The sequence below is a fragment of the Dioscorea cayenensis genome, chromosome 8, assembly GCF_009730915.1.
Source record: "Dioscorea cayenensis subsp. rotundata cultivar TDr96_F1 chromosome 8, TDr96_F1_v2_PseudoChromosome.rev07_lg8_w22 25.fasta, whole genome shotgun sequence".
In the NCBI taxonomy this organism is placed as follows: domain Eukaryota; kingdom Viridiplantae; phylum Streptophyta; class Magnoliopsida; order Dioscoreales; family Dioscoreaceae; genus Dioscorea; species Dioscorea cayenensis.
This window is the reverse complement of record NC_052478.1, coordinates 9,244,322-9,316,410: the sequence shown is the minus strand read 5'-3', so window position 1 is coordinate 9,316,410 and position 72,089 is coordinate 9,244,322. Positions and strand designations below refer to the sequence as shown.

The following is a 72,089-nucleotide window of genomic DNA, read 5'->3' as shown; positions in this document are numbered from 1 at the left end:
ACCGGTTCACACTAATTCTAGTATGAAATGAGTGTGAAATCCTAACACAATTCTACCTTTTTACTCTATTTCATTCCTTTTAAAAATAAAAAATAAAAATAATGATACCATGATCCAAAGTGTTAAAGGTAGGCTCTATAGTTGCCATCATTTGACAGAAAGTCAAGATGACGTGGCAATGACGATGGCATGGCAAGCTTGGTAACATGGCAAGATGACTAGGCAAAAGATGATGATTTAGCTTGAAGACTAGAAGACCATGGTTGGTGCTATATTTGGAGGATCTCTCTCAAGGAACCAAGTAGAGAAAATCTATTGAAGTTATCTTTGGTAAGACCATTAACCTTGGAAGATCTTTCTTGCGGAGTAAGCAAAAGTCATGTGAAGAATGTCTACACAACTATCTTTGGAAAAAAGATTTATCTAAAAACACAATGATATCTATGGTCACAACTAATTGACGAGATAAAGCTATTTGTGGCTATAGGTATTTAAAGACCAAGCTATTCAAGGACAAATCTACTGTTGGCAAGAGCGTATATTTGGAGATGATTGAAGCCCAAGCTTGGATAAATGAAGATCATGCTTTGAAGATATTGAAGAACTAAACTAGGATGAAAGGAGACCAAGTTTAGTAAGAAGATATTGAAGACTAAACTTGGATGAATGAAGATCAAGTTTGAAGATTGTGAAGACCAAACTTGGATAAATAGAGATCAAGTTTGGAAAGAAGATTTTTAAGATCTTTGAAGACCATCTTTGGTGAGATGGAGACTCACCTTGGTGGGTGCGGCCCTCTAGAGAGGGGCCTACTAATAAGATGTGAGGAGACAAGCTAGTTATTGCCAGTAAATGCTTAGGAGGTGTTGACTACATTGACTTGGACTGGCACAGTTAGGAGGACTAGGGGTGTGCAAGGTCGTGTTGTAATATAAGCTAAAACTTAGTTAGGATTAGTGGGTGGGCCGCATTACAAGCTCAGTTACAACAGGAGTTGTAACGTCTAACTTTGGAAGGTGTTTAAGTTAGGAAGTCATGGAGAATCTAATAAAGCAAGCATTATGTTTGGGACGTTGACACATCTATATATAAGAGACCCTGCTCTGAGATTTAGGAAGAGCCACCGCAGAAAGTACCTTGGATAAGGGTGAGTGAGAGTGGGTATCGGATAATTTAGAGAGGGTTATTCTTTATCTTATTGAGGATAAGTGTGAGAGTTGTACTCATTATATTTCACCACTTTTAGTGGGTTGTTGATCTCCGGGTTCAGCCCTCGAGATGTAGGCAATATGTGCAGAACTGAGTAACCAATTCGTGTGTCTCCTTTTTCTTGCTTGTTTGTTTTTACATTGTGTGTGTGTGTGTGCGCGCGCGTGCATGTGCTTATATTATATGAGAGATTGAGTGAAAATTACCACACTAGTGCCCCTCTGGAACTAACACGAAGTAGTGCATGGTGGTTTCAATTCAAATAATATGGGCTAGATGTACATATCATGGACATAAGGTGAGGCCCGCAAAGATGCGCATATTAGTAATATTTTACCTGGATAATCACATAACGCTAAGAGGCCATTTCGTTCGTGGTAATGATATATTACCACATAACAAGATTATTATAGTAATATGATTGAGAATGTTATATGGTTGGGAATATTGTGGTAATTTGATATAACCATGTTTGGTTGAGAACTCTTATTACCGGGAATAGTTCATTGCCATGTTTGGTTGTCATGGTAATCAATTTGCTAAAATATAAAACGTTATAAGATTACCACAGTAATCCAAGATAGACACCAAATTTGGTAGTAATAGGATTACCAACTTTCTTGGTAATATGTATAAGTTGGCAATGTGATATTACCATCCAGATTACCACCGGTGCAATGCCAAACATGGTAATATTTTTAGATTATCACATAACATTTGGTAATCTTTCTACATTACCGCAAACCAAACAACCCCTAAGCATTTTTATTTTTGCATGAATAAAAGAAAAAACAATGCTTAGCTTAAATCATGCTTAACACATATTTACAAGGTGCTTGATGAATACATGCATAGCTTAAATAAGAATAACCATGAATTCATGGCAAAGGTTCTCATGTCTCTTCTATTTTTATATATAAATAAATATATATATATATATATATACATATAAGAAGATGTTGTACCTTTTTTTCTTTGATGGATTCGTCTCCGTTGTTTTGATTTTTTTTTAACTTGTTTTCTTTGGCCAGGTCATGTTTATCTCCTTTTTTTATTCTAGATTTTATTTCACTCTCCCCCTCGTCTCTCATTTTTTTTCTTCTATCTTAGGCTTTGCTTGGATGGGGGTTTTTGGAGGTAAGGTAAAAGAAGGGTTTTTAAAAACCCATGTTTGGGGAGGGGGTTTTAAGGGGAGGTAAGGGTTGGGAAGGGTTGGTGGAGGTTTTAAAACCCCCATTTTACTCAAGTTTCTCAACCCTCCAAATTGGAGGGTTGGGGAAGTTTTAGAGTTGGTATTTTTTTGGTCTGACAAAAATACCCTTATAGGTTTCTAATAATTCCAAACATTATTTAACTTCTATTTTTCAGTTTAGAATGAGAGATAGCTTCAATCTTCTTCTAATATCCTTCTTCTCCTTCCTCTAGGGTTCCAAAGAATGCCCTCGCCGCCGTCGCCGCCGCCGTCGCCTCGGAGCCACCGGAGTTGCTGAACCTCCTCGGAGCCATTATCACCGCCGCTCAAGGTATTTATCTACAGTTGATCTCTCTTTGCTTAGCATTTGGGTTGATGACATAATCAGTTTGACATCCAGTTTATTACTGATTCCAGACTAAGTCATTTCATCAATATATTGTTTTTGTTTTTCTTGTTTTAAATCAATATGTTGTTTTCCATCCAATTTGTAGCTAATGAATATAAAATGTTAATCTTCTGACTTTTCTATTAATGTTCCATTTCAATGCCCGTAAACATTCACTAATAATGAATTTCTATTTGAATTCTTTATTTGTTGAATTTAGTATTAGATTTGTATGCACATTCCTTTGCTCATACACATTAACGAGAAAGTAAAAAAACAAAAAAACAAAAGAGTAATTTAATGGGTTATATATATATATATATATGAAAGCATGACATACTTGATATTATATTCATCAAGTAAATTATATACATGTTTAACACTTCACTGCATGTTAATATGTTTCCCTAGCATTGGAAGAACCTGTTATGCATGGAACTATGGAACACCCACATGATGGAAAGCATATTGGAGACAAGTGCAACTTGATTCCCATCTTTTAAATAGGTTCCTTTAATTCTACTCAATTAAATGTCCTGAAATCTTTTGAATGTGACAAACTGGTTAATTAATAACATGTTAATTTGATTACTTAATTAGTGTCATCATCAGACTAATTGTGTCAGAATGCCTTTGGCTTAAAAAAATTGTTTGATAACTGACTTGTTGATCTCATTAATGAACTTGCTTTTCCAATCAGTGAATTTGCAGTCTTATGCAAAGACATTCCTGCATGGTCATTGTCAGTTATTGTCATTCTCTTGTTTTTCATCTTTTCCCAAACCAATATTTCATCTATCAGATTGCAATTTCTTTTATATTTTCCTAAATTTGTTGTTTTGATTTTTGACATGCATGCATTGTCTTTGATGTTAGGATGTTGTTATTAATTGTTGCCATAAACCATGTCAAGAAAATTAAAACAAATGGCATGGTAATATTAATTTTCATTGAATTTTTATTGCCAAATATGATTGTTATATCTGTTGGCACTATTTATTTGCTTGCTTTAGATTATAACTAAATGGAAAAAGATATCATGCCGATCAAAGAAAGAAATTAACATTTTGCTCATTATATGATCTTCTGATTGCTCATAGTGTTATGTCAAATAAACTGAATACTATCTAGCTCAAGTACAATGAGACCCACTTGTTCATTTTGCATAAAATAATAATAATTTCTAATCCTCAACATATCTCCTATAAATGTTAATAAACTCTTCACATTTCATTAATTTTTATTTTATTTTAGATTAATTGAATAGTCAATTACTTAGATTATTTGATTAATTGAATAATTAATTACTTAGATTATTTGAACTCAACTATTTTATTACCTTTTATTTTGAAGTTAGTATTACTTTTCCTTCATATATATTTTATTTACATTTTAATTAATAAATTTGTTATATTTAGATGGATGATGAAAACCAAATGTTGGCTAAACTTCTATTGGCCCTAATTACATTGAACGACCAGTTTATAAAACTGCTACACTTATATCAACTAGTAACAATTGAGTTCATCACCATCATAATTGGTTGGCATGCGAGACGTAGGGATGAACTTACTAGATGCCAAATCCCACGTGAAGTCCGGCTTGAAGCAGATCGAGCACGAGATGGATTAATGTCACATTTACTTACAAGTAATTTATGTCATAACATGATACGGATGAGTCATGGAGCCTCTCAAGGATTGTGTGACATGTTAGTAAGAGAAGGAGGTCATAGACCATCAAGACAAGTTACCGTTGAGGAACAAGTTGTGAAAACACTATACCTATTAGGTCATAATGTTTCGCACTGTGAGTTATCCTTTCTTTTTAGGCATTCCGGTGAGACTATTTTTTATCATTTTCACAATGTGTTGCAAGCTATAGTAGAGTTGGAGGGTAAATTCTCAAAACAACCCGATGGTATACAAATTCCTTCAGAAATATTCAACAACACTAGATTTTATCCATACTTTAAGGTAACAAACTATACTTATTAAATTATAAATTTAGTATGAATGTGTGTATGTTGGGAATAAAAATTTTAAATTATTTCACAGGATTGTGTTGGTGCTATTGATTGTACACATATTTGTGTAAAAGTTTCTAATATAAAAGCTCCAAAGTATCGTGGGAGAAAAGAATACCCAACACAGAATATTTTAGGTGGATGCACATTTGATATGAAATTCACATATGTGTTACCTATTGGGAAGGTACTGCATCTGACTCAAGGATTATGAAGAATGCCTTAAGTAGAACATGCCCTCTTAAAATTCCAGAAGGTACTTATGAGTACATATAATATTACATAGACACAAGAAATGCTATATAACAAAGTTTGTTGTATGTCTAAGGAAATATTATCTAGTTGATGCCGGCTTTATGTTGCGACATGGACTTATAACACCTTATAGGAGGGAGCGATATCACTTGAAAGACTAATCACGGAATCCACCTCGAAATACAAGGGAATTATTTAATCTTCGATACGCGTCTTTGTGCAACGTTATTGAACGAGCATTTGGTGTTCTTAAGAATTGTTTCCCTATAATTGGGAGTTCTACAGAGCGTCATTATGGTTTGGAAACACAAAAGAAGATTATTTTTTAATATTGTATCTTACACAATTATTTGATGTGTGCGGATCCTGATGATGATATACTTGCACAAGTTAATGCTAAACTTGCAGAGGAAGCACCAGAGGAACATCATATCAATCGGGAAAATACTGAAGAAACCATGGAAGGAGAGTTAATTAGAGATGCTATTGTAGCTGAAATGTTGCTTAATTATAATGAATAATTTCCGTTGTAGAAGTGTTTTCATGTTATCTTAATGTATGTTTTTATATATCAACTAGTGGATACTTATTTGTATCGTTTTGAATTTAATGTATGGGTTGTATGGATTCTTTTGTTATAGTATTAATTGCAATGCAAACTTAATAGTATTAATTGCAATGTGAATTTAATGTGTGGCCATTTATGTATGTACATATATGCTCTTAATGGAGGTATATATATAAAGATACTAATTTTGTTTTTTGTTGTTGTAGTTTGAGGTATGCCAAGAAGAAAAAGAAATACAAATGCTCATGATGGAAATGTCATGTGTGTTTGGAACTTTAGTATGGATGATGCTTTAATTGATGCATACTTGCATTAACAAACAATGGGCAATAAACTTGGAGGCACCTTCACAACACATGCATTAGATAACATCGTCAATGAGTTAAAGGGAAAATTTCTAGAGAAGACAATAGATAAGGAGAAGGCTCCAAACCGAATGAAAAACATTGAAAGAGCATTTACTAGATGCTATGATATTTTCAAGAACGGGATGAGTGGATTTGCTTGGAATCCAACAAAGGAAATGTGGGATGCTGAACCGGAAGTATGGCAACACTTAATTGAAGTAATTTTTTTTCTTTTTTTTAACAAATAGAAGTGCAAGTTAATAAATATTATTAGATATAATGCTTTTACCATTTCTTCATGTGCATGCCAAACCAGAAGCAGCAGAGTTGATGAATAAGAGCATTAGAAACTATGAGAAGTTGGTTCAGCTTTATGGACAAGATAGAGCAATGGGGCAACATGCTGAGACTGCATCTGAAATGATGCAATGACGACGTCAAAATTCAATGAATTTATCTGGTGGTTTTTGTTCAGGTGCGATTGATGACATTGATTTTATGGTTTCCTAAAACACAGCAAACCTAGAGAATTTGGGGGACAATGAAAACATAGAATTTCATGATGATGAGCTTGGAGATGAAGCATCCCCCGAAGTTCCTAGTTCTTCAATGTCGAAGAAGGTTAGAAGATCTTATAGTCATGATGATGATGGCAAGTTTTCTACGGCGGTGGAAACGATGTCTAATGCATTTGTTCAATCAACGATGGCAATAGTTGAAGTATCAAAAAATGTGTTGAATGTGACCAACAATATTTTGAACACATTTGGTCAAAACACACATTTGGTCACACATTGGGCCATGCGTGTGAATTTAGGGTTCTCACAACCTTTTTTAGAACAAAGCTTACTTATTCCTCATCAATGATCCCAAGATGTTGGAAGGCATAATGGGATGTTCAAATGAACATCGCAAATCTTTGTTGTTGACTTCAATGGGTTATGATCGAGAACCACATGAATGAAAAAAACAAAATGTAAACATTTATCGTTGGCGAAAATTTTCCTTTTGCATTCTTGTGAATATTGGACATTGTACTAATTATTATCTTCTTATTTCTTATAGGCTTAACCAAGTGCGAAGTGGTAGACAATCTTGAATTTGACAATATTTTTGTTAATGTCTACAAGTGTGTTTTTTGGCCAATGTTGTAATGACAAAACCAAGTGGTATTTTTATTTATTGTAATGGCAAAACAAATTACTTGCAAATGTTGTAATAGCAAAACCAAGTGGGAGAATTTTCTTACTTTCATCATCTTTGTTGATTTATAATTGTGTTTCTATTTGATTTGTATTAATAATGCTTAGAGTTGTGTGTGATAGTGAATTGTCATATATCACAAATTCTAGGTTGTCATGTGACTCAATTTTGTTGAACATGCACTGGACATACAAATTGCTAAGTTGTCATATATTATTTGCAAATGTTGGAATGGCAAATTATATCACAAATTGCTAGGTTATCACTTAGTCTAACTATAATTTAAAAAATTAATAAAAGAATAATAATAAAGAATGATTAAAAAAATAGAGAGTTATATAAATTGGGAAATATTACTTAATCTATTAATGATATTGTTTAACCTCTTTCTCACTTAGTCTAACTATAATTTAAAAAATTAATAAATAATAATAATAAATAAATAATGATTAAAAAAATAGAGAGTTATATAAATTGAGAAATATTACTTAATCTATTAATGATATTGTTTAATCTCTTCCTCACTTAGTCTAACTATAATTAAAAATAAATAAATAAATAATAATAATAATAATAACAAATAAATAATGATAAAGAAATGGAGAATTAAATAATTTGATAAATATTACTTAATCTATTAATAATATTGTTTAATTAATTTTATTACTGAAAATGAAATATAATAACATTGTTTTTTTTTATTAAGCACAAGGGTAATATTGTAATATACTATGTAACCTTACGTCCACCAAACCTCCCAACCAAACACAATAAGATTTCAAAACTTTCAATTACCTTACCTTTCTATCCAAGCAAAGTATGGTTCAAAACATTCGTCTACCTTCCTCTCATATCTGTTAGCCAAAATATTCAAGAAGTTGAAGTTGTCCCCAGTTATAAATTTATCAATCAAATCTATTCCACCCAGCTATGAAGAAGGATATTTTGAAGATGCAAGACATCAAATCACTGTGGAGTTATTCATGAAGTCTGTTCCTTATCAGATACATATTCCAACTGAAGTATTCACTGAAGAACTGCAACTACTTACTACTCCAGTTACCGAACAAATTTTCTTATGGTGAGCATTCACCTTCATCTCCATCAGGCAATCTTACTATTATCCCTTAACAATGGAGGATTCTACCATGAAAGTTTATGCAAGAAAAGAGGTACTGCCTATTGATATCCCATTTGCAAATCTCAAATACAATAATCCACCAGCAGTACAACACTTTAAAGACATAAATGCCACAATCTCACTCCAACACTTGGGAGACTATTCTTCAAGTTGCCTCCCCATAATTGAAGATGAAGACCTTCCCTTAGGCATTCCTCAAGGTCAATTCTCCAATGACTTTGATAACTCTGTATTCCATCAAATGGAGAATATCCCCATTGCTCATCTTTAGGTGGGCTGAAGCAGTATTGTTTATTTTTTATATATAAAGGAGTCGGTGTTTGTTTTTTTAGTGTGTAAAATAGGTTTGCAACTGTAGCAAGAGTAGTTTTACTGTTGAAGTTTGGTAAGTGTTTTGGTAAGTGTCATGTTTATAATAGTAAAGTTGGGTAAGTATCATGTTAGTAATAGAAAAATTTGGTATGTGTCATGTTTGTAATAATAAGGTTTGGTAAGTGTCTTGTTAGAAATAGTGTGGCTTAAGGGTTAAGTCTTGGAGCCTATATAAGGCCCCTTGGTGTTTGTAAGAAGGCATGAGTAATTTGGAATAACAATCCCAAGCTTTCCATAAAAAAATCCTTTGCTCTATTCCTCCTCTCATCTTTATGTGATCCCTCATGTGAATGCATCCCTCTCTCATGCATCTCTCTCCCTCTACTTATTCTTCTTAAAGAGAGCTTCGCCTCAACGCTTTCACTTGGCTTGGATGTGCTTTCACCAAGTAAGTTGAAAAGAGCATCTAGCGATTTGAGTTAGGTTAGTGGTATCGGAGCTATAGTTACTTTCGCCGAGGTAATATTTACTATGCAGGGGTAAAACCCATATGGGGTCCCCAACATGTAGATAGTAAGTTTTATCTTGGTAGTATGACTTTTATTTGATCCATGAATCTTTATCAAAAAATCTAAAAAAGAAAATGAGTTTTATACATATCTTTTGAAAAAATAATTTGAGCTTAAAAATGAATCTTTTATGTGAAAAGAGTTACTCTAACTAATATGAGGAGTAAGACAAACTGGAGAACACCAAAAAGTACCCGTTCGAAGGACATGAGGTCCGTTTAGGGGAAAAAGAGTGTGGAGGTAAGTCTGAACTTTGAAAGTTGGAAAGGATGAACTCTCACATAATAAAAGATAATCATTTGAATTACAAAATATTACTCTTCTAAGTAATTATGCAAAGTGGAACACTCCCGAGGCTTTGAAAGCTGGAGACTCTACAAGGGTGGCCTAGTACATGGAGCAGGGGAAAGGTTGAGTACAGCTCTAAGGCAGTGTAAGGTTGAGCGAGCCCGAGCGAGAGAATGTTCATGGTGAAAGGAAGATAATTTTTCAAAAACCCATAAAAATTGAAAAACCAACAAAAACCAAAAATAAGTTTTTACTTTTAATAATTTATCAAATAGAGTTATTTGCCAAGTTTAACTTCTATCATATTACATTTTGTGGATCTTGTTGTTGCATAAGAATTTCTTTAAATAATCTTATTTACTACAAAGTAGTAGTAACTTTTATTTGTTGCAAAGTAGAAGTAGATTATATTTTCTGTAAATCTTATTTCAGTTTAATATAAATATCATTGCAATAAACATAAAAATAAAATAAACCAAATTTTATTTTATTGTAAAAAAATTAAAAATAGAAAGTATAAGAACAATAAAATATCAAATCAACAATATGAACAAAAATATCAAATAGAAAATAATCATAAATCATCAAATTAAACCAAACTAATGAAAAATCAAATAAAAAATAAATCTTAAAACATCAATGAATCAAATAAACAACAAAGAAAATCATACAATCATATTAAGACCTTAAAATTAAAAATTTCATAAAAAAGAGATATAAATAATAACCAGAGTATTAACGGTATTAAAGATAGTAATAAAAATCATAGAAGAAATAATAGAAGGAATAATATTAACAGAATCATAAAAACAAAGATGGATGCAAAGATGGATTTAATTATCAAGAAATTAAATAATTTAGAAACACAATTATTAAAATTAGAAACTATCTTATCTAATCTAGACTATGTAAAAAAAAGTATAAAACAAAAAGAAAATGGAAAAAATGAAATAGATGACTTATGTAATCAAGTAAAAAATATTCAATTAGGAACAAATCAAAAGATTAGAAAACCAATAATGCCATTTAAAATCAGGACTAAAAAAGAATTATTAAACCCACTAGAATATAGGTTAAAATTTCTAAGAAATGAAACATCTACTTGAAACAACAGAATACTATAAAATTGAATTAATAAAAATAAGATATTATCCTTTAGAAATAACTTAAAAGATAAAATAAAATATCAAAAATATATATGGCATAATAGAATAGAAGAATATCAATATGTCTAGAGAAAAGCAAGAAAATTCAGAAAACAAAACTATAGTAAAAACTATAGATAATATTAGAAGATTCTCTATCTTAAATGATTTAAAACATACAAATCATATTAATAAACACCATAAAAGACAAGAATTAACTTACACAATTGAATAACAACAAAATAAAGCAAGAGATATGAATATAAAACTAATCCCAGGAGAAGAATTGTATAAATTTGGAATATTTGAAACAAAAACAAAAATATATGAACATTTTGTTGAAACAAAAACACAAATATATGAACATTATGATCAAATAGAGATATGTTGTACAAGTGATGATAAAAAAATTATATTAGATTTAATAACAGAAGAATTATATAATAAACTTGTATCATCAGGCTATACATTTATCCATTTAGGCCTACAAATGTTAGGAGTAATAAGATTACATAGAAAAGGATTAGGCACAAGAATTTTAGTAAGCTTAGTAGATATTAGACAAATTAAAAATATGACAAAAGCAACTATAGAATCCATTGAATGAAATATGAATTGCGATCATTCAGAAATAATTTATATGACCCTAGACATTTTAGTCCCACTTGAAACATTTTATAAATATATAAAATTAGTAATAAATTCAAAAGGTTACACCATAATCTCAAATGCAGCAAATCTAATAATAACAAAAACATTCACAGGACAATTGACAAACAGCTGTAGAATTAAATATATCTTAACACCTAAAAAAGCAAAATTATTTTTAGAAAACCAAGGACTAAAAGGAATAGAAGGAAAATTTTATCCATCAGAAGTATTAAAAGAAAGTGAATGGAACATCCAACCTATAGATATCCCAACAACATCAAATAGACAAAGTAATGCAAAATTCTATGAAAATATTTATTGTAGTACAAGCATAAGAATGATAGATTATAAAAATAAAGGCATAAAAATAAAAGAACTTCAAGAATAAAATGGATTTAATATACACAATAGATCCAGAACTAATTGAAAAATAATTAAAAACATTAAGAAAATATTTAGGAAATATAAATATAACTATAACAGATCAAATAAAACAAAGAAGAGTAATTTGGCTAATATATGTTAAAGATTATGTAACAATGAAACAATTTTTTCAAATAAGTTCAGAAATACTAATAGAAACTAAAACAGTAAAATATGATAATAAAGGAAATTGGATATGGAATATAAAATATATACCAAGAAAAGAATTATATCCATTAGAACATCAACAAAGAACAATCAGATTAAATAAATGGAAAAAATCCTAGAAGAACAATTTAAATCTATTGAAAGTTGTTATACATGAAAGATTTAATAAATTCAACAGATATAGCCTTAGTAGATACTTTAATAAGTAACTCAATCAAACATACAATAAAAGATAACAGAAGTTTAAAAGAAAAAATAAAAAGCAAGACAATGTATGTGGTTAAAAGGAGTTAAAAGATATATAACTTTAAGAGATCAAATTCATTATCAAGAAGAATCATTAATAGAAGTAAAAATTAAATAAAAAAAAAGATGAAAATAGTAAATCTATTTGGAAACCAACAAAAATAAAATATAAAGATTTTCACCGAGATGAATATTTAAAAGATCAACATAGATTATGGAGTTACGGATCAAGATTAAGAAATGAATATGATTCCATAAATATTTGTTATGATTAAAAAAAACAAAATGAATAAACAAACTTATAATCTAGATATAAATCCAAAATATCTATTAGAACAATATAACCAAGTTGAAAATTTTGAAAAATGCAAACATAAATTTGAACCATTTAAAATAAATTATAAAACAAGATGATAAATGCTATAAATTCCACATAACAAAACATAGAGTAACATGCTTAAAATGAGAATTATCATTATGTAGAAACTGTGTATTAGACTTTTGCAATTTTACTTTTGAAGAACAAAAAAATAGAAAAGCTAAACAATAAATTCAGACAAGATAAAGAAATAATTGAACAATTATTAAAAAGAATCAAAACTCTTGAAGAAGAATTTCATAATTTAAAAGAAAAATTACTAAAAAAGAAAGAACAAAGTAAAGGAAAAGGTATAATTATTCAAGAACAAAATATAATACAAGAAGAAGGAAACATTTTAGATAAATCATTAAAAATATATGATGACTAAGAAAAGAAAAATAGATAAGAAAAATACTATAAAATTAGAAACAATGATTGAAGAATTGAAAGAATTTAAAGACAAAATAATATTGAAATATCACATAACCCATTCTAGTAGTAAAATTATAGATTCATTACAAAATACTATAGATTTAATCACAAAAAGAAAAAGAAGACTTAATGGAGAAAGTAATGAAATAAGAGAGACAAAATTAACAATGTCACAAAAGATTATAAAAATGGAAAAATAAATAAAAGAAATACAAGATAATATAAACCAATGGGAAACAAATAACTATCTAAAACAACAAGAAACAATAAACTTCCCATTCTTACAACAAGAATTTAATCTATCTTCATCCCCCTCTTTGAATTTAGGAATAGAAGTTTCACAACAAACTGAATCTCCATTGTTCTCATCTCTTTGGGAAACATGTAACATAAATATGTAATTTGAACATCACCCCATAGTTTGCCCATTCGCATTAGAGAAAACTGTGACTGCAAAACCAGCAGGTTCATATGCGTTTTCCTTAATTGTGGGAACTATGTAACTAAATTCCCTAAATAGAAAATAAACAGACAAAGGTTTGTTCATCTGAATAATAAGAGTTGTGGCTACAAAACCAGTAGGTCCATACGCGTCTCTTGTTATGGTAAAAACCTGGCTATTTTTAAACCTCAATGACATGCAAAGCATGTAAATTTATTTAGACTAACAAGTTTATTTTTTACGGGAATGGCAGGCAAAATTTTCTATAATCAATCATCCTCCCTTGAACCTCAGTTAAATCTCCCAATATTCCCACCAAACTCCACTTTAAAGTTCAGAACACAAGCCAACCTAAACATGTCACAACAAGTTATTCTTGACAATCTTTGGGCCAATAAACATGACTCCAAAAACCCTCATCTCTCTATTCCACTCCTTAGCAAAATACTTTCACCAGACAAATGAAAAAATCCAAAATCCATCTCATTCACCATTACTAGAAACACCCAGTATAAAATTCTCTTTGAAACCTCAAACACTTGACTACATGGTAGAACAAGAAAAGAAAATCAAAACATTAGAAGTTGAAATATCCCAAAAGAATGAAGAGAATATCAAGATCCAAGCTCAACTCCAAGAGATTACAAAAGAAGCTGAAGAAATGAAGAAAATTCTATTAGAAGTAAGAAAACAAAGAATGGAGAAATTTGAAGTATTTCCAAAACTAATAGAAGAAGTAAAAATAGCTCATCTTCAAGAAAGTGATGGTATCACAATATGGCCAATTCATCTCTGAGCAAGAAGTACTAAGATAACTTGCAAAAGAAGAAATTCTTCCAGCAGGATTTGTAATTGCAGGAAATGTATCCAGAGAGCTAGCACACAAAGATACTGGATGTCAATGTGAAAAAGTTTTCACCACATTAAAATGTTCCTTAGACAGTAAAATGTTCCTTAAATATGGCTTAATTGCATGATCAAGAAATCAATGGCATCCAGATAAAAGCCATCAACTTCTTTAAACATGGTTACCTGTCCAGAATAATGCTGACAAGTCCAGAGCAAACAAATTTCTTAAATGATTACTAGTAACTGATACATCCACTCCATAAGTTCTTTAAAGCTCTTGGACCACAAATTGATGGGTATGTAAATTTAGAATTAAATTCAATCCCTCCTTGTTATGATGAAGGTTATCCTGATGAAGCAAGGCATCATATCAGGATCACTATTCTTCGCAATCATAAGCCTGAAAAAGAAGGGGACCTCCTATCAGACTTGAAGATATGATCATTCTAGGAGATATTGAAAGACAAATGAAGCTACGACGAGCATGTACAATTTCCACTGATTGGAAAAGAACTTGCCCCACAATCACTGACTACGAAAGATGTCAAATGGTGCCGGAAAAAAAATCATGAAGGTATATGTTGACCAGTACATGTTTCCCATGTACTGTCCTTTTTCAATTCTTATTTCACAAATGCTTGCTACTGAACTACACATGAAACAAGTCTGCTCATGGGCTAGAGAGTATCGCTTGGGAGATTATTCAAGATTAAGTATTCCAACAGATATACTGATGCTACCAAGTCCAGATTGATCTCTAGAAGGCTTAGATGATATTGCTGAACAAAACTTAGCCAACATGATGGAAGGCTAGAAAAAACTTTATTGTTTTAGATTCCTGACTACCCCGGCCAGATTATGACATTTTGTTGGACTAAAGCAGTATTGTTTATTTTTATTATGTAAATGAGTCGGTGTTTGTTTTTTTTAGTGTGTAAAATAGGTTTGCAACTGTAGCAAGAGTAGTTTTACTGTTGAAGTTTGGTAAGTGTCATGTTTATAATAGTAAAGTTGGGTAAGTGTCATGTTACTAATAGAAAAGTTTGGTATGTGTCATGTTTGTAATAATAAGGTTTGGTGTCTTGTTAGAAATAGTGTGGCTTAAGTGTTAAGTCTTGGAGCCTATATAAGGCCCCTTGGTGTTTGTAAGAAGGTATGAGTAATTTGGAATAACAATCCCAAGCTTTCCATAAAAAAAATCCTTTGCTCCATTCCTCCTCTCATCTTCATGTGATCCCTCATGTGAATGCATCCCTCTCGCATGCATCTCTCTCCCTCTACTCCCTCTACTCACTCTTCTTATAGAGAGCTTCCTCCCTAACCTTTACTTCACTTGGACGTGCTTCACCCAAGTAAGTTGAAAGGCATCCCAAACGATCTGAGTTAGGTTCTAGTGGTATCAAAGCTATTGTTACTTTTCTCAATGACGACCTCAAGGTAATATTTACCATACAGGGGGTAAAACCCTTAACGGGGTCCCCAACATGTAGATAATAAGTTTTATCTTGGTAGTATAACTTTTATTTGATCCATTATTAAAAGTAAAAACTTATTTTTGGTTTTGTTGGTGTTTTAATTTTTATGGGCTTTTGAAAAATTATCTTGCTTTCACCATGGACATTCTCTGTTGGCTCGTTCAACCTTACTGTCTTAGAGTGTACTAACCTTTCCCTGTCTGCGGTACTAGGCCACCTTATAGAGTCTCCAGTTTCTAAAGCCTGAGTGTTCTACTTTGCATAATTACTTAGAAGAGTAACTTTTTGCAATTCAAATGATTATCTTTTATTATGTGAGAGTTCATCCTTTCCAACTTTTAGAGTTCAGACTTTTACTCTAACTTACCTTATTTTATGAAACAATCTAATACCTCTATCCAAGCAGAGCCTTAGAATCTGCTTTTTTTTTTTTCCTTTTTGTTTTCTTTTTTTCTTCATTTGTCTGTCAGTTACGAGAAATTCTGTTTTTTTTTATTTCTATTTTATTTTTTTCCTTTCAATTTCAAATGTAATTTTTTTTAAGTTAAAATTTTTTAAATCTCTCTTCTTTGATATTTTCCTACGTGACAATTTGTGACAAGATAATTTTTTTTTAAATTGAAATATTTTTATTTGATTTTTTTTTAATTGACTCCTTTGTTCCAGCATCACCGAATTGGTGTCCGTTTGGATTTTTTTTTTTATTTATTCATTTATTAAATTTCTTCCCTCTTTTTTTCTTTACAAAAATTCAATTTTCTTTTTCAGTTTTTTAAAATTTCAATTTTTTCTCTCTCAATTTTTTATAAATATTTTATTTTTTAATAGGTTTTTTTATTCTCTTGTTGTTTTGTGATGATTTTTTTAGTCAGGTGATATTTTTTTTATAATTGATTTTTTTCTTTGTCCTCCATTTTTTTATTTGATTTTTTTCTGATCTTTTTTTCAAAGCCTTTATAAACAACCATTTATGTTTAGTTGGTTGTTTGAAAATTTTAGATTAAAATAATATATTTTTTTATTTTTAAAATTAATTATTAAATATATGTTGAATTGAAGTTCAACCACCTTATTACTCCCTCAATTTCATATTAACTGTAACATTTAAAAAATATATATATTTTAATTATTTGTCACTTTTAAGGGTTTTACATACATCTAGGTTTAGTTGGCTGTTTGAAATTGTTTTAGATTTAAAAAAAATGTTTTTTTTTCATTTTTAAAATTATTTATTAAATATAAGTTGAATTGTGGTTCACCCACATTATTACACTTTCCTTTTCATATTACCTATCACATTTAAATTTTTTTTTTAAATTATTTGTCACTTTTAAAAGTTTTATAAGCATTAACTTTTTTGTTTTTAAAATTTTGATGTTGTTCTTATTTAGAGAGATGTGTATCACTTAAATGAGAGTTAAATATCTCCAATAAAAATAAGATGTTCTATTATAACTTTTTTTTAGATTTTAAAAGTTTTAATAATAACCATAAAGTATGATGCACTGTTTGCTTTACAATGGAAAATTGAGAGTTTAAATCTTCCATGTATTTCTGATCTTTTGTGACAAGTTGCATGATAGCATGTTGTTAGGCAAACTGAAAAATATTATTAAATTTTAATTATTAGAATAATTTATAAGATATTGAATTTGTAAAATTAAAAAAAAAACATACAAAGATATATTTGAACCAAAGATTTATAATGATTTTTTTAATAATCTAATATATTACTTTAGTGGCAAACAGTACATAAATCCATGAGAGTTGATTAATCCTAGCATTTTTACTTGTAGTGCCTCGATAACTCTCGCTATTAAAAGATGCAATAACTTTCTACCTGAACTGCACCTATACATTAACAGCAAGTACTTATTCTAAAAATAAATAAAGCTTTATAATATAATTCTAAGGACCTTAAGAAAGCCTAGAGGGACCTAGTCCATTTTAAAGGCAGCAATGGACTTACAAATAACCCTTCTCTTTGAGTGACTTAATGCAATCATCAAACATCTCTCCTATTCCATTGAATCTGAAACCCATTTTCCTAAGTTTGAATGTATTGAACTGATAACCAACTCTCCCTCCAAAATAGTCCTCAAACCTGCAAAACCAAAACAAATACCTTACTAAGAATATGCTTACTTAAATAATACAACTATATAAATTGCCCATGTAATATTACAGAGAGTACCTCTTTGGGATGGGAAGCCATGGATATCTTTCAGAAAGTTGAGCAGCTAACTCATGGTTATCCAGTACAATTGAGCTACAAAGATACCTCCCTTTGGCACTGGTGTCCTCGAACACTAAAATATGGCAACGGGCAACATCATCGATGTGGACGTAACCCATTCTCCCATACAATCAGAACCTCTCTGCTTCTCCTGCAAACATTGATCATATTTTTATTCATTCGTTCAATTTAATCAGAAATGTTTTTGATTTATAGTAAAATAATTTGAGAGGAGTTCTTACTACCTTTTAGAAGACCAAGAACATCAGAAGCAGTTAAGCACAAGTCAAGTGGCAAACAAGGTCCAATCACAAATGATGGGATGACGACCACAAGATCTATCTCGTTTTCCTTTGCAAATTTCCATGCTGCCTTTTCTGATTGCATTTTCACCAATGCATACCAGAACTATGCAGCAATGAGCAGTTAATTAATAAGGAGTTAGTCCAATCCTGTCTTCAGATATTTTAACTGCTAATTAGTTATGGGTTGATCATGTTCACCTGAAGTGTTTCACATAATTCAACATCGCTCCATGATGACTCATCCAAAGGTACATTTGGATCAACGTTTGAAATCACTCTGATCGTCGAAGAAGAAGATGTAAGAACAACTCTCTTCAAATTTGTGTTCTTCTTGTACGATCCCAATACATTCAATGTGCCGCTAATTGCAGGATCTAGGATTTCTAACTGTACAGAAATTTAAAAGTTAATACCGTCCTTTCATGCATTCATGCACTCATTAAGTTTGTTACCACTTGCCTTTGGATCGGATATAGGTCCTTGAACAACAGGGCATGCAGTATGAAATACACCTTCACAACCCATGACTGCACTGTCAAAGCTTCCCTCTATTGTGAGCTCAGCCTTCACTAGTTGTAGTCTCTCCTTTGCCCCTCGTAATTCCTAGAGATGCGAGACTTTCTTGGTATTTTCTAAGAAATCAATAAACCATCTCATAGTTATTACCTTTTGCATGGTTAGTAAGGAAAATTAAAGTATATTAATAACTGTACCTGGGTCTCTCGCAGTGCCTATCACATGATATCCTGATTCCAAAAGTCTTTTGACAAGCCAAGAAGCTACAAATCCTGATGCACCTGTCACACAAACCTTTCCTTTCATGCTAGAATTCAGATCCATTTTTGATATTAGATATGTAACTTGGGTTTAATTTCTATGTATATATATGAACATGTTCATTAGCCTAGCAGTAAGGATTGGAATAAGTGGGTCATCCCATGTTTGTGGTTGTAAATGTAGCTAATATATGTAGATAGATAATCTGTTTAGTTGCAAAGTAGTATTAGACTTGTTGAGACACGACAACCACTTATACTTGCAATTCGCATTGATGTATTTTCAAAAAATGAAAGTATTTCAGTTAAAGTTTTAATTTTTTGGAGGAAAAGTCAGCATTCAGCTGCAAAGTGGATGTGAACTTTTTGGCACTGCTGTAAGTAATTGATAGAATTCTAGTGGCCAGAACCAGAACAACAACTAACATATCAAATGCAAATCAGAAAAGTGAATGGTCTTTCACCTATCAAATCAGAATTCATTTCAACTTTCCATCATGTAGCAATAAAGCACAAAGAGAAATGCTAGAATGGCTATGGATCATTTGAAACAAATGGCTAGAATATGCTTATTTGAGATCCTCAGATCTTATCCTAATTGTCATGTATATATTATTGCAACTTTATAAAACAAGTTCGACTCGTTGAAACAAGAGTGGAGTTGTTGAAACGATAATGAAGCCTCGTGGAGTTTATTTTATCCTGATATCAAAAGCATGAGTTCTTCATAGCTTAATTTGGTTAGCATGCCACCTTGCCAAAACATGACATCTTCCTTTGGAAATTATATCATGGCTTTGTTAAGCAACCATGGAATTGAATTTGTACATAACTGGTGATAATTATTAAGTTTGGCCATATTTGTCCAACTCCATAACTAATGATTAGTAGGAATTACCGAATTAGTGATAATTGAACCCTTTCAATTCTAGAGTGACAAATGTGAATTGGGAATTTAATTATGATGTGCAATTATTTTAACACAATTTTTTTTATAAGTATTTGTTTTTTTTTTGTTTTTAAATAGGCTCTATGTTTTATTATATATTGCAGTTTTACACATAATCCATCAATATCTAATCAAGTTATAGATAATATCTACTTTTGTTGTGAAAACCCTTGTCACCCTCCTATTGCAATATCTAGTTTAAAATTAATTTAAGATAATTTCAATACCTATTACAAATATTTAGAATTTCAAGAATTATCCAAAAGTTTTTATCATAATATGCTAAATTTTAGGATTATTTTCAGCAAAATTTCAACCATTATTTGTTCTCTCCCATCTACACCTCTATTTTTTTAAGAGAAACAACATATTCATGCTTCGTGCATTTTATTAGATCTATATTCAAAGAATGTTTTGAAGGTAGGAACTTTCTCACATCTTTGTCAGATAAGTTTGTAGGTCTACATTGTTTATAAGGAATTAGACATTTATATTACTATGATTTAGGGAATTTTGTATTGGTCAACATACATAATTTAGAAGATATACTTTTGGAATCAATTATATACTATTTGAGCCTAGGGTTTTTAGATTAGTGCATTTGGTATCCATTTGAAAGCAGTTATTAAACCCAAAATCTTGTCCGATCAAGTATATTTGGTATTGCTAGGAAGCTTATGCAAAGATCATTCAAACAAGCCTAGGATCTCAAAAATTTGGAGTTGTGGATTACCAAAAAGATACAATTTTTTATAAGCTCACTAGAAATTTCAAATTTTAAGAATTTATTTCACTATGCGTAGTTCATAATCAAATCTTAAGTTAGTTTTAAATGTTTGTAGAGCGTGATGGAACTGGGTCCCAATAAAAGCTGTAAGAAATTCTCTCAAGGTGAGAATATAATCATAAGACTAAAGTTAAATACAAAGAATAACAAACTACAAAAGACACTAAAATAAACTTCTCAAAATAATAAATAATAACCTTATTGTTATTGTAACAACTTGGGATGCTAATAGGCTAATTTGAATATTGGACTTATCATGCCCTTCCCTTCTCAGAGGTGCCTTGTCCTCAAGGTTCAAATTTAAGAATTTATCACTTATTTACGTTGAGTACTTCCCCAAGTAGCATCTCCAAATGTTTCTTTCTCAACCCCTTCAATATTGGAAATGAGCTTGGCTTCTAGCAATAAAAGTTGTGGTTTGCGGCACTTTATAACCCAGTGTGAACTTGTTATCAAGGTTGAAGTAGAGATCTTGAATTCATCGTCATTGTTTCTCATCCTAAGCCAATTGTTTGTAAGTAAAACAAGGTTACCTTGAGTGTTGGTGGATGGTGGTGGCCTTGCATATTTCTATTGCCAAGCTAATTATTCATCCATCATGCATGCCAAGCTAATTGTTTCTTTCAATTTCTTAGCTAAAACATTCAAATCCTTTCTGAAAATTTTTGTTTAAGGCCTCCCATAAATGTTCCTACCAATGCCTTTTTGTTTATCCGTATATGCGATTTCCTAACTTTTAATATTCTTATTGGTAAGTGATGCACTCTCAGCAAATTTACGGATCATAACAAGTAATAAAGTGATACCCCATAAGGGGTAGGGTTGTCGAACCATAGGAACTGGACTTCTAGTACTAATTGCTCCTCTAATGTCTAGTAGATCAAGAATTGACTGGTAGAATAAATCACTAAACAAGAGTAAAAAGATAATGGTGAAACTATCAGGCAGACTAGGATTGAGTTTTCAACAACAAGAGAGCAATGCCCGGGATGATTCCTATGTGCTATAGTGTGCTAACTTGCCCCTAATGTCTACAAGGTACATCCTAAGATCCTTGGGGCGCTCTATAGTAATGTTGTATTTACGGCTATCAATACGCCAAGTTCTGCAAGTGTAACTATGGGTTTTATACACGCCAAGTTTTGTAATTACGCAAGGCAATCACAACTATGGTAATCCACACACGCCAAGTTTTACACAAACATATATGCAAATCAAGCACACCAAGTTATGCAAACACATGAATAAACACAAGAACGCATTAGAACTTAGTAGGCATTAAAAACAAGTAGTCAAAGTATACTAAGCAACATAGTTCAACATCCCGGGCATAGTGGAATGGTTAGCCCCTCATGAATTCATACAAGTAAGAAGAATGAAGGAATGCATTAAGGAGAGAAATCATGACTTCCCCCTTTTACATGATCTTTTTAGTTAAGCTTCTAAAGCTTCATGGATGAGCTAACTCCACTTCTCTCATGCCTCCAACTCGATCTTCATCCCCTAAGATGGTGTGGTGAAGCTTGATCATAGTCCTCATCAGTGCTCTCTAAATGGAGAAGAAAACCTCTGAACAAAAGATAGTCATGAAACCATAGATCTGGGGGTTAAGAAGCGATTTTCAGTCTAAGCACGATCGTGCTTGGACTGTGCTCTTCTCGGTGCTTCTAAGAGAATCGACTAAGTGTCATCCAGAGAAAATCACGTGGAGAGCACGGTCGTGCTTTGCCCGTGCTCAGATTGAGCAGAACCGTGCACGGGGCACTGAAAGCATGCTTCCTCTGTAACTCTAATTTAGTGAAAATCATGGGGAGGAACCACGACCGTGCTCTACCCGTGCTCCCATTGGATGCACCCCTATGCTTGGTCAATTGTTCAAGCATCTTTAAACAGTGATAATCACAGGGATGTAGCACGGCTGTGCTCTGCCTGCACACTTAGAAAAATTCACATTCTTTGGTTGTTTTACCCTCGATTTCATTCCTAATTGCTTTGAACCCTAAATTCTTGTACCATGTGTAAAAATACCCAGAGTAGCATCATATATATCTAAAAAAGTGCTAAAAGGCAAGCAAAAGCATGAATTGGGAGTAAGTAAAACATGATATGAATTGCACTCATTAGTGAGCTTGGTATGTGACTAATTATGACACTCTAGAAAAAGCTTCATCAAATCTTCAAAATCAGTGGGTTCAAACCGAGCCCATAGTTGTTCTTCAAAGATTGCCCATGTGATATCCTTCCCTTCTCCTTCATAAGTTCTCCTTAACCATTGGCACCATTAATTCTCCTCTTCTTAAAGATGAAAGAAAGCTAAGATAACCTTTTGGGTTTCAGGGGTGTTTGGGAATGCAAAAAATTGTTCCACCTTGTTGAGCCATCATGTTGGCTAATCTCTTGAGAATTTTATAAATCCAAGTTTTGCCAACCTAGATGAGAAAAGCTGACATCCCTCTTCAATATTTTCATTAAAACATCCCTTAGATGATTGATTGCTTTGATCATTGAAATTATTGATGAATAAGCTGGTGAGTGAGAATCTAGAGAGTTTATGGATAGCCGCCTCAAGCTGATGCGGTTTGTCATTGACTCCTGACTCCATCTTGCCTAAGGTTTCTTGAAACCCTACTAAACTTGCTTCTAAAATCTTAATCTTTCTTTATTAGTTGTCATGAACCTAGCTATGGTACTAATGGTAGGTCCTAAACAAAATTGTAAGAAATTCTATTAAGGTGGGACTAAAACCATCATGTATTGTCTTTCCCTTCTTTATCACAGTAGACTGAATTTCAATACAAAGAATAACAAACTACAAGAGAGACTAAAAAAAACTTATCAAAAAAATAACAACCTATAAGGAAAAGAATAACGATCTTATTTGGCTGCTTAGAATAACAATCTTATCAGATTGTTTAATAAGATATGTGGTTCGATCAATTGATGTAAGTCAAGATTATAAATAAACTAAGTTCCTTCTAATTTAACTAATTTATATGTGAAAAATTATATACTATATAATTTACTTTTGATATTAGAACTTCTTTGGAGAAATAAAGAATTTAAAACTCTCCCAATTAGGTCATGCATGGAAGAAATGTTGAAATTATAGATTTTGTGTAAATTGCTATTTTGAAAAACATGTTTGTCGTTCATTGGTGTGAATATATATAAGAATTGGATTTCTTTAAAATCTTATTTATTAACCTATATTTTAACTATGTTACCATTTTAAATGTGAAGTTGTGCACCCTTTGCTATTGTAAATATGAACTTATTAACTATTGATTTATTATTCCAAATGTGCACTTGTGATATTAATTTGTTGTTACAAATGGGACTTGTGAGCAAATGAATTTTGAAGATTATGTTTGTGTTTTATGGTATTTTATCTCCATATTTGTCTGTGTCATAAACTTTATTAATAGAAGGTAATGTTCGCCATGTTGACATATTGTATGGTAGAAACTAATTTTGTTATTGAGACATTTGTAAAATATTAATGGTCAATATAATATGTGACAAATGGCACAATTGGAGTTAAGTGTAGTGAAATTAAATATATGATTATGTGATGTAATCTTTACCATTGGACTAATCTTGGTCATAATACATATTTTTTGATAAAAATTTTATTTTATAAAATATATTTGTTTTGAGAAATTTCATTCAATAAAGCTTTGATATAAGAAATTCAAGCATATTTTGAGTATTCTTTGAAGGCGTTTTAATGTGAAGTATGGTATTTTTAAGGCTTGTGATATTTTTGCAATTATGTTTTATTTGCCAACATAGTAATTATTTTTAAAAAACAAGTTTGTTATACTACGTTATACGATGTAATACTGTAATATGCGATGTTTTGACATTGAGAATTTCAAAATAATTCTATAACATTTTATACCATACATGGTTTAGTTAAACTGCTATGAATTTATTGAGTTGTCAAACTAAAATTGTTGTTTAATTATTTTTTTTCTCAAGAGTAGATGAGATCGAGAGTATTTAGTAAAACTATATAAGCAAGTTTGAGACCTTGCATACACATGGAACTCCTTCCTTTAAGTATAAGTGCAATAGAAGTTCTTACTAAGATAATATTTTTGTTTTATCTTAATTTTATAGCTTATAATTCTTTTACCAAAGTTACAATTATATTATTAATTTTTCAAAGTCTCTATTTATAAGCCTTTATAAAACAAAAATAGAAAGAGGAAAAAAATAATATCTCAATCAATTAAAAATCTTAATCTCATTAATTTGGCAAAATTGTGATATCAATCTCATTAAATCTTGCTAAAAACAAAATCTCAATCTTGTCAAATTTGGACATCGACATAAATCTTGTATTTATAATATTCCCCAAAATCTTATTGAAGGGGGAAAAAGTATACATCTTGTTATACAAATAGTAGGCAACGCTTATTAAGAAACACCTAGTGTTATAAAACTTTGGTTAACGGGAAAATAGTACAATATATATATTTTACTCATGATAATATTGCTTAATATCTCTGAGTTAATGCATTCTAATCTTGTATAGAGTTGAATTTTATAAACATCTATAATATCATTCTTTTGAAAGTCATTCATGGAAAGGAATATTAGTTTAATATATTGTTTTGCCTTAGTATTCTTCTTTTAGCTAAGTTATGCATGCTACATTGAATCTCAGTATGAAGAAATAGTGGTTATAGTTTATAGTTTGTTTCACTAAATATCCCTCCCCCTTTTCGGAACTTGTGCGTGAATAACTTGTTTGAGATCGAGCTTTATGTAGATCAAAAAATAAATATCTTGAATTTGCATAGCTACTTATTTGAGGTTGACAATTGGTCATAGAGTTTGAAATTTATACTTAATTTCACCTTAATATTTTCACATTAGAGACAAACAACATCATGCTAATAGGCTTACAAAAAAAATGCTTCAGTACAATATATTAGTATGATTCACTCGCAATCCAATAACACTAAGATTTGGTACTTTAAGAACAAGAAATTCTTCACTATTTTCATAAAATCGGAATGGGTTTTTATTTATATCAAGCAATCTCAAAACCTTTGGGGTATTCAATGGATGTGCTTTATACACATAAAATAATTTGAAAATATATTTTGTGTGTTTTTATTGATGAATAAATATTCCATTTGTTACATGCTTAATCCATACGTTAAAACAAAACTTTGTTATTCCAAGATCTTTCATATCAAATAATTTACAACTTTTGGACCTCTTCAATAATTCTGAAAAACATTTAAATAATCAAAATATATAACAATATACCAAATTTAGATCCCAAGACTCTTTTATAAAGACAAATAGGAAAATTGACCTATTTTTATATCCTTCTTTCAATAAATATTTACTAAGGTAAAGTTCGGTTAGATGCAGTTGAAAATACAAGGGATTTCTGATTACAATGTATTTATAAATCCTTGTATTCGAAAATACAAGAGAGTCAAATCTAATGTTTGGTTGAATGAATCTAGAATACTTGATTAGAGAATTTTGTGTTTGAGTAGAGGGATTTATAAATCTAGATTTGGAAAACATGTGCTTGGTTTGGTATATTTGAAGAGAATGGACACCTATGGTGAGGTTATCCCCACCTTAGTGACCATTTATTAACTATAAAATAAATAATTATATATATATACACACTTAATTAATTTAACATACGATTATATTTTTATTATATATATACACTTTATATGCCTAATATTTGTAGTAAATATATTGTAAAATATCAAAAATTTGTAGTGACAAGAAAATTATTTATGTAAATATACATATTATGTAAATATGATTTAATACCTTTTTCATGACTTATTCAGGCTAAAAGTTATATATAACATATATCAATTAATCTTATGATAAAATATTTTATAACTGGTTATACAATTACTTTTTTAAAATATTAATACATTGTTGATACATTCTAATAAACATAAAATTTTAAGCTACATTGTATTCATAAAAAAAAAAAAGGGATCATTAGGGTGTAAAAAAATCAAAGTTGTTTATTTTGAGGTAATTTTGAATTAAAGTTTAAAATTACCTAAATTGTGAAATTTTGTAATTTTGAAAATATATTACAATTAATTTCAAATTGATTGGAAAAAGAAAATGTAAATGTAACTTTTAAAAATTTAGTTACATATGATAAAATATTGCTATAAACATTTAAATAATTTTTAAATTAAGGATATTCAACTAATTATAATTTTTTTTATGGAACATAACTAATCCAAAATTTTTTAAAAAGAACATATAGATCCACCATGCTATATGCTGCCTCACAATATACTAAATTACTATATTTTGCATCTCGTAACCCAATAATCACCGTGGAACAATGTAATGGGGGATCTAGTAATCTACAAATTGAAGCCTCATGTGACAATCACATGAGGCATGTATGAAAATTTCGAACTTTGGATTTTGGTTTAAGCCCAAACTAAGCGTAAACCAAAAACCCCCCAAATAAGAAAACACTGGATTTCAATTTACTTTCAGCTTTTCAAATTTAGTCAACCAAACAAAATATTTTCAAAGATCATCCAACTCCAATTACATGGAGTTCCAAATCCAGCCAAACATATTAACGAAATTATGTGAGAAGTTTTATATGCATTATGCATTTAAAATCCTTGAGGGATTTTCATTTACAATATTTAGTGAGCCATATAACTAAATTGTAATGCCATCTATTTAACATATGTCAAGTTTCTTCTGAGCTTCTAGACTAATAAGATATGTCAAAGTGATTGCATCCATCATAAGCACATGCGGGCACAACTTATCCAAACCAGGAGTTAAATCTTGAACAAAACCAACACAACTTAGTATCAGTTTCTCAAATGACTGGGTGTATGGCGTAGAGATAACTCCCTTCAATACCATATCACGAATATAGTGACAATCAACTTCCACATGCTTGATACGCTCATGGAATATTTGATTGTTTGCCATGAAGATGGCGGCCTGATTATCACAAAACATCTGCATAAGTATAGTGATGGGGAATCCTATCTCAGATAGAAAAGACTAGAGCCAAACCATCCCACAAGTTGTCATGCCATTATTTGTACTTTGCTTCGGCACTTGATCTTCAAACCACATTCTGCTTCTTGCTTTGCCAAGTAACCAAGTTTCCACTTACATACGTACAAAACCCGATGGGGACATTCTATCTCCTCTATCACTAACATAAATCGAGTTAGAATAGGCTGCCATGTCTAGGTGACCATGATTTTTGTAGAGAAGACCTTTACTTAGAGCTCCTTTAACATATACAAGAACTCTCAGAGCACCCTGCCAGTGAACTTCTCGTGGCTTATGCATAAACTTACTTAGGAGTCCAACTGCGTAAAATATATTAGGATGAGTAACTATTAGATAAATGAGCTTGGCAATCAAATGTCTGTATTGACTTGGATCTTTGAGAGATAGGGAAGTTGTCTCCAAGAAAGGTGGTGACTGCTCAATAGGTGTACTCTTTGGTTTATAACCCAATAAACTGGTCTCCTCAACTAAGTCCAACACACACTTCTGTTGTGAGAGCATCATCTTTTCTCTAGCATATACAAACCCAATACAAAGGAAGTATTTGGGTTGCCCTATGTCTCGCGTAATGAAATGCTTTATTAAATTCTTCTTAGTTTTCTGAATGCCTGACGATCACTACCCGTCAAAAAGATGTCATCGACATATACCACAAGTACAACATATACAGATGAATGTGTGCTTATAGAACATATAGTGATCCACATTGCACTTGCGAAAACCATTTGCAATTGCAATTACACTAAACTTTTCAAACCATGCATGAGGACTCTGTTTCAGACTATAGATCTCTTTCTTGAGCTGCCAAATTATATTCTTCCCTTGAGCAATATACCCCGGAGGTTGCTCTATAAATGTTCTCTCAACTAAGTCTCCATAGACAAACACATTCACATAGAGTTGACAGATTACCTATGATCGATTCATAGCTACAGATATTAGGATGTGAATGGAATTCAGACGAGCAGCCGGTGAGAAAGTCTGAACATAATCGACACCATAAGTTTGAGTAAGACCATAGGCTACCAACCAGGCTTTGTAGAGATCAACTGTACCATCAGCTTTGTGCTTAACAGAGAAGACCCATCTGCAAGTAATGACACTGACATCAATAGGGAGAGGCATGAGCTCCCATGTACCACGAGATCTTAAGGCTTCCATTTCCTCATCCAATGCCATCTGCCATTGTAGAAGTAGACGCGCATCCTGGTATTCCCTATATTAACTCAGCAGACAAGAAAAGAGCAAAGGTGTGGAAGAAAGGGTGAAGATTATCATAAAAAACTAAAAGTGAGATGGGATGTTTGGTATAAGAACAAATAACTTTGCGAAAGGCAATGGGAAGATCAAGAGACTATTCTGCGTGGTCCGGGGAGATGACCAGAGGGGGCAGATCTAGTGGTGGTACATGTTAGCGGTGATGATAAACTTGTCCAAAATGATCATCATCTGGATCCACTAGAGGAGATGTCACACTAGGCATAGGCACAGGCGGAGTGACCGAAACAGGGACATGGAGAACAATATCAAATAACATAGTAAAAAAATCCTGAGAACCTGAGTCAGAAAAAAATGATTTAGACTCAAAAAGCGTGACATCCATAGACACATAGTACTTCAACTAGTCGGGTTGTACAAATGGTATCCACATTGGATGCGGGAATATCCAATGAAGACACATTTAAGCGCATTCAGTAACAACTTATCCAAATCAGGAGTTAAATTCTCAGCAAAACCAACACAACCAAAAGCATGAAGGGGTTAAGCAAAACAACTTATTATTAGGTAGAAGACGACGTAGAGAGACCTCTCCCCCTAGGGGTGCAGAAGGCATACGATTAATAAGATATACTGCAGTTAAGATAGCATCTAACCATAAATATCTAGGGACATTACACTCCACCAAGAGAGTGCAAGCAACATCTAAGATGTGATGATGCTTTCTTTCAACAACCCCATTTTGCTGAGAGGTATGTGGATAGGTGGTTTGATGAATAATCCCAAAGAACACACACATAAATTTACAGCAGAAGATACAAATTCTAAAGCATTATCAGTGCGAAGAAATTTGAGAATAGTAGATTTTGTACTTCCAAAATAAATGTTTTAAGGACATCAACAATAGACCGACGGTCTTTTAACAAATATACCCATGACACTAGGGAAAAATCATCAACAAACACAATATAGTAATGATGACTGGAAATAGACGTGACTTTAGAAGGTCCCCAAACATCATAATGAACTAGATCAAATGACAACTGACTAGACACTAGCATAGAACGTTTAAAGGTAGCACGATGATGCTTGCCCAACTGACACGACTCACATTGAAATGACTCGACCCAAATCCAAGATAAAGCCTGTTGAAGACGATTAAGAGAAGGATGACCCAATCTACAGTGCCATATTCGTGTAGCTTGTGGTGGATGCAATTGCTTTTACATCTACCTTCTTCAATAGAATTAGCTTAACAACCTATTTATATTGCTCACTAGATATTGAAATGAAAATATCCATTGTTGTGTTAAATGTAAAAATGTTCTTGACAGCTATAGCTTTTGAGCTTCATCTCTTTCTAGTTTTGACTTAACCTATCATGATCTTTTTATTTTCACTATTTTTTAGTTTTCTAAGCCTATTTTAAGGTTTTATGAAAAGTTACCTTTTCTTAAGGACTTGCAACCAATTATCTTAATCAGTTCTCTTTTTCTTTTTCAGAGGGATTTTTATCTTTGCAACCAATTAATCTTCCAAGATTTAAGTATATTTTGGTTTTGTTCACATCAATAGGTTTTCTCATCAGGTATTACTTTGAATTGGAGCCTTTGTAGCTAATGTTGTACCCTGTCCTGATTTAAACCTCGGGCCTATTTAGATTTTTATGCTTGCATTAGGGGTAAAATGGTCATTTAGTAGTAGTGGCATTTTTGCATGTTTGCATAGTAGCTTTTATGTGAAAAATCAAGGGCAATTCCGTCATTTGGATCCATTTTATATGATTTTTCTATTAAGAGGGCAATTAGGTCACTTCCTATATATAAAAATGATGAATGAATGAGAAAAGCCTGGAACTTTCTTTTCCTTCTTGCTTCCTTGCTTCTTGTTCTTCTTGTTCGGCCGAGCATAAACCTAGAAAAAAAAAAATCTTTCCGGCGAGAATTTCCGGCGAACTTCAATACCAAACTTATTCCTCTCTCACTCCCGAATCCGGTAAGCCTAAGATTCAATGTTTTTGTTTTGTATTTCTTCCGTATTTCCTTGTTTTTAGAATTGTATAAAAACTTTGATTTCTTCATGGATATGATGATTCATAGGCTTAAATTGAAGCCAATGATTTATAATGCATGTATGAGAATGTTGTAGAAGAAAATTTTTGATTTAGAGTTGTAAATTGGGAGAAAACCATAGTATAAGTTTCGGGTTTACTGTAGCAAGTGCAAAGTTACTGTAGCACCGAAAATTTTGAGCCTTTTCTGGTATTTCTTTGGTTCACATTGAAGCTCTTCTTACCCTGAACTCATTGGAACTAGTTTTACTCCATTCTGAGATCGTTTGGGTCCAAAATGATGATGTTTTGCCCTAAAACCCTAATGTTTTGTATTAGACATGTATAATTGTATTTTTATACATTTCCTTGTGATTATCATTATTATGTTCATTAGAATTTGAATTCCCTGCTTGTATCTAGGTGGCGAAGCGTCCTCTAAGGGGAAGGAGCTCGCCGATCACTGAGTGCGTCTCAGGACGAGACGACTGGTTCTGTGAGTGGGTTATGTTGAGTGCACAATTCTAATTGAGTATCGAAAATATTTTATTTGTTTTTCTGAAATGATTTCCATGGCTTTATCATGTTTTTAAATCACTAGCTATAGGAGAAAAGAAAGTGTAGATGACCACTAGAGACTATGGTTTATTTGGAATGACTTATGGTTTATCTTTTTTGAAAAATCATGAGAAAGCTTACTGATGATGTACTTGTGTTAGTTGAGATTGAACTTGAGGACATACATGCTTGGTGGATGAATGAAAATTGTTGATTATTACAATGTGTTCATTGAGTCTATGTGTTATAAGTGAAATTGATTATGTATGTTCAATGGATGATTTAATCTCCCTAGTGATACATAATTTCTAAAGTTTCAGACATGATATGATACATATGGTACATGGAACCTGATGAAGCCTTAAATGCTAAGACATATAATTACACTAGTACGTTGGAAATTGAATGACTTGTGGAACCTTATACATGATTTTGGGTAGTTAGTGAGATTTATACTAATATCTTCTTTGCAATATTTGAGAACCATGGATGACATTATTATACTTATGTTGTCGAATTATCAAAGTTGATGAGGTTTGTTCTTGTGAGCATAGTGTAGGGTGCTTAGTTGTAGTACGATCATAGTGTGGTATCTACAGGGTGGATGCCAGTGATTATGATTATTATTTTAAATGGAATTTCTTTAGAAGGTTGATGATGAGTAGCTTGAGTTATATGTGACAAGTGTTAGATTACAAGACTGAATATTCTTGTGAATTTCTAATAATAGTTTGATTTAATGCTACTAAGAGGAGATAGTTAACTTTTTGAGTATTTTTGACAATGAGATTATTAATCGATGAAGTAAATATTGATGTTGAGGTAACTGACACCATGATAAGGATCTAAGATATAATTGAGGATAAGAAAGGGGTTGAATAGTAAAGACTTGTGAAAGTAAATACCTGATGATGTGTAAAGTAGGATTGGATCAATATGTATATATTGACATGTGTAAATATATGCGATGAGATGAACATATTTTTCATGACTTGTAAAAGTATTTAGAGGTTGTGATTGACTAGACTTTGGGGATAAATCTTGTATTTGGAGGAAAACTTAGTGAGTCAAGAAAGAGAAAGCTAGAATGATCCTAAGTAACTTGGGGTTTAACTAGAACAAAAAGCTATGCTTGTTTTTGATGACTTTTATTGTATTCCAAAACTTAATGTTTCCTTTCTACCTTATTGGTATTTATTTTTTTAGAAATGGTTGTAAAACCTTTCACTTGTATAAGTATGCTTTTTGATATTGATAGTTATGAAAAATAAAGGGTTTTTTTATTTCGAATGGCATGTTCTTCTAGATTGTGGATATTATAATGCGTTTAATATTGATCTGGTTTTTATTGTCTAAAAGCAATGCTTCGAGCTTCGCATATTGTTGTGTTATTCTTGGCATTTGGACGTAAATGTTTTTGAATGTATTGGCACATCGGGATTGGAATACTTTTTTGAAAGTTTACATGCATTGCTATGCTTTGGCTTTGGATTTGTGGAAATAGTGTTTATTCCCGATATGTGAATGCTTGTCCTGGATAAGGACCCTGTGACATGAGTGATTCAGATTGTATTATTGCTACAGCTATATGTTGGTTTGGATGGTGACGGCGGGCTAAGGCCCGACTACTGCAGTAGTGGGTCCCAACGGGCCAGCCTTTAAAGGTGGCGTTGTGGACCTGGGTGTTGATTTGTCCGGATCGGTGGGAGCGTAGAGCCCCTGATTGGATGATACATCGGGATCCCGGGTCACCACACGGGACCCGGTGGGCCAACGCTCAGGGTGCGAAGATCTTTGACGGCTCTCAACTTAGTCGCGACGGCTAAAGTTAGAGAGAGTGTTTTTAGGCCATTGTTTATTTGATCGAGACGAAATTTTTAATATTTGAGGAAAATTCTATTTTCTTGCAATTGGTATATTCAAGTGTGATCTTTCACATAGCATGTTTGATATCTTAATGCTTTTTCGAACATATATCATGCGAATTGAGGATTTGTGATTATCGAGGATTTTATTTATTTAAGTTGGTTTTTTTCTACTCATTTTTGGGAAATTATATCCAAGCATTTGTTTTTATACATGTTGATGTTTTGTCTATACTCGTGAGAATTTATGTTTTGGTTTCTAAATACCAAGGTTTCATATCCTGTATTTTCATTGTGTTGCAAATGTGAACGTTCCAGTTCATTTAAGTTATTGTAGAATGTGTTTATTGGAATTTCATCGATTTGTTTTGATATTCTGTTAGATTTGTGCTAACCCATTCACTGAGTGACTATGGTTACTCACCCCCTCCTCCCTTCCAGGTTTTAGTGGTTTTGGTCGTCATAGCGAGGCGAAGTGCTTGGCAATTTGTATCCCAAGTCAGGTTGTTTATTTATGGTTAATCAGGTTGCATTGTATGATTGCAGTGGATCCACTAGTGTTCTTAACTCTGTAACTGTGATTTGTATATATTTTTTTTTTTTATCACTTTACGGTTGACTCTTCGAGTGAAAGTTTTGCTTTTGGTACCTTTATTATTGTGGTGTTGTTTAGCAGGAGTTTGTGAGCCTTGCGATGACTCGAGGGTTGAGTGGTGTGTGTCCTTCCTCGGGATCGTCGCGGCGGTTGTCACGTGGCGGGCCCGCGGGTCGGGACGTGACAGCTAATATATATGAGATTTGGTGATGCCATTAGGTTAGTAAATATATCTATCAGTTGGTTTGCAATATGTATTATTTGTCAAACTTCTTGTCCAAATTTTTTTGTCCAAGGATTTAAATGAGATAATATATTCAAAGCACTACAAAGAATGTAAAGCTATTGTGACTAAAATTTGTGGTGCATTTTATAATCCACCACTTAATGGAATAAGTTGTGGATTATACAATCTACTATTATTTTTGCAAAAAAAAAATTAGAGGTGAAATTTCTTTTTAAGCACTAGTTTTTTAAAAAATAATGGTTTTTTAGGATGACCTCTAGTATCTTCACCCTTTTTCTTCCCTAGAAATGTGCATGTGGTCAGTACTTCAATTTGCTTGATTATAATTCAATCCTTCTAAGCCTTAATTTTAATTTGGTTCAATGCCATAGTTTCTTAATCCTTGAGGCTTGCTTAACTTCTACCAATTCGCATCTCTTCATTCAAGGCATTTCTAAAGTGTCAAACCAAGGGATAAACCCCTTTTCCTTGTAATTCATTGGTGAATTTTTATACTTTTATTGGTTGGTTCATTCTTTTGAGATAATTTGTTGGATTTTGATCAATGTACGAGGATTTGATGTGAAAAATATTTGTATATGTCATTTAAAGCAATATGATTCGATTGCTTTTTGGATATGGGTCAATTTCTGTGATTCTTGTATGGTTTTGCTCCTCTTATCCTACTCTATCGATTTCTATTAAGAATAACATCTCAAGCTCTATTCTCAATCAAAATTTTTAATGTCATAGTCATGGTAATTAGCAGGCTAATGGCCTAACTTGCATATTCTAGTTTTTCTTTCAAATAATCATCTTATGTATTTGAAAGAGATGATATGCTAATTAGAAAGTAATGTCATATCTATGGGCGATTATTATTGAGATAAACAAGGAATATTTAAAAAAAAATGCAAATGCAATTAAAGAATTCACGCTTACTTAATGTGTTTAGTTCGTTGGCCATTCGAATCACCAAGATATGACTAACAATTAAAGAATTGTTGCGCCATGATTTTTTATTTTCATGAATTGTTGGGTATTCTTTCTCTAAATGATATGAACTTTTTTTATATTATTAACCTATAATGTTTTGTGTGAGCAAATTAGACAATAATCTTCTTTTTTGCAAGATAGAAGACAACTTTTTAATGGTTTTTTTGTGAAACAAACTCTTCGAAAAGACATGTATGCATTAGAATTATTGCAAAATTGTATAAAACAATCAGAAGAATGAAGAAGAACAACAAAATTACAATATCAACTAATTGATTTGATGTAAATCCTAATTTAATTAAAATGATCAAGAAAATTACCATTAGATATTTTAAGCCTTTTTTTTAGTGCCGAACAAAGGTCCCACGCCTATAGATCACATGTTAGAATTTAGAAACAATCTTCTCATCTACTCCAAATATCGGCTTGGGTTAGAGAAACAGAGAGAAATTGGGGATTTATCTCACTAGAGAATCAAAATTGATGTCTTCTAGTGTCAGAGAGGAGTTATATTTATAAAACATCATAAAACATGATAAATATTGTTTATTATGAAGTCCTATTAGAAATATGAAACTTCATAACATTATCTTATTATGAAGTCTTATCAGAAATATGAGTTCTAAAGAAACGAAAATCACTTTTGTCATATAATCCTTATAATTGTAATTAATTATTTGGATGTATCAAACTTTAATCAAAATTTAAAATTTAGACAAAAACCCTAGACCAATTTATAGTTTCACACATCCCATGAAGTAAAATTATAAATTGACAATTTTACGTCCTACAGTCTAAACGAGATTGTTTCCTAATTCCTTTAAGTGTGACTCTCTAATTTTATTTCTATTGGCAATGGGAGGTATTAAAGGACGTAGGTGATATCTAGCCAACCCCATGGCCCCACTTCATAGCCCAATTGAACATGAATGAGTTGATCATTGTGAACATTTCTGATTATGATTACCATATGTGTATAGACCCTTTGTTAGTGTGTCCCAACCGAGTGAGAGTCCTGATAATCGTCAAACTAACTAAACTTGATCATTTGCAAATAACAATAGTAGAGTAAGATTATCAAACTAACCTTCATGTCCCACGAGATAAGTTTGATTGCCTTGGCCAAGGTATTCTAATCCCACATACTCATGATAGCATAGGATACTAACTCATTTACTTTCAGAGAACGAGTTCCTTTCTAATAATCACTCATAACTGCTACTTTCTTAACATAGCCGCATTTTGACGTAGACCTTTCCAAAGAGTAAACTAAGCCTAACGACTCAAGTAATAAGCTAAATATCAAAAGCACATTGTGATCATGATACCTTAGGTCTAAGGTCCACTCATATAATCATAACAACCAATATAAATCATTGATGGTCTAAGAGTAAAACCCATATGATTGGATTGTTGTGAATCATATTTGAATACATAGATTTATCCTATTGATGTGTTTAACTCGCACTCTTTGTCAAAGTATATGTTATAAAAATCCTTTTGAATCTTTAAGCCCAATTAAAGATTATCTGATTTGTGAATTATTTAAGTGTATAAGTATTAAACCCTTCTAGTGCCCCTCTCTTTATCCCATAAAGAGTAGAAGGTTTAATTTAATAAACAAGGATTATAATGTTCAAAACTAATTAAAACTACAGTCAAATGATTTATATGAACATAAAAATAAATGCCTACTACTAATAATAACAATATATGATATAAATGAAATGAATACAAGTATCCTCATTTGCATTTGAGGGCATAATCTTAATAGTATGTTCATGAAAGAAACTTTTCATGAAATCATGTTTATTCACATAAAAATGTAAATATAATTAAAAAATAATAACATTCTTTCCAATTTGAAGATTTATACTCAAACATATAAACAAATATCAACAATATCGAACATTTGATTGGAAATTTCAAGTAAATACAAACAACATATAGCATACCAAAATTATGATGCAAGCGATGTATAAGATGAGAGAAATGTAGTGATATAAACCCCACCAACTTGTGACAAAACTCGTAACAAAACTGACCCGGATTATTTGCTAATGCTAGCTTGGGAAGGAACCTTGACTCATTGCTTATGTCAAGCAAGAACCTCGATATTTGAAGATTCTATGAACAGTTGTGGAAGGCTATTCGATAAGTCAATGGTTGACTGCCATGGAAACTACAATAAGCTCGAATAATTTTCAAAGAACTTAAAGAGAATTCAAGAATCTCACAATTTTCTAGTTAAAGGTAATGTCATTATTTCAATAGAAAAGGTGTTTTAAATTGAGGAGTCAATAAATTTTGGCAACTAACAAGATCTCTTAATTAATGCCAAAATTTCCAAATTATTCAAACCAAGTAAGGAAAATACTAATGTCTTGGCATGCAAGTTTTATCATCCTCAAATGAAGCCAAAGTAAATAAGGAATAAAATAACAATTGTTTAGCGAAAGTTAATTCTCTAGAAAAGCAAAAAATTGTAAGTAATCCTTAATTTTGATTTGTGCCTTTTAAGTTGAATCCTTAAAGATTTTTTTCTTCAGTTATCACAAATTTGAATTTGAATGATAGATTTCCCACATTATGACTCATCTTCATCACCTAGAATCGACCTCCACAAATTACCTAGGGCCTAAACTTCTTTGACTAGCCCATTCAAAATCTCCTTGAATTGTTTAGTTCACAAACGAGTGACTGATAAATCAGAGCATGGACAGGGTTAATACTTTTCCTAGCCATGTCCTTATCATGTAGATATAATACTCTTTGGGAGAAGTGTCTTTTGAACTTGAACTTGCAGTGGTGAATGTATATTGGTTTGCTTGATGTTGTAACAGATATGTAGATCTTTCATAACTCATCTTTTGTAGAAAATTAAAACAATATACTCCACGCATATCATATCTAATACACATTAGTTTATATGTTTGTGCTTATTTTGGTCTTGGATAGATCCCATATTCTTTAGAGAGTCTAGCTATCTCTCTCAATTCTCATAAATGTGATCCTATAGTTACTCCTATATAAGTGACCAAATTAATGAAGAATATTCTGTCATATTTATAATGATTAGTCGAGGCATTGATATCATTAAATGAATTTGTATAGCCCTAATCCTCTGTAAAAGACATTGACACACCCCTTGCATGTCCAAAGTGCATGGGTCATCCAGTAATAAAGTACCCAATGAGTCGGGTAATCGAATCCACAGGGAACATGAGTAATAGTAATAACTATAACTTCTTTATTTATCCTAAGCAAATGGATGATGAGATAATCAAATTCACATACAAGTCTATTAGAAGAAGTACGCAAGTAATCAAAGAAATGAAGAGAAATCAGTCAAGAAAGATGGGGTACTTAGACGATGTTTCCCCTAGGATTCATAGGTGTTAGAATAATACTATGCTTTCTAAATGAGTATGTTTGAGTCATGGTAATCCAAAGACACATCGGTCCCTAAACCTAGGCAACCGATGACTAGTCCCCTATGAGGTCCTGGTGGAGAGTTCTCCCAATGCCTCACACCACATATGGCTACTTGGAGTTTTAGGGATCTCTAGTGATAAACCTCATTCCTAAAAGTAGATTAAACCCTAGACCTAGGTAAAAAGTCCCTAATCCCATATGAGGTCCTAGTGGAGATTTATCTGGATACCTCATAGCACATATGATTACAAAGGGTTCTTGGAATACAAAATTAGGATAAATCACATCAGAAGTATGGCTCACCATCTCAACCCTCTTCAATCTTGGTAAATCTAACCCTAGTGGTGATCTCTCTCGTCACTGGGTTATTAGAAAATACTCTTAACCTAAGTGTCACACATAGCGAAAGCATGGCAATAAAAACACAAGATTGAAACTGAATATTAAATTACATATAAAGGAAACACAATAAAAGTCTATACAAGATTTAATCCTAAGGTTCACATGTCCAAGGAATTGATGAACACTGATGGAGAAACATTCCCTTGAGTGCAAAGATCTCCTCGACAAACCCTAGCCGCTTTCTCCTCTAAAACTTGGGCCAAAAGATACCTAAATATAACTTGAAAGCTAGGCCTCCACATGGCCTTTCACACAGTTGTGTGGATACCCGTATACTATTTTGTAAGAGTGCTACAACAACTTTGCTACAGTAACTTTGCTACAGTGATGTGTTGAAGAACTTGTGGAATTCTGCCGATTCAAATGGCTGAATGGCTTCTAAAATTGTACATGAGTTGGTACATGCGCACATGACTACCCTCGTGCCCTCTTGAAGTGTCAAATGACTTCTAAAGTCTCAAAAGTTGCCACATAAACGCATATAGACAATCCAACTCATGTATTCACTCTTGTGGCTCGTAGAAACAATTTAGAAAATTTTTACAATTCTTTCTTTGCTTCATTTTTCACAATTTCCCTTCACATGCCCTGCTTGCACAAAAGAATACAAAATGCTTGCTATTAGTGAAAATATCTAAATAAAACCATGCTCAATGTACATAAGATATGTGGTAAAATATGCATAAATAAACACTTATCAAACATACAAATAGCAAGAAATGGGCAAGTGTGCTGTAACTCTTAAAGACAATCTAGCTGGTCTGCCTATTAAGCTTAGATAATGGTATCTCTAATAAGCCATGTGATAAGTGCTTGAGTAGGCATATTTTTATATATGTTTTACATGCATTGAGCATCATAATTACCATGGTTTATGTCTCATATTGTGTATTTGGTGTTCTTTTATGCATATAGGTTGTGAATGCCTTGAAGAGTAAAAAAGAAGCAAAGATAGGCTATAAAAACATAATGTTGGGAGTTCCTGTTCAACTCAAGGACCAAGACATGAGAGGAGTTCATAAACATGGAGATGTGTGCCAACTTCCAAGAGGATTCAAGTCAATTCACTAGTTGGAAGGGCACAAAGGCAGCCACATCTTCATGTTCCTTCTCTTTGTGAAGATTGCAAGACCTCTCAAAGATACATCGATGAAGAAAAGTCTTATAGCCTATCACATGGACGTGTGCCCGGACATGTGGCCTCAAGAGAAGAGTGTTTGGACCGTGTTTTGTGAAAAGGACTGTAGCAAAATTACTGTTAACACGCCCGCGTGGAAATTCCTGCAGCCCACGCGGGCACGTGATAGACACAGTCTAAGGCCTATAAATAGCCGTTTTGCCCTATTCTTTCTCATCTTTTGTGTGGCTCTTGAGGGGTGAGATGGCTAAGGTTTGGAAAGGAGGTCTTTGCCGATTTGGAGGGTGTTCTTCACCAACTTTGATAGTGTCTTTTGCCGTCATAGCATTTGGGAAGCCACTGGCAACCTAGCTTCGCAGAGGAATCCTTCAAGACTTGGAACTACCCATCAAGGCCAATCATCACGAATTCAAGGGGGTTTTCTCTATGGTTTTTGTTGCTTTTCATTGTATTAATCATTGTTTTGTAACTTGGCCCATGGAGGGCTAAACCCTAGTAGGTATTTGGGCATGTGAACCCTAGGATCTATTCTTTTGTATTGATTTGCTTTATGTTTCTAATTAATCCAAGTTGATTTGAGTTTTAATCTTGTGTTCCCATTGCTTGCATGTTTAATTGATCCTTGTGGTTGATTGTATATGCATGATTTGTTACTTTGATGAGAGATAGGCCTCTATTAGAGTTAGAACTTCAAGGTTAAAGAGGGTTGAGAGGGTGAGTCATGAGATAGTGGAGCTTCCCCTTTCCCTTCCGATTGAGTGTTTCCTATCTCCGTATTCCCTAAACTCTATGCAACCATATTTGGTGTGAGGCGTGAGATTGAGAGATTTCTCTACCGGGACCTTGTAGGGGGTTAGGGATCCTTCGCCGAGAATTAGGGTTAGATCTATCTTTAGGAATCGGTTTCACTCTTAGGTGTCCCTAGAGCGTATTGTGGTCATATGGGGTGTGAGGTGTTGAGATTGAGCGATTTCTCAACCGGGACCTTGTAGGGGACTAGTACCAGTTGCTTGGAGGCAAGGGCCGGTTGTTCTTGGATCGCCTCGACTCATTAGACTTGGCTTAGAAGCATTTAGTGAATCTTGAACTTCATGTTAGATCCTAGGGGGAGCATTGCCCGGGTACCTCATTTTTATTGATTAAGATTCTGCCTCCATTTTACCCTTGCATATTCGTCTCCAATATTCATTTCTTCGCACATTAGATCACCACACCTTTCCATTTATCATTAGGCTAGAAAGTAGAGAAGAAGTTAGTACTAGTAGCCCTGTTCCCTGTGGATTCGACTACCCGACTCACCGGGTATTTTATTACTTCGACACCCGTGCACTTGCGGTTTACACGCATATTCGGACATGTCACCATGTTAAATATCTACCAATTTTTTTAACTGAATTGGTTTAAGCCGTATTCCCATTGATCTAATGAATACTTGCTCTCTTAATAAACCTTTAGTCAAAGAATAAGGCGGATTTTCCTTTGACTTTACATAATCATTGTGTATACCTATATTTGAGAGTAATTGTCTTATTTTATTATGCCTTTAGCTTATATGCCTTGACTTCTCATTGTAAACTCCCTTTTTTTTTATAGCTTATGCTGCCATATTTTCACAATGTATGCCAATTTCTATTACAAGCTTTGGCTATAATGGAATACCATGCATAGAATTTCTTAGCAATTCTACTTCTTAAACAACTAAATCTAATGCTACAAATTCCAATTCCATTATAAAACATGCTATACACATTTTCTTTGAGTATTTCAAGAAACCGCAATACCTCTAAGCATGAAAGTGTATCCACTAGTTGATTTGGTGTTTGTATGTCGTTAGAAATCCAATTAGCATCACTATACCGCTTTACCACTAATGGATGTTTTCTATTGTGAAAACCATAATTCATTGTTTGTTTCAAATGTCTCACAACCCTAAGTAAGGCAATCCAATGTTCATGACCAAGTGTATTTATATATTTTCTAGGTCTATTTACATAATAAGCTATATCCCACTTAGTACCATTCATGACATAATTTAAGGACCCAATTATTTGAGAATATTCCAGTTGAAATATTACATTTCCCACAGTCTTCTTTATTTAAAATTTGGATCAAATGGTGCTGATGCGGGTTTGGATTCAAATTAACCAAATTTTTTTAAATAATTATTCTATGTAATGGGATTGAGTTCATACATACTCATTATTAATTACGTTATTTGAATTCTAAGAATAATATGTGCTAGAATTAAGGCTTTCAGGTCAAAATTTGAATCCAACCTCCTTCTTATAGCAATGTTCTTAAAACTGGACCAGGAAAAGAAATAACCTCACTTTGGGTCATAGGTCGTCGGTCCAATTTGATGACACATTCCAGTTGGACCAAATGATATCATATATATATATATATATATATATATTTGAATGGCAATATAAAATTGGTATTATATTGAAAAAATGAAAAAACAAATATTCAAACCACATATATAAAAAATACATTTGAATTGATTCGGTTAATATATTGTAAAACATCAACTGAAGTTATTGTTTTAGTTCACAATTATATCAGATTGGATATATGCTAATATAACACTTAAATCCAATCACCGTGCCTAGTGATCATATCACTATCACAATAATCCATGGAAAATAAAAATAACTGCATTAATCAATGGCCGAGATACATCGTATGAGGAACCCTAACCCTAAAAATTTTATTTTGATTTCCTTCTCTTCTCTTGGCCACACTTTCTCTCTGTTCTTTACTTATTCATGGCTACCATATTTCTCTCTCTATTTCTATTTTGATTGCTAATTTTTGATAAGGGAGAGGATGATGATGATCTCAATTAGTAAGTCTCGTTCGTCTTGATAGGTTGATCCCTTCAGGACCAACCCTATATGACCACCCATATACCAAGTCCAGTTCTTTTCTCTACTTTGATCTTGCTCTATGGTTAGGGTTATTCATGTCTTTGATTTTCTTCATCTTTGAAAAGTTTTTAATTAAAAAAAACATTAATTTAAAAAGTGGGGTATAGTCAGTTTTGGTCCAACCGCCCGGTTCACTGGATTTGAGTGTGTCCACTTTTTATAAACAAGTAAAATAAAACTGAATAGGACTGCTGACCTATTCCTATTTCTACTAGTCTGATGAATCAATCTGGTCCAGGTTCAAAACCTTGCTTTTTAGTAGAATTTAGAATATCCTTAATCGTTCCTTTTATCTACATATCATTAACATACAAGCATACAATGACACACTTTACCTTTGTAGTATAAGCATTTGTCACTTTTTTGGTTAATAAAACCATTTGATTTAATAATATGACATAATTTCTCCTGGCATTGTTTAGGTGCTTATTTGAGTCCATATAGTCACCCAATAAGTTACAATAACTTCTTTTCTTCTTTTTGACAACTAAACCTTTAGATTTCTCCATATATATTTCTTCTTCCAATTCTTTATTTAGAAAAACAGTTTTTACAACCATTTAACTCATATCCATATTATCAATTGCTTCTAAAGTAATTAACATCCTAATAGATTTTATCCTTGCTATTAGAAAGTATGTGCTAAAATAATCTAACCCTTCCTTCCAACTATATCCATTCTTTGAGTTTCTTTTTGAATATCCATTTATGAATTGGTTTACTACCTGGTTGTAAATCAACTAACTCTAAAGTATGATTTTGCATGATTGATTCAACTTCACTTCTGATTTCTTCCTTAAAAAAAAAAGACATTTGGCCAGGATATAGCCTCTTTATGATTTGATAACTCATTTATGGTTAAGAAAGTAAGATATTTTGGTCCAAAAGGTTATGAGAATTTTTATTCTCTGACTGTTTCTTGTTTCAAATTCTTTTTTCTTCTACACTAGAAGATGATTCCATGTAAATACTTTGTTACTTATGAGTTCTTTTTTATTTGTATTTGATATGTTTTCTTTAAAAGGAAATATTTCCTCAAAGATTTTAATATCAATTTACTCAATGATAGTATTGACATGTATATCTAACACTTCAGATTTTATAACTTGAAATATATACGCAACATTATTGTTTACCTAGCTTATGAATAGCAATAGTTTTTTATCCAAGTCTTGCCTTTTTAGTTACAAGAACTTGAACTTTTGCTAGACAATCACATCCTTTCAACATTTTGTATGTGGGAATCCTTCCCTTCTAGATTTCATACAGAAATTTATTATCCTTCTTATGCGATTTAATATTTTGTTTGCAGCAAAGCTTCATCGCACATATTGTCTGCAAGTTCTAAATTTTCAAGCATGGAATTAATCATATCTTTCAATGTTCTATTTTTATGTTTCATTAAACAATTTTGTTATGGTGTTATGGAGTAGTTGTTTGATGGACAATATATTTAACAAAAAAAAAAAAATCAGAGAAAGCATTTAATTCATCCTCTCCTCTTGTATATAATCTAAGTGCCCTGATTTTTCTTTAATGTTGATTCTCCACTTCTACTTTATATATCTTAAAGATATCTAGAGCCTCATCTTTGCTATGAATCTAGTAAACATAGCAAAATTTACTATAATTATCAATGAAGAAAATGTAGTAATTTTTTCCATCTCTACTTGGTGTTGATCTAAAGTTAGCAAGATTACTATGAGTTCGTCCCAATAATTCATTTGATCTCTTGAAACTGACTTAAATGTTTGTTTGGTAAACTCTTATTTTGTACATAATTTCACATTTATGATAAGGATTTAAAGGGAAATTAGGCAATAATCTAAGTTACACATGTAATGCAAGCATGTCCTAATTTGGCATGCCATATATTTGGAGATTCAATGATATAGGTGATAAGAGATTGAACACACATATTTTATATATCAATTGCACTACATTTTTGCATGTAGTTTCATATGTTTAGCGCCAAAATAATAATCGCCGGAGGTTTTAATTGTATTTCAAGGCCAAAGGAGCAAATATGTAGGTGATTTGAGGCAGATTGGACCAAAATACAAGTTCCTGAACATCACCACTACTTCATAACAGCAGTGGTCCAACCATGCTATGGAGCAGAATCCACAGGACGACATCATAGGAGCCACAACAGGCTTCACAATGGCCATTGCACACATAACATCCGTTGTCACAACACAAAATACCCAAAGCTCAACATATGACCCAAGAAAGAGATTTTGATTACAACGGCTCTAACAATGGCCATTGTGACCTCGTGGCGGACATGATTATAATTAACCCTAGACTTTCTGATTTTTGGGAGAAGGATATTTTTTTCTTAATTAGGTCAGAGGTGGTATGATTTTTGTAGTTTAGCATAGCTGGAGACAAAATTCAATACGATTTCAGCGGACTCTATTAAGTTTTCCAAGGAGAAGTCAACGCACATCTATAGTGGAAGGTGCAAGAAGAGATTCGGCACCATCTTGACACCCTTGGGATCTTCTCAACCTCAACCATTGGTGATCTATTGGAGGGAGTTAGTTTTAGGATTCTTATTACTTTTCTTGTTGATTATTTCTAGACTTTGATGCTTATTCTTTTATCCATGAGATAGTAGAATTCAGTTGTTAATTGTATGATCGTGAACTTAGTATTTTACTTGTGAATATTAATATCATTGGTAATATATTATTATTTTTATTTGTTTGAGATTCATTGCGTGTTTGCTTATTGATTATTGTGTTGATGTTGTGAGGAAGAGATTTCCACTCATTAGAACAACCATGCTTTATTAGATCTATGCATGTGCTAAGTGATTAGGCATAGCTAGGTTTGTTGATTAGGGTTTAATTATTCTTTTTGTGGTGTTCTCATTCCTAATATGGACATAAGAGGCTGGGTTGGAAGTGATTCCAACTTTAAGTTCCTAATGCTTCAGACATGGTTGCCAAGAGATTGGGACTAGTAGGCCTATAAATTCCCTTGGTGTAACACTAGATAAAATTGCCACACTTTAGTTCATATCATTAGTAAGTTTTGAGGGAATCCCCATACAGGTACCTAGTTTTTCCAATTATAGCTCAAGCTCCTAAACTGTATATTAGTGGTTAGTTTGTAGAAGTAGATTTAGTTTGATATACTTATCACCATAGATGTTAGGCTAAAGGAAGTAATAGGAGTCACTTGTCGTTCCCTGAAGAATATGACCCCGTGCTCACTCACGGAGTATTACTTGATGGACCCGTATACTTGCCGAGTTGCACGCATTTAACTACTCGCGTTGTGTGTGCATCAAGTTTTTGGCACCTTTACTAGGGAGCACCTAGTTGAGAGATTCTACAAAAATTTGTAGCTTAGTTTTTTAACCATTTATGCCTTTGTTGTATCCTTTCATTATATTTCATTATTTTTATTTTTTTGTTGATTCATTCTAGCTATTCTCTTATGTAGGTGATTGTACATGACTAGAGCTAACCCTACAGGATTGATAGAAGGAGATAGTGAGATTGACATAACTTCATTGAGAAAGCTCCGAGAGAGTTCAACAACTAAAGTAGAGGATGAAATCGAGGACGGAGAGTCCATCATTATGGCTAAACCTAGAAGGATGCTTTCCAAGTATTAGAGGCCACAGTTCATAGGAGTAGAGTTCAATGTCCAAAGCCCAGAGGTCACGGGAAACAACTTTGAAATCAAGGCCAGCACCATTGGGATGATACAAAACTCATGTCAGTTTGATGGCCTAGTAGATAAACACCCAAATGCCCATCTCTCGAGGTTGCTACAAATTTGTTCGACATTCATGATGAGCACTATGTTATATGATTCCATTAGATTGAGGTTTTTTTCCATTCAGTTTAAAAGAGTTGGAATATCGGTGGCTCACTTCTTTAGTCCAAGGTCTATTAAGACATAGAAGGATATGGTGAAGAAGTTTCTTAGTCGGTATTTTCCACCTAGCGAGGCAGTAAAGTTAGACAGTAAATCTCAATATTCAATCACTGAGAGTTCCAAACACTATTTGAAGTATATGAGAGGTTCGGGGACCTCGTCAGGAGTTGCCCTCATCATTGGTTTAGTCCATGGATGAGAATTCAAAATTTTTACAATGGCATAAACTACCAGACAAGGTAGATCATCGATGTCGTAGTTGGCTGATCATTGAGTAATAAGTATCCAAATGAGGCAGAGTAGTTGTTCTAGGATATGACCAATAATGAATCGCACTAAAGTTCAAGAGGTATATAGCCTAAAGTAGCCGAATTGCATGAGGTAGATGTAGATACCTCCCTAGCCGCTAAGGTGGATGCGCTCACAAGGAAGTTAGATCTACTCGTGAGTAACAGTCCAAGTGCTAGTTGAAGCTCCAGAATTATTCTTGTCTATGACACATGTGGAGGAGAACAGAGGGCAGCTCTCTGTCCGATTCTGAGATGCATGATGAGCGCAACTCATATCATGTTTACTTACCCTCAATTCTTTCTTTTGCTTGTCTTTTAGCACATCTTTGTATACATTTGGTGCTATTCTTAGTATATTTGTTAATTGGGGAGCTCGAAGCAATTAGGAGTGAATCAGGATACCAAACAAGTGAAGATTAGAGAAATTGCTAAGCGTTCAAGCTCAGCAAGGGCAGAGCACGGTCGTGCTCTGTCCCCCTGAATATCCCAGCCTCATAACGACCGAGTGATAAAGCTTGGAATGGGGTGTCACCAGGCCAAACATAGTTGGACCATGCTCGTGCTCCTCCCCCTAGAAATCTCAGGTTGGGGGTATTTTCTGCTCAACAAAGGAAGCACATGCTGGATGCTCCTAGCACGGTCGTGCTCAAGCGGAGCACGGTCTAAGGACAACCATGCTTCCTCCCACTAGAGATTCCAGGCAAGATCTTAGCCAATTCACTCAAAACCCTAACCAAGAAAACAAGGTCTAACCACGACCGTGCTTAGCCCATATCGAGCTCAAATTTAGATCTTTTTAACTCCAATTTCTAGGGTTTGCTCTCATCTTTGATTCTAATCTACATCAGGAGAACTTTGAGGAGAGTGAAGATTAGGCTTCACCACACCTTCTAAGGGGATCAAGGATGAGTTTGAGGCACAAGAGAAGTAGGGTTAGCATATGGAGCTTGACAATGAAGATTATCTGGAGAAGAAGGGAGTTATGTCTTCTTTCTCAAGTTCTTCATCTTTGTTTTCCTCATTGTACCCATCCATGAGGGCCTAACCGTCCATGGTGCCCTAGGATGTGAACTATGTTATTTTGTATGCTTTGACTACTTGATTTTAATGTTTTCAGGGTTCTTTTGGTTTCTTGTGTTAATCATGTGTTTGCATAAATCGATGTGTTTGACTTTCACAGTTGCTTAGGTAATCTAGTTATCTTAGCAAAACTTGGTGTATTTGAGAACCATAGATGCAACATTGCTTTTGAGCAGACACTTGAACAATAGAATGTACCTAGTAGGCTTTAGAATCAAGTCAGCATGCTATAACTCATAGGAATCATCCCGGGGCATTGCTCTTTTGTTGTTGAAATCTCGATCCTAATCCCCCCGTCATTGCCATTGTTCCTCTCCTTTGTTGTTTTGTTTTTAATTTAACCCCAATCCAATCATTGATTAACTGAACATCAGAAGAAAAATTAGTACTTTAAGTCCAATGCCTATGGTTCGAGAACCCTACCCCTCATAGGGTACCACTGTATTACTTGTGTGCGACCCGTATACTTACGGAGAGTGCATCAAGTTTTTGGTACCATTTCGGGGGATTGGAAACTCTTTAGAAAATTTGGATTTTGGTGATTTAGTTTGTTAATACTGTTTATTTTTGTTGATACTTGTTTTCTTGTAAATTTTATTCATTATTTTAGCTTTCTTTCCATTTTCATTCATTCTTCTTTCTTAAGCTTACATTGATCTATCTTATCGGACGTAGGCACAATTGTATAATCTGTGAAAGCACATCTTCTCCATTTGGCAAATCCTAATCCAGAAATTGAGAGGAATTTCCGAAGAAGAATCAGACAGATTAATTTGAGTGAAATAGGGTCAGTGGAGATAAGTGTGGAAGTTGGTCAAAAAGAATCACTATCAATGGAGTTCTAAGAGGAACAAACCAAGCAAGGTAGCCAGAATTTACCAAGTGGATGTTGTCACCATCTTAGCCGCATAGGTTGAAGCCATCATGAAGAGATTGGATTTAATGCAATCGATTACCCCAGTTAGTGAACCTTGTGGAGATTGATGGGTTCCTCCAAGTGAGACTGGTGGCTCTGCTTATATAGGTACTGGACAATTAGAACAAGTGGATTTTGTTGTGCAAAATCGTCAGTACCAGAACAACCCACACAACAACACTTATAATCCAGGGTGGAAAAATCACCTTAATTTCTCATGGAGCTAACTAGGATAAGGGTAAGGACCAAAGCAACAAAATAGAGCTCCCCACAAAGTACACAACTACTGCCCTCCTCGTCTTCCTCAAATTCTATTGGTGAACTTACCTGGCTGATAGGCCGATTTATCAACTGCATAGAAAGTCGCTTTTTGAATCATGAGCAGATGATGAGGAACACAAATGCTATTGTGCAGAATTTAGAGCATCATATGGCTCAAATATCCAAATGGATTGAGGAGAAGCTTCCAGGGTCACTCCCTAGCAACACTAAGGTCAAACCAAAGGAATTCTTAAAGGGTGTTTCATTGAGGAGTGGGAAGCAACTCCAAAATTCTGCTGAGAAAGAGCCCGAGAAAGAGCTCAAGAAAGAGATTGTTGAACCAACTGGCATTGTTGACCTTGAGGCTCTAGTCAATGTAGAAGAGAAAACAATAGAACAGGGTAAGGAAAAGAGTGTGCTACCAGTGTATCAACCAAAGCTCCCTTACCAAGTGAAGGTAAAAAAAGATCAACAAGAAGAGCAGTATAAGAGATTCCTTGATATGTTCAAGACTTTACACATCAATGTCTCATTTGTTAAAGCTCTTGCTCAGATGCCGAGATATGCGATGTTTTTGAAAGAATTGCTCACAAATAAGAGGAAATTGGAAGAAGTGTCCTTTGTGACACTTAGTGAAGAGTGTTCGGTGTTGATCACCAACTCGCTTCTCAAGAAAGATAAAGATCCCAGAGGATTCATCATCCATTGCATGATCAGTGGGATAATTGATGAAAAGGCTATTGCTAATTTAGGAGCGTGGGATAATTGATGAAAAGGCTATTTCTAATTTAGGAGGAAGTATAAATCTCATGCCCTACAAAATTTTCCAAAAGCTTGGGCTTGGTGAACTAAAATCCACTCCCATGACTCTGAAGATGGTAGACAAATCCATCAGGTAGCCATGTGGGATCATCGAAGATGTTTTAGTGAAGGTGGACAAGTTTATTTTTCCAGTGGATTTTGTCATTTTGGATGTAGATGGCAAGCATAAGGTGCCGTTAATTCTAGGAAGACCAATTTTGGCCACGTCAAAAACTTTTATTGATGTCAAGGATAGTCGAATGGCACTCCGAGTGGGGGAGAAAGAAGTTATTTTCAAACTCTGGGACTCTATGCGACACACCATGGATTTTGATGACACTTGCTATTTTGTTGACGTCATTGATGAGATTGTTTCTTAATTTGTGCAAGAAACCGTTTTCAAGGATGAGCTATCTGAATTATTAGAAGACGACCCTCTGGAAAAAGATGTTGGGGAAAAGGTAATGAATGATTCGCATTGTCAAGACTTGGCAAGTGTTGAGGTCCTCTAACCACCTGCCTTACCAACAAAAAAGAACTCTCGAGCAACTAAATGGTGGAAAAAGGTGACCACCAAAAGAAAGAAACCACCCATCTCACCACCTGTTCCTAATTAACCCAATTCTTGGACCTTTGGTGAGATTAATTTAATCAATTCGTTATTACCATATTCTTATATGTGTATTGTAGGTGGTCATGAGAGGTTGATAAGTGCTTGTGTAGACATATTTTTATATATGTTTTACATACATTGAACATCACTTTTACCATGATTTATGTCTCATATTATGTATTGGGTGTTCTTTTATTCATATAGGTTGTGAATACCTTGAAGAGTAAAAAAGAAGCAAAGATAGGCTATAAAGACACAATGTTGGGAGTTCTTGTTCAACACAAAGACCAAGACACGAGAGGAGTTCATGAACGTGGAGATGTGTGCCATCTTCCAAGAGAATTCAAGTCAATTCACTAGTTGGAAGGGCACAAAGGCAGCCACATCTTCATGTTCCTTCTCTTTCTGAAGATTGCAAGACCTCTCAAAGATATGTCAATGAAGAAAAGTCTTACAGCCTAGTACATGGACTTGTGCCCGGACATGTGGCCTCAAGAGAAGAATGTTTAGACCGTGTTTTGTGAAAAGTGTTGTAACAAAACACTGTAGCAAATTTAATGTAGCAGTACTGTAGAAAAAATTACTGTTCATGTGTCCGCATGGAAATTCCTGAAGCACACATGGGTGCGTGGGGGCACGTGATAGGCACGGTTTTAGGCTTTAAATAGGCCATTCTCCCTGTTCTTTTGAGGACTTTTTGGCAAGGCTTTTCGCGAGCACTTTGAGGGCAAGGCGGTTAGGGTTTTGAAGAAGGTCTTTGGCGATATTGGGGGACGTCCATCACCAACTTTGATCGATCTTCTCTCTGTCATAGCATAGAAGGAGCCTTCGGTGACCTAGCTTCGGAGAAGGATTCTTCAATATGTTGGGCGACCCATCAAGGCCATCATTACAAAGTCAAGGGACTTTTTCTTCATGGTTTTCATTTCTTTTCATTGTATTAACCATTGTTTTATAACTTGCTCCATGGAGGGCTAAACCCTAGTAGGTATTTGGGTATGTGTACCCTAGGATCTATGTTTTTGTATTTATTTGCTTTATATTTCTATTAAATCCGAGTTGATTTAAGTTTTAATCTTGTATTCCCATTGCTTCCTTGTTTTATTAATCCTTGTGGTTGATTGGATTTGCATGATTTGTTACTTTGATGAGAGAGAGGTCTCCATTAGAGTTAGAACTTCAAGGTTAAAGAGGGTTGAGAGGGTGAGTCATGAGATAGTGGAGTGTCCCCTTTTCCTTCCGATTGAGCGTTTCCTATCTCCGTATTCCCTAGACTCTATGCAACCATATTTGGTGTGAGGTGTGAGATTGAGAGATTTCTACACCAGGACCTTGTAGGGGGTTAGTGATCCTTCACTGGGAATTAGGGTTGGATCTATCTTTAGGAATCAGTTTTACTCTTAGGTGTCCCTAGAGTATATTGCTGTCATATGGGGTGTGAGGTGTTGAGATTGAGTGATTTCTCCACCGGGACCTTGTAGGGGACGAGTACCAGTGGCTTGGAGGCAAGGGCCGGTTGTTCTTGGATTACCTCGACTCTTTAGACTCAGTTTAGAAGCATTTAGTGAATCTTGAGCTTCATGTTAGATCCTAGGGGGAGCATCGCCCGGGTACCTCATCTTTATTGATTGAGATCTCCTTTACTTGTTTTTCTTGCCCGTTTGCTTGCTTATTAATTATCTTGGAATTAATTCATTTCATCATATCCATTGATTTCGACTAGATAACTAAGAATTGATTAATACTAATACTTTTGTTCCTTGTGGATTTGACTACCCACTCACTGGGGTAATTATCACTTCGACACCCATGCACTTGCGGTTTACACGCATATTTTGACGTGTCAAGTTTTTGGCGTCATTGTCAGGGAACGGGATATTAGGAACACTAGGACTTGGTTACTTTAGTCGTTCACATTTTCATTTACTATTTCTACTTTATACTTCTCTCTTTCGACATTGTTATTGTTTCTTTTCATTGATTTCAGCTACAGGTTATGACCCGAGGGAACCCTTCGACATTGGTTGAAGAGGATCCTGAAATTGATAGAAGAATTCATAGAAGGGGCAAGGAACTTGTGCAGGAACAGAATTTTCCAGCTGAAATAGAGGTTGAGGAATCTAAAAATATGGCAGAACAAGGGGGGCAACCAAGAACACTTTCAGATTTTGCTAGGCCTACAATTTGTGGGACACATTCGAGCATTGTTAGGCCACCAGTAGCAGCCCAGAATTTTGAGTTAAAGCCGGGTTTCAATCAAATGGTTCAACAGTCTGCACAATTTAATGGGTTAGCAGATGAAGACCCAAACAATCATATTGAGAATTTTCTTGAAGTTTTCAACATGTTCAAGATCAATGGGGTTTCGGATGATGCAATTCGCTTGAGGGCTTTCCCATTTTCATTGAAGGGAAGAGCCAAACAATGGCTCCATTCATTGCCAAGAGCCTCTATCACAACATGGAACAATATAGCCGAGGCTTTCCTTGCAAGGTAATTTCCTTTAGGGAAATCGGCAAAGCTTCGTAATGAGATATCTTCATTCATTAAGATGGAGCTTGAATCTTTATTTGAAACTTGGGAACGATTCAAGGACCTCTTGCGGAAGTGTCCACAACATGGGTTCCCCGATTGGATGGTCATTAAATCATTTTACAATGGGTTGAACTCAAGCAACAAACTACTTTTTAATGTCGCCGCGGGAGGAACATTGGGAAACAAGACCCCCGAAGAAGCCCGACAATTGATTGAGGAGATGGGTTTGAATAGCTACCAATGGAATGAAAGAGAAAAGAAGAAAGTGGTCGGACTCCATGAGATTAACGCGGTTACATCTTTGGCAGCCCAAGTAGAGACATTGAGCAAGAAATTGGACACTTTGACTTCATCAAAGATAGCCACAATCACAAGTTGTGATGGTTGTGGGGGTTCACATACGACATCCGATTGTCCTATCTCAATTACTACTTCAGCCCCAATTGAACAAGTAGATTTTGTGGGCAATTCTGGAAGAAGACAAGGTAATCCATATAGCAACACCTATAACCAAGGGTGGAGAAACCACCCAAATCTCTCATGGGGCAATCAAGGGCAGCAAAGACCGCTGTCCCACCAGGATTTCAGTAAACATCTTCGATTCCTGAGAGAGTTTCAGAATTAGAAAGGATTTTGCCAAAGTTTATTCATTCAACCGACACATGATTCCAAAACATAGAGGCAACACTACGTAATCATACTGCTTCTTTACACAATTTGAAGAATCAAGTTGGACAAATAGCAAAGTCATTGGCGGAGACGCCTTTAGGAAGCTTACCAAGTAACACTTAGACTAACCCAAGAGAGCAAGTGAAGGCGATCATTTTGAGGAGCGGTCGAGAGCTCCAAGAAAAGCTCACTGTAGAGAAAAATTATGAAATTCTTCAAGCTAAAGCTCCCACTGGGAAGACTGTTGAAGTTGCGCAAGAAATGCCAAAAGATAAGGTGCAAGATAAGGAGAAGGGCCAGCTGTGTCACCTCCTTCATATACTCCAAGGATTCCTTATCCGGCGTGTTTGAAGAAAGACCAAGTTGATGCGCATAACAGTAAATTTCTGGATCTATTCAAGCAGTTACACATTAACATTCCCTTTGTAGAGGCATTATCTCAAATGCCTCGTTATGCAAAGTTCTTGAAGGACCTCTTGACCAACAAGAGGAAGATGGAGGAAAGTGTGGCTGTGGTTTTAGCAGGGAATTGTTCGGCAATGCTTCAGAATTTGCCAAACAAAATGAACGATCCAAGATGCTTTATCATACATTGTGCAAATGGAGGTTTGGGTGAAAAAAAAGCTTTGGCCGATTCAGGAGCTAGTATTAATGTCATGCCATAGACATTGTTTCAGAAATTGGTGTTGGGAGACCCAAGGCCAACCCGCATGACTTTACAGCTGGCCGATCGTTCCGTTCGTCATCCTAGAGGTATAATTGAAGATGTTTTGGTAAAGGTTGACAAGCATATTTTTTCTGCAGATTTTATTGTATTTGATGTCGATGAAGACGCGGAGATTCCATTAATTCTAGGAAGACCTTTCTCAAGAACCTCCAAGGCTCTCATTGATATGGATGGAGGCAAGATGACATTGCACATTGGAGAAGAAAACATCAAATACTGTGAAAAGCAAGTCCTTGTAGGAATTTTTTGTTATTTTTTGGATGTCAATGATGAGATTTCTGATGAGTACTTGCAAGAATTTTTGAATCCGGATCCATATGAGGAGTGGCCGGACATTGAGAAAAAGACAATGACCAATTGTGAAAAGCAAGTCCTCAATGAGCAACCTCAAGGAGGATTCTTGAAACAGATTTTTTGCCGAGTTAAGAGGTCAAGACGTCACCACCAAAAGCATTCCAGCACATTAGGGGGCAAGCACACAAAGGAAGAGCCCGACATTCCCTCATTTGGTAACATATTTAAAAATTTCTCCTTGAGTATGAAGGATTTCTGCCCATCATGTGTGCAGGTTGCTAAGAAAGAGGTTTTTCATCTTTATGAGCCACCATGAGGTAAGAACAAGTACGTCAAGCTAAGTGACGTTAAACAAGCGCTTCTTGGGAGGCAACCCAAGCTTTTAGTTAGTTTTTAGACTTAAAATTTAAATTCTATAGTAATAAATTCATGAGTGTGCATCTTGATTAATTTTTGTTGATTGCTGGTGTTTTCATGGAATTTTTCGGTGATTTGAATTGTTGTTCATGTGCATGACATGGTTTAGGGTGAATTTAATGTTTAATGTTGAAAAATTGGTGTTAATTTGGAGTTTCGGGCCCTTTGTGGGTTGTCTGCAAAAATTTTACAGCCCACACGCCATGTGGAATTTCCACGCGGTTGTGTACAGTACTCACGTGAGGGTGTGGACAATCCACACCCCCATGTGCCTATGAGAATATGAAGGGGCACTATTCATAATCTTCCATTTTCATAGATCCCTTTCATCTTCCACCCCTTCACTCTTATAAAACCCAAGTTTTGATCTCTCAAACTAATTGTTTTCAACTCTTTGGAGGATTAGACATAATTTATTGGAGTTTTCACCGAGTTTTCTTCTCCAATTTGTTCCGGTAAGCCTTCACTCCCCTCCACTCTTTCCAAGCTCTTCAAGGCCATTTTCATGGAGTTTTCATGGTATTTTTATGATATTTCTCATAGGGAATCATGCTAGACACTTCTTCAATGTATGAGAATGATTTGTATGAGGCGTAGGAGCCTAACTCCGGCCAAGTCGTCAGAGTCCGGAGCCCACACGGGCGCACGGCCTGCCCTAGCCACACGACCACATGGCTGGGGCACGTGGGAGCGCGGCCTGGCAGGCCGCCCGCCTGGGCCAGCCAGGCACCCGCGTGGCTAGCCCATGTGGGTGCATGACCGAGCAAGACCGCACCCGTACACCCACTGGCTCGCCCATGCGGGTGTGTGGGTGCTTAGCCAGTAACAATGCTCCCCGCAAGTGCACGGAGTTGTCGAAGTAATAAATCCCAGGTGAGTGGGGTATCATATCCACAGGGAAAAGGGAATAAAAATACTTAACTTGCTTCTTAAGTATATGAAAGATGAATAGTGATATGTGTGACATGATTCAATTCTCAAAAGTAAAGAAACCCGAAAGAAAGCAAAAGTAGAGGAGAAGGTAAGGCAATCGATAAAGATGGGGTACCCAGGTATCGATCCTCCTCGGAAAATCGTTTCAAGTGCATGAACTCTCTATTATGCTTCTTAACTAATACAATGATGAGTCAGGGACATCCTTTTAATGCATGGTCCCGAATCTAGGGTTAACCAAGCCTAATCCTCTACATGTCCCGGAGGAGAGGTTGAACAACCTCTCAACCTCGCACTCGTAAGAAGGATTGCATTAAGCTCTGGGGATTCCAAGTGATAAATCTCTTCCTAATTGTAGACCTAACCCTTTGGTCTAGAAGAAAGGTCCCTAATCACAATTAAGCCCTAGATGCTAAAATCACCTCAACACTTCACTCCGTTGCACTCGCAACTAAGCCCCAGTGGAAGGTCATCCCTTAGCTCATTCGCTCTATTATGGCAGCAAAGAACTTAAGGAATGGAGATAGAATCTATCACATAGGAGGGGAAAGGAGACACTCCTGTACCTCTTGACTCACCCTCTCAACCCTCTCCAATCAAGCTTTGTCTAACCCTCGTGGTGTGTCACTCATTCACAAAGGTTACCACATGAACTCTCAACCTTAGTGTCACTCTAAACCTTAGTGACACTAAGGAAATGCTCCTGTACCTCTCGACTCACCCTCTCAACCCTCTCCAATCAAGTTTTGTCTAACCCTTGTGGTGTGTCACTCACTCACAAGGGTTACCACATGAACTCTCAACCTTAGTGTCACTCACAAGGGTTACCACATGAACTCTCAACCTTAGTGTCACTCACTCACAAGGGTTACCACATGAACTCTAAACTTAGTGTCACTCTAAGGGAGTATTCAAACAATCAAACATTCAAGATTGGAACTCATAATAACATCAATTAATTGAAAGCAAAATAAAGAGATTCAATGAAACTAATACATCCTAGGGTTCACAAATACACAAGTACCCACTAGGGGTTCAGCTCTCCATGGATCACAATACAAACGATAATGAAATCAAATGTAAAAGAAAGCAATGCATAGGAAAAACCCCCTCGATAGTTGTGGCGATGGTCTTGTGGAGAGTCCTCTACTCTTCGAAAGATCCCCTTGTCCGATATGAGATACGCCTCACCAAATTAATCCAACGGAGGCTCCCTTACCAACCTTCTTCCAAAAAGATGATGATGTCGAAGCCGTAGAACTTTTGTAAATCCCTAGCCAATACCTCTCAAAACCCTAGCCGCCGTCCTCTCTCAAGTTAGGGAAAAGATGGAGAAAAGAATCCTCAAATCGGGGCAGAAATCGGCCTGAAATAGGGTTGGAATCGGGATTCCACACGCCCCTGTGGATATTCCACACGGGCCTATGGAATTAATGCACGGGCGTGTGGAATTTCCACACGCCTATGTGGCTCCTCTATTCTGTGAACAGTACCTATTACAGTGATGGCCCGAAATACTCCCGAATCCATGCTTTCATCAAGGTAATGTAAACGGGCACACGTTCACGTCGTAGATCGTCTTGGTTCTTCAATAAACGGTCACGTTGGTGGAGATCTTGCTAAGTATGCACAAGCTGGAATACTGGGATTTAACTGCCTTCGTGCCCCTCCGAATCATTGCCTTAGCTCGAATACAAGGAGGTTGGCATATAATTTAGCATTCTAAACCCGACTCATGTCTCCGCATTTGAGCCTTCTCAAGATCTCCTCCAAATAATGCGTAAAATGATCTACAATGGCTTCTTTCACAAATAATCGGCTTCACAACCCAACCTGCATAAAAGTACATAAATACACAGGTATTAGCGCTAAAACCTGACAAAAGTAATGCCCATCATAAGGAAAGAACGCTTCACATTCTTATCGCACAAGCTCTTATCAGCCGGGCCAAGCGCGCGCCTACGCAGGCGCGTGGCTGGGCCCCGCGCCTGCATGGGCTGGGAAAGTGGCCAGTAGGCCTATTTTTCTTTCTTGCTCGCTGCCCTCGCGTGCGTGTGGCCTGTTTACACTGTATATATGCCGAACTGATATTTTTACATGTTTTCTTTACAAATATAGCACCACGGACCAAGAGATTGGCTCAGAAACATCCTCGTCATGATAGGGAACCAACTTCACCACTAGAGGTTGAATTTCTTGACCCCATTCATCAACAACGATTTGAGCATCTCCAGCATCTTAAGATTAGACAGTCGTGCTTCATAGATTGGGATGCATTAGAGGACATTGGTCTTGCTGAGGAGGTCAGGGCATTCGTGAGTGTGGGAGGTTGGGACTGTTTATTTTCCATTCAGGAGCTCGTTAGGCGAGATATTACCTTGGAGGTTCTTGCCTTATTTTCCTTTGACCGTGACAAGGCTGATGCTAATTTTGATACGTAGGATACAGTTTGTTTCTCAGCTTTTGGCCAGCCGCATAGGATGTCCTTGACCGAATTCTCAATGTATCTTGGATTATATGATCAAGATTTTACCGATACTATCGAGTATACCGGGCTTCTCATCGACTACCCCCCTGGTCTCACTCCAGGACATGTGTTTATTGATTTGTGTGGAGGCCGCTAGTATGTCCCAGGCCAGTTGAAGGTCTCCTTGCTCACTCGACCAGCACACAGGTACATTCATGCGATTCTAAGCCGATTAGTGACAGGACGTGGAGATGGTACCGGCTCACTTCGCAGGACCGATCTTTTATATCTCCACTCCATGGCACATGGAGTCCTTCTCCATTTGGGATATGTGGTCACTGATTATCTTCGTCATCAGAGTGAGTACTTGCGGTTGGGACCATTGTTCACAGGACCGTATATTGCTCGTCTCATGTTCAAGATGTGTCTCATCTGCTCGGTCAGAGGTGAGGATCGAGTCAGTAACCCAGCATCATTGGGCCTGGTTACCCTTCGTTTGATGGGCATCATGAGGCGTATAGCCTCAGGAGGATATGCATTGGTTGAGGCTCCATCTGATGATGTGGAGGAACCTGCGGAGGATACAGAGGTACCATCTACAGTCGGGCATTCATCCGAGCCTAGGATTATCGAGGCAGCACCGATAACATCCACTAATCTAGAGTCATCTTCCCCTCGAGTTCACGAGCATTTGGCTCGACTTGAAGCTATCATTGCTACCATCCTTGAGAACCAAGCACGAATTCTGGAGAGCCTTAATCTTATTCAGCGGACTCTTGACGAGGGACTCTTGACGAGGAGGTCTCATTAACTTCTGTGCCAGCACCTGGACCAGCACCAGCTTCAGATACTAACACTTGAGGCGTCACACTCATGAGACCTTTATTTTAGTTTCTTGCTCTTATTTGTTTTGATTAGTAGCTTATAGACTTGTGTACTCAGAAAGGCTTCCCCTTCTGAGAGTTATCTTCATGTTTATTTTTGTGCGAGTATATACTTTATTGTGCTATTTGTATGAACTCGTATTTTCTTTTCTATTTTGTTGAGCTTCACTGAACCCCTTGTATTCCGTGCAGATGGCCTTGAGAGTGATGTTGATGATGTTTTAATCATAGACACGATCATGTGACCTTGTCACATGGTCGTGTGAGCTTCACACCCTATACAACAAGCCCATGAGTTAGATGTCACCAAACGATGAATGGGGAGTTCAGGGGAGTATTATTTTAATTGCATTCCCACACACATTATGCTTCCATTGATGCTATTTTATTGTGCTTACAAGCGTACATTGAGGATAATGTACATCTTAAGTATGGGGCAGGGTTCACCTTATACATGACTTTTACTTGTGATTTCATGAGCATGCTCTTGTTGCCAATGAAGGTTCACCTTAGGGTTAAGAGTTTAATTTTTAGTTTTTGGAGGTTGTAAACATTAGATTTTACCATGCTCTAGTTTTCATCCAATGTCATTGAATATTTTTGTCTGATTACTCTTTATGCACTTTTCTCACTCATTAGACCTATGAAAACTCTAGTTCATTATTTTTTGGACTTTAGTGTTCTAGTTTTATTCGAAAAAAAATTGGAAATTGTTTGTTGTTTGTACATACAGGGTGGAAAGAGCTACTACTCATGATGTATGTAGCTACTCTCATAAGTCAGATACTTGTTATGCCCTAATGAGAGAAAGAGCTACCACCCATGATGTATGTAGCTACTCTCATAAGTCGGATACTTGTTATGCCTTAATGAGAGAAAGAGCTATCTCATGGGATGTGTGAAAGCTAACATCCTTGGTAGAAAGAGCTACAACCTCGAAAGTGTGAAAGCAAGTCAAGAGGCATCTTAGAAAAGGGCTACATTAGAGGTTGTGTGAAGCTACTACCTATTCCTTGTGTTTATAAATAAGTCCCATGTTAATAAGAACTTGGTAGTGGACATAGTGTCGACATGAGTCGAGTTTTTTACACACACACGCATTCGGATTTTATCACTTTCATTGTTGATTGGATTGTTTGCTAGAGCATTGATTGTTTTGTCTAGTGTTTGACTCTCTCCATAACTTTAGAATTTTACTCTTGTACTCTTTTGGTGAACCTAAGGCCAAGCACTTCTCTTTTCTTTCTATGAGTTTAATGTTTAATTTTGCTTGAGGACAAGCAAAGGCTTAAGTGAGGGGGAGTTTGCTAACTGCTTGAGCAGACATATTTTTATATATGTTTTACATGCATTGAGCATCATTTTTACCATGGTTTATGTCTCATATTGTGTATTGGGTGTTCTTTTATACATAGAGGTTGTGAATATCTTGAAGAGTAAAAATGAAGCAAAGATAGGCTATAAAGACACAATGTTGGGAGTTCTTATTGAATTCAAGGACCAAGACACGAGTGGAGTTCATGAACGTGGAGATGTCTGCCATCTTCCAAGAGGATTCAAGTCAATTCACTAGTTGGAAGGTGACAACGCTCCTTGCGTATGTCGCGCAAGTGCACGGGTTTGCCAAAGTAATAAAATCCCAGGTGAGTGGGTATCATATCCATAGGGAGTAGGGAGTAAAAATACTTATATTGTTTCTTAACAAAGAGAAATATGACTAGTGATTTGTGTGACAAGATGTAATGCAAACAAAAGTAAAAGATACAAGACAGAGGGCACAAGTAAAGGAGAGGTAAGGCAATCGATATAAATGGGGCACTCGGATATTAATCCACCTAGGACAATCGTTCCAAGTGCAAAAACCCTCTATTATGCTTCCTAACTAATGCATTAATGAGTCGTGGAGATCTTTTAATACATGGTCCCAAATCTAAGGTCAACCATGCCTAACCCTATACATGTCCCGGAGGAGAAATTGAACAATCTCTCAACCTCGCACTCGTATAGAATTCCAATGAGTTCTAGGGATTTTAAGTGATAAATCCTCTTCCTATATGTAGACCTAACCCTTTGGTCGACGCGGAAGGTCCCTACCCACAATTAAGCCCTAGTAACTAAAATCACTTAAGCACTTAACTCCATTGCACTCACAACTAAGCTCTAGCGGAAGGTCATCCCTTAGCCCATTCACTCTACTATGATAGCAAAGAACTCGAGGAATTGGAGGTAGAATAAATCACACTAGAGGGGAAAGGGGACACTCCGCTACCTCTTGACTCATCCTCTCAACCCTCTCCAATTTAGCTTTGTCTAACTCTCGCGGTGTGTCACTCACTCACAAGGGTTACCAACAAGAACTCTCAACCCTAGTGTCACTCTAAGGTAGTATTCAAACAATCAATGCATTCAAGATTAGACCTCGATAAAAACATCAATTAATAAAAGCATAATAACAAGGTTCAATGAAACGAATACATCCTAGGGTTCACAATCCAAGTACCCACTAGGGGGTTTAGCTCTCCATGAGGCTAATTACAATCAATAAAATCGAATGTAAAAGCAATAAATCCATAGAAAACCCCCTCGATAGTCATGACGATGGTCTTGTGCAGAGTCCTCTACTCGTCTAAAGGTCTCTTTGTCTAGCCTAGGATACACCTCGCCGGATCGGTGCCGATGAAAGCTCTCCCACTAACCTTCTCCAAACGGACCGCGATGTCGGAGCCATAGAACCTCTCCCAATCCCTAGCCAATACCTCTCAAAACCCTAGCCGCAACCCTCTTTCAAGTTAGGAAAAAGATGGAGAAAAGAATGCTCAAATCATGGCTAAAATCAGCTTTTAAAGGCCTTGAATCCGGAATCCACATGCTCCTGTGAATATTTCACATGGTCCGTGTGGAATTAACGCACGGGTGTGTGGAATTTCCATACGCCCATGTGGTTTCTCTGGACGACTCCTTCTTCGGCCGACTATGAACAGTACCTACTATAGTATTTAGTTACAGTGTTGTTACATTGTCCTGCTACAGTGCCAGTCCAAAACACTCCGGAAACCAAGCTTTCTTCGTGGTAACGTAAACGGGCACATATTTACGCCGCAGATCGCTTTGCTTCTTCAATGAACGGCCACGTTGGTGGAGATCTTGTTACACATGCACAAGCCGGGATACTTAGAATGTGACTGTCTTTGTGCCCCTCCAAATCATTGTGCTAGCTTGAATACTAGGAGGTTGGCACACATTCTAGCATCTTGAACCCGACTTATGTCTTCGCGTTTGAACCTTTTCAAGATTTTCTCCAAATGGTGCACTCACGATCTACATTGGCTTCTTTCTCTAAGATTCAGCTTCACAAGTCTATATGCATGAACGTAACATAAATACACACATATTAGTGTTAAAACCCGATAAAAGTAATGCTCATCATAAGGAAAGAACACTTCGCATTCTTATCACACAAGCACTTATCAAACTCCCCCACACTTAAGCTTTTGCTTGTCCTCAAGGAAAAATGAAAACATTATATGCATAGATGAAGGAAATATTGGAAGTGCTTGACCTTAGGTTCACCAAAGAATGCAAAGAGAGCATTCTACAAGTAAGGGAAATTTCAACACTAAATACGAAAAATCAATGCTCTAGCTAAAAACTTGAATCAAAATGGACAACAAACCCGAAATCGTGTAAGTGTGTGAACTCACTCAAGTCAACCCAAAGTATACTCCTCAAAGTTCTACATAAAAGGGACTTATTTATCTACAAAAGGTGACAAAAATTCAAAAAGGACAGTAGCTTCACACATCCTCTAACGTAGCCCTTTCCAAAGCGGCCACTAAGGTAGCTTTCACACTTTCGAGGTGGTAGCTCTTTCTACTGGGGTGGTAGCTTTCACACATCCCATGAGATAGCTTTTTCACTCATTAGGGCATAACAAGTATCCGACTTATGAGAGTAGCTTCATACATCATAGGTGGTAGCTCTTTCCAACCAACAAGCACAACTAAACAACAAAACTATTTTGTTCTTTCTTTTCATTTTGCCATTTTTTCAGCAAAATAACATAAGAAACAAAACTAAAACTAGTCCCTTTAACATCAAACTTGAGTTTCGAAAAGAGTTTAAAAAGTGAGTAGTGCACAAGTGTCAATCGGGCAAAAATTCCTAAACATTCAAGCAAGAACTAGAGCATGAGAACAGTGAATGTTAAAAATTCTCCTAAACCAAAGAATACAATTATTGCAACTAAGGTGAACTGCCATTGGCTATGTGAGCATGTATATCAATCAAAATCAATATAAAAGAGATGTGTGCACTATGAAACTCCCCCCCACACTTAAGTTATATATTGTCCCCAATGGACACATACAAGCTCACTCATGATGTATATGAATCAAGAATAAATGTGGGAGAAGCAATCAAAACAATACTCCCCTGACTCCTAGTGTTGCATTTGATGGAGCTAATTTGTTGGGAGTGGTGTTCCAACAGGTTGCGAAGCATACACGACCAAATACCGAAGCACCTTGGCCGTGTCTATGACAAGTTCTCAATTTCCATGATGACAAGACCATTTACACGCATACACGAGGGGGTTCAGTGAAGCTCAATAAAAAAAAATAGCTCGAGTATATAAAAGATAAGGCAATGAATACAACTCGAGACAACAGAATGAAAATAAACTCAGAAGGAAAGTCCTTTCTGAGTATACAAGTACAAAATGAAATGTAAAAAGTAAAGAAATGAAAAACAAAATCAAGTGTCGGTGTCATTAGGTCTCTGCTCCGCTGCTGATGCTGGTGCTATATCAAAGGGTACCGGTGGAGGTGGTGATGGTGATGCTGGAGGGGCCATAGGTCTGCCAATCAGTAACTGATGTAACACATCGAAATGGGCCACCATCTCGGTATACTGTGCTGATTGTATCACCCGAATCTCGATAATCTCAGACCACAATACATTTACAGTGCTCTCGAGCCTCTCAATACAATCATAGGCTCCTGAAAGGGTACTCGGGCGCCTTGAGGTCTAGGTCACCATCGGTACAGAATCTCCCGTTGTATCCCCTCCGCCTTTGGCGCTCTCAGTGGTGGATGTGGCCAAAGTAAAAATTCCAAGTCCATGTCTGTGCACTAATCCCATCATCCTGAGAGTATCGAGTCCAAGTAGAGAAGGAATAACTGTCTTGTCGGCATCTCGAATGGCATCTGCGAGGCCCATCCCACGAATAAGTCTAGTGATGTAGGGACCAGCAAATAATGCTCCCACTTTCCCATGCTGTCCCTGATGCCACAAAAAGCCAGCCACAATGTGCCCCAGGTGAATCGGCACAGTCCGAACCATGGAATACAAATAAAATAACCCCTGCCGGCTCAGAACTCCTGTGTGGTAGCCTCGACCATCCACAGATCTGCTAATAACGGCAAATAAATACTTGTAGCTCAGCTGGGACAAACATGTGGCTTTGGACATTCCCGGTTCATACTGCCCCTATTCGCACAAAGCTTGGTAAGCTTGTTGTGTGGCCAAAGTGCCAAGGTAATCTGTCGGCAAGTGTCCATACTCCTTGGTATCTGTGTATGTCTCGTCATACAAGCCCATACGAACTAAAAAATCAGTGACACTCACAGTAAAATGACGTCCGAATGATCTGAACTGTATGACGTCTCTCCCATATGGCTGCCCAAACTCAAAAAATGGCAGTACTTCTAGTGTCAATGTGTGAATAACTGGCTCTCGTATCGACAATAGTCTCCTCCAACTTCCCACGTCCATCAGTGCGTCAATCTCCCTAGCCAACTCATCACCTCGCTGGACCTCACTCATCACACTTAGGTCCACAAATCGAGATTGTCCAAACCCAAGTATCGATAGCCGCTCAAATCGAGCCTGATGCTCGGGGTTCGAAAATTCAATATGTGGCAATTCAGGTAAAGTCTCTCGAGGGCACTTACCCTCTTGCTTCCTTGAACGTCATGTCATACATGTGATAAATGATCAGAGAAGCTAAATAAAAAATCATACTGCAGAATTCCACACAGGCTGGTGGAAATTACCCACACTCATGTGGATTTGCGGGGCGTGAAAACCGCACGGTTGCACATCAATTCTCCAAAAATACAACTTAAAAACATGGTTAAACTCTCTCTAAACATGCATAAACCATTATAAAGTGAAATTTTGGTGCAACTCAAGACTTTTGATCTATTAAAAAAAAGAATTGGTGAAGAAGGGAGGGTAAAAAAGTTTACCAATGAAATAGGTATGAAAACTTCGAATTCGGCGTGGAAATTGATTGAAAAACCCTCTAAAACAGCAATATGTGGGCCAGGAGACTGATCAGAGTTGATCATTGAGTGATTGGAAGTGAAGAAGAAGAGAAGTTAAGAAGATTTTAAAGAAAAACTCGCGTCTCTTGGAATTCTACGCATATACACGGCCGTGCAGAAATTACCCACGCCTGTGCGCCACCACAAGAGAGCTTCACAAGGGAAGACGCACGCCCCTGTGTCTTCTTGGGATGGAGAGGGCTCGTCTGCAGAGATTTACACGGGCGTGTGGAAAATTCCTACGCCCGTGCATTTTTCACAGGTTGGCCCACAGGGGCGAGTCCACGTCCTTGTGTGCTCTCGGGATAATTTGCCAAGTCTCCGCAGGAAAACACACGCCCGTACAGAAGTTACCCACGAGCGTGCAAAAATCGCAAGGTCGCTCACAGGGGCGAGTCCACGCCCCAATGCCTTCTCTGGATGAGCTCGCAATACGACTCCACGGGTGTGCGAAAATTCCACACGCCCGTCTGTTTCCTCTGGACGACTTAGAAAACTCTGTAGGCTCTTCAGAAATTCCCTAAACATGTTTACACATTTAGAGCCTGCTCTTTTCTGCAAAATACACCAGCAGAAATCATTAAAAACAAGCTCAAGACACCGGCACTCAATAAGTTATTCATGCGAAAACTAAACTATCAACTAAGAAAAACAGTAAATACATGGGTTGCCTCCCAAGAAGCGCTTGTTTTATGTCACTAAGCTTGACGTACCTCGTCTTACCTCACAGGGGTTCATAGATGAATGTTGCCCTCTTACCCATGGCTTGAAAACATGACGAGCAAAGTCTCTTGAAGGTAGAGGGAGAGTTATTGGGCTTGGGACCACCTAGCAATGGTTCATCTAACTTGTTTGGTCCATGCGCATCTCTAACAGCCTTGGAGCGTTTCTGGTGGCATCTCCTCGCCCTCTTGATCTTCCAAAGAACCTTCTTCAGGATCCCCGGAGTAGACGGTACTTCTTCCGTTGAGCCAAGCATCATTATTTCTTCATTTCCACCTCTTGGTCTAGCAAACCCTCGTAGGGGTCCGGATTGGACATTTCCTGCATATATTCATCAACAATCTCATCAGTAGTGTCTAGAAAATACAAAGTATCATCGAAATCAAGAGAATGCCGTATGGCTTCAGTAAGGCGGTATGTGAGCTTGTCATCTCCAACTCTCAAAGTTAGCTCCCCACCATCCATGTCAATCAATGCCTAGGAAGTCTGCAAGAATGACCTCCCAAGTATCAAGGGTACATCCGCATCCTCATTGATGTCTAGCACCACAAAATCTACAGAAAATATGTACTTGTCCATCTTGACAAGCACATCTTCAATCATACCCCTCGGATGTCTAACAGTTCGGTCTGCCAATTACAAAGTCATCCGAGTGGGCCTATGCTCTCCCAAGCCTAGTTTCTAAAAGAAAGTGTATGGTATGACGTTGATACTGGCCCCTGAATCCGCCAATGCCATTTCTTCACCTAAATTGCCAATGTTGCACAGAATGATGAAGCTTCCCGGGTCTTTCCTCTTGTTCGGCATGTTCTTTTGCAAAATCACCTAGCAAGAAGCATCTAAGATCACTAAAACACTCTCCTCTAACACTCTCCTCTAACAAATCTTTCAAGAATTTTGCATACTTAGGCATTTGAGACAATGCCTCAACAAAAGGAATGTTGATGTGGAGTTTCTTGAACAAACTTAGGAATTTCTTGTATTGTTCATCCGCTTGTTCATTCTTCAACCTAGAAGGATAGGGGATTCTTATCTTGAAAGGTGGGGGTGCCACCTCCTTCACTTTGCTTGTTCCCTCTTCAACCTCTATGACCTCAGGTGCATGTTCATTGGGCTTCTCACTCGGAAACCTACCTTCAACCTCATGACCACTTCTCAAAGTAATCGCCTTCACATGCTCTCTATGATTGGTCTCAGTATTGCTTAGCAAGCTTCCTTGTGGTCTCTCTGATAGAGACTTCGCAATTTGCCCCACTTGATTCTCAAGGTTGTGCAAAGAAGCGGTGTGGTTGCGAAGTGTAGCCTTAACTGATTGAAACCTTGTATCCGATGATTGCACAAACCTTGTATCCGCTTGTTGTTGTTGGAAACTCGGTGGCCCCATGGCCTTTTGTGGAACTTGGTTACTCCACGAGAAATTGGGATGATTTTTCCAACCCGGATTGTAGGTGTTTCTATATGGATTCCCTTGATTCCTCATCGCATTACCCACAAAATCAACATTCTCAACCGAAGATGCATCACCAATAGAGATCGGGCAATCAGATGGAGCACGTCCTCCATCACACCCGGGGCAAGTAGTCATGGCTGCCACTCTATTCAAAGTTAGAACATCTAATTTCTTAATCAATGATTCCACCTGAGCTGGCAATGAAGTTACTGCATCTATCTCATGAAGCCCGGCCACCTTCATCTTCTCCCCAGCATTCCATTAGTAGGTATTTAACCCCATTTCTTCAATTAGTTGACGAGCCTCACCGGGGGTCTTGCTACCTAAGGTACCTCCTGCTGCTACATCCAAGAGTTGCCTTGTGCTCGGATTCAACCCATTATAAAAGGTCTGAACAATCATCAACTCAGGGAATCCGTGTTGCGGGCACTTTCTCAAGAGCTCCTTGAACCTTTTCCATGTCTCAAATAGAGACTCCAATTCTGACTGTACAAAGGACGAGATCTCATTCCTAAGCTTTGCAGATTTTCCGGGAGGGAAATAATGGGCAAGAAAAAGCTTCTACCATCTCCTCCCATGTGGTAATTGATGCTCTAGGTAATGAGTGTAGCCACTGCTTCGCTCTCCCTTTTAAGGAAAATAGGAAAGCTCACAACTTGATGGCATCATCTGTCACCCCGTTTATCTTAAGCATATCACATACCTCGACAAAGTTCTCTATATGACTGTTTGGATCCTCATCGGCCAAACTATTCAACTGTGCAGATTGCTGCAACATGTGGATGAATGCCGGCTTCAGCTAGAAGTTCTGAGCTGTAATCGGGGGATGCACAATACTCTATTGTGTCCCGAATACTGAAGGTCTGGCATAATTGGATAATATCCTCTATTGCTGATTTTGTTCTACCATATTATCCGATCCTTCAACTTCCAAATCAGCTAAATTAGATTGTTCTTGCACAGGTTCTTTCCCTTTTCTTCTAAGTGTACGTTCAAGCTCGGGATCTCCTTCAATCAATATTAAGGGGTTCCCTCGAGTCATGAACCTAGAGCTGCATAAAAAGAAAGAAAACAAACCATAATGTTAATAAAAGAGAAGATGTTAAATAGAATGAATAAATAAATAGCTAAGAAAACAAAGTGCAAAGTATCTCTAAATGCCTATTCAACGGCAACGGCACCAAAAACTTGACAATGCCCATTGCGTATGTCCCGCAAGTGCACGGGTTTGTCGAAGTAATAAAATCCCATGTGAGTAGGTATCGTGTCCACAGGGAGTAAGGAGTAAAAATACTTAAATTGTTTCTTAACTAAGCGAAATATAAATAGTGATTTGTATGACAAGATGTAATGCAAACAAAAGTAAAAGAGACAAGAGAGAGAGCACAAGTAAAGGAGAGGTAAGGCAATCGATATAAATGGGGTACTCGGATATTGATCCGTCTATGACAATCGTTTCAATTGAAAAAACCCTCTATTATGCTTCCTAACTAATGCATTAATGAGTCGTGGAGATTGTTTAATACATGGTCCCAAATCTAAGGTCAACCATGCCTAACCCTATACATGTCCAGGAGGAGAAATTGAACAATCTCTCAACCTCGCACTTGTATAGAATTGCAATGAGTTCTAGGGATTCCAAGTGATAAATCCTCTTCCTATATGTAGACCTAACCCTTTGGTCCAGGCAGAAAGTCCCTAGCCACAATTAAGCCCTAGTAACTAAAATCACTTTAGCACTTCACTCCATTGCACTCGCAACTAAGCGCCAACGGAAGGTCATCCGTTAGCCAGTTCACTCTACTATGCCCGCAAAGAACTCGAGGAATTGGAGGTAGAATAAATCACACCAGGAGGGAAAGGGGACACTCCGCTACCTCTCGACTCACCCTCTCAACCCTCTCCAATTTAGCTTTTTCTAATTCTCGCGGTCTGTCACTCACTCACAAGGGTTACCAACAAGAACTCTCAACCCTAGTGTCACTCTAAGGGAGTATTCAAACAATCAATGCATTCAAGATTGGACCTCGATAAAAACATCAATTAATGAAAGCATAATAACATGGTTCAATGAAACGAATACATCCTAGGGTTCACAAGCCAAGTACCCACTAAGGGGTTTAGCTCTCCATGGAGCTAATTACAATCAATAAAATCGAATGTAAAAGCAATAAATCAATAAAAACCCCCTCGATAGTCATGACGATGGTCTTGTGGAGAGTCCTCTACTCGTCCAAAGGTCCCTTTGTCCGGCCTAGGATACACCTCGCCAGATCAGTGCCGATGATAGCTCTCCCACTAGCCTTTTTCAAAATGGAGCGCGATGTCAGAGCCGTAGAACCTCTCCCAATCCCTAGCCAATACCTCTCAAAACCTTAGCCGTAGCCCTCTCTCAAGTTGGGAAAACGATGGAGAAAAGAATGCTGAAATCAGGGCTGAAATTGGTTTTTAAAAGGCTGGAATTGGGAATCCACACGCCCCTGTGAATATTTCACACGGCCCATGTGGAATTAACACACGGGCATATGGAATTTCCACACGGCCGTATGGCTTCTCTGGAAGATTCCTTCTTCGGCCGGCTTTGAACAGTACCTACTACATTATTTTGCTACATTGTTGCTACATTGTCTTGCTACAGTACCGGTCCGAAACACTTCTGAAACCATGCTTTCATCGAGGTAAAGTAAACAGCCACACGTTTATGTCGTAGATCGCTTTTCTTCTTCAATGAACGGCCATGTTGGTGGAGATCTTGTTACACATGCACAAGCCGGGATACTTAGTATGTGACTGCCTTGTGCCCCTCTAAATCATTGTACTAGCTTGAATACAAGAAGGTTGGCACACATTCTAGCATCTTGAACCTAACTTATGTCTTTGCGTTTGAACCTTCTTAAGATTTCCTCCAAATGGTGCACTCACGATCTACATTGGCTTCTTTCTCTAAGATTCAGCTTCACAACCCTATATGCATGAAAGTAACATAAATACACACATATTAGTGTTAAAACCCGATAAAAGTAATGCTCATCATAAGGAATGAACACTTCGCATTCTTATCACACAAGCACTTATCAGAAGGGCACAAACACAGCCACATCTTCATGTTCCTTCTCTTTGTGAAGATTGCAAGACCTCTCGAAGATACGTCAATGAAGAAAAGTCTTATAGTCTACCACATGGATGTGTGCCCGGGCATATAGTAAAATACTGTAGCAATTTTACTATAGCAGTACTATAGCAAAAATTTATTGTTCACACGCCCACGTGGAAATTCCTGTAGCCCACGCGGCAGCGTGGAAAATTCACACATGGGTGCGTGGGGGCATGTGACATGCACTATTTTGGGATTTAAATAGGCTTTTTGCCCTATTCTTTTGGGGACGTTTTGGCGTGGCTTTTCGCGAGCACTTTGAAGGCAAGGCGGCTAGGGTTTTGAAGGAAGTCTTTGGCGATATTGGGGGATGTCCATCACCAACTTTGATCGATCTTCTCTCCGTCATAGCATAGAGGGAGCCTTGGGCGACCTAACTTCAAAGAAGGATTCTTCAAGACATTGGGCGACCTATCAAGGCCATCATCCCA

At 35.8% G+C, this 72,089-nt stretch overlaps 1 long non-coding RNA gene, 3 other non-coding genes and 1 pseudogene across 4 annotated transcripts; 3 read left to right on the top strand and 2 right to left on the bottom strand.

Annotated features, from left to right (window-relative positions):
- Positions 1-17,422: 17,422 nt before the first annotated feature.
- LOC120267588 lies at positions 17,423-19,070 on the bottom strand (annotated as a pseudogene).
- An 11,912-nt stretch (positions 19,071-30,982) lies between these two features.
- On the top strand, positions 30,983-33,976 carry LOC120267955. Its single transcript, XR_005538638.1, has 3 exons — positions 30,983-31,021; positions 31,500-31,572; positions 33,941-33,976. It is a non-coding gene; the product is annotated as an uncharacterized LOC120267955 (long non-coding RNA).
- A 9,142-nt stretch (positions 33,977-43,118) lies between these two features.
- On the top strand, positions 43,119-43,211 carry LOC120268166. Its single transcript, XR_005538835.1, has one exon. It is a non-coding gene; the product is annotated as a small nucleolar RNA Z43 (small nucleolar RNA).
- A 10,386-nt stretch (positions 43,212-53,597) lies between these two features.
- Positions 53,598-53,704, bottom strand: LOC120268016. The gene has a single exon (XR_005538687.1). It is a non-coding gene; the product is annotated as a small nucleolar RNA R71 (small nucleolar RNA).
- A 15,212-nt stretch (positions 53,705-68,916) lies between these two features.
- LOC120268181 lies at positions 68,917-69,023 on the top strand. The gene has a single exon (XR_005538849.1). It is a non-coding gene; the product is annotated as a small nucleolar RNA R71 (small nucleolar RNA).
- Positions 69,024-72,089: the final 3,066 nt, after the last annotated feature.